Source organism: Bufo bufo, chromosome 6 (assembly GCF_905171765.1).
Source record: "Bufo bufo chromosome 6, aBufBuf1.1, whole genome shotgun sequence".
In the NCBI taxonomy this organism is placed as follows: domain Eukaryota; kingdom Metazoa; phylum Chordata; class Amphibia; order Anura; family Bufonidae; genus Bufo; species Bufo bufo.
Genome location: NC_053394.1, coordinates 138,818,910 through 138,890,998, shown reverse-complemented (window position 1 = coordinate 138,890,998; position 72,089 = coordinate 138,818,910).

The window sequence follows — 72,089 nt, the reverse complement described above, 5'->3', positions numbered from 1 at the left end:
CAAAATGGCCTCCATTATATCCAAGGAAAGCAGGTACCAACATGCATGCCGGGCCCACTCCACACCACTCCTGGTGCCAAATGGCCACCAAAGACTGCAATGAGAGTCCACAACTATATCTCTCCTGGTGCCAAATGGCTTCCAGTGAGTGAGGGGGAGCAGGCCAAGATATATACTCACACTAATTAAAATCAGCCTATGGGGCAGACGAGCTGGTCAGGAGTGCACGACTGAGGTGTCAGCCACACCTCCAGTACAAACTGCAAAGAAGAAGTCTTAGAGATCGCCTTGATGTGCGGCAGACGGGCTCAAATAATTTTGTACAAAATGATTTGCCAAGCATCTCTAATTTAGAAGTATAGCATTAGAAATTATTATGCATTTTTGTACTTTATTTGGTTTGCAGTGAGCTGTTGCATTGCATGTTTTGTTTTACAGTGTTGTTCTCAGCCATAGCAACGTGCCCCTGCACATTGGGATGTGCTGACTGACCCCCTTTTTCTTTTACAGTTTGTACTGGTGGTGTGGCTGACACCTCAGTCGTGAACTCCTCTAGCTCGTCTGCCCCATAGGCTGATTTTAATTAGTGTGAGTATATAGCTTGGCCTGCTCCCCCTCACTCACTGAAAGCCATTTGGCACCAGGAGGAGAGGTATAGTGTGGACTCTCATTGCATTCTTTGGTGGCCATTTGGCACCTGGAGTGGTGTGGAGTGGGCCCGGCATGCATGTTGGTACCTGCATTCCTTGGATATAATGGAGGCCATTTTGGCACCAAAGATGACAGAAATTAAAGCAGGCCCAGCATGCATGTGGAACCTACACTCCCTGAATTATATGGTAGCCGTCATGGCACATAACAGGTAGAATTTAGTGTTAGGAACCCGTCTTACAGAGAACGCCTTGACGTGCGGCAGACGGGCTCAAATAATTTTGTACAAAATGATTTGCCAAGCATCTCTAATTTATAAGTATAGCATTAGCAATTATTATGCATTTTTGTACTTTATTTGGTTTGCAGTGAGCTGTTGCATTGCATGTTTTGTTTTACATTATATGCACTATTGTATGGATTATATTTGCACTTTTCAGATCACCAGACACACCTCCAGTACAAACTGCAAATAAAAAGTCTTAGAGATCGCCTTGATGTGCGGCAGACCAGCTCAAATAATTTTGTACAAAATGATTTGCCAAGCATCTCTAATTTATAAGTATAGCATTAGCAATTATTATGCATTTTTGTACTTTATTTGGTTTGCAGTGAGCTGTTGCATTGCATGTTTTGTTTTACAGTGTTGTTCTCAGCCATAGCAACGTGCCCCTGCACATTGGGATATGCTGACTGACCCCCTTTTTTTTTGCAGTTTGTACTGGTGGTGTGGCTGACACCTCAGTCGTGCACTCCTCTAGCTCGTCTGCCCCATAGGCTGATTTTAAATAGTGTGAGTATATAGCTTGGCCTGCTCCCCCTCACTCACTGAAAGCCATTTGGCACCAGGAGGAGAGGTATAGTGTAGACTCTCATTGCATTCTTTGGTGGCCATTTGGCACCAGGAGTGGTGTGGAGTGGGCCCGGCATGCATGTTGGTACCTGCATTCCTTGGATATAATGGAAGCCATTTTGGCACCAAAGATGACAGAAATTAAAGCAGGCCCAGCATGCATGTGGACCCTACACTCCCTGAATTGTATGGTAGCCGTCATGGCACATAACAGGTAGAATTTAGTGTTAGGAACCCGTCTTACAGAGAACGCCTTGACGTGCGGCAGACGGGCTCAAATAATTTTGTACAAAATGATTTGCCAAGCATCTCTAATTTATAAGTATAGCATTAGCAATTATTATGCATTTTTGTACTTTATTTGGTTTGCAGTGAGCTGTTGCATTGCATGTTTTGTTTTACATTATATGCACTATTGTATGGATTATATTTGCACTTTTCAGATCACCAGCCACACCTCCAGTACAAACTGCAAATAAAAAGTCTTAGAGATCGCCTTGATGTGCGGCAGACCGGCTCAAATAATTTTGTACAAAATGATTTGCCAAGCATCTCTAATTTATAAGTATAGCACTAGCAATTATTATGCATTTTTGTACTTTATTTGGTTTGCAGTGAGCTGTTGCATTGCATGTTTTGTTTTACATTATATGCACTATTGTATGGATTATATTTGCACTTTTCAGATCACCAGACACACCTCCAGTACAAACTGCAAATAAAAAGTCTTAGAGATCGCCTTGATGTGCGGCAGACCAGCTCAAATAATTTTGTACAAAATGATTTGCCAAGCATCTCTAATTTATAAGTATAGCATTAGCAATTATTATGCATTTTTGTACTTTATTTGGTTTGCAGTGAGCTGTTGCATTGCATGTTTTGTTTTACAGTGTTGTTCTCAGCCATAGCAACGTGCCCCTGCACATTGGGATATGCTGACTGACCCCCTTTTTTTTTGCAGTTTGTACTGGTGGTGTGGCTGACACCTCAGTCGTGCACTACTCTAGCTCGTCTGCCCCATAGGCTGATTTTAAATAGTGTGAGTATATAGCTTGGCCTGCTCCCCCTCACTCACTGAAAGCCATTTGGCACCAGGAGGAGAGGTATAGTGTAGACTCTCATTGCATTCTTTGGTGGCCATTTGGCACCAGGAGTGGTGTGGAGTGGGCCCGGCATGCATGTTGGTACCTGCATTCCTTGGATATAATGGAGGCCATTTTGGCACCAAAGATGACAGAAATTAAAGCAGGCCCAGCATGCATGTGGACCCTACACTCCCTGAATTGTATGGTAGCCGTCATGGCACATAACAGGTAGAATTTAGTGTTAGGAACCCGTCTTACAGAGAACGCCTTGACGTGCGTCAGACGGGCTCAAATAATTTTGTACAAAATGATTTGCCAAGCATCTCTAATTTATAAGTATAGCACTAGCAATTATTATGCATTTTTGTACTTTATTTGGTTTGCAGTGAGCTGTTGCATTGCATGTTTTGTTTTACATTATATGCACTATTGTATGGATTATATTTGCACTTTTCAGATCACCAGATAGTAAGCACCTTATTGCTTAGCTTTATGTAATGCCTCTGAGTGCATCTGGTACTTTCCAAGCAGGTCTAACTCTTTATTGCTCCATATGGATTGCCTCTGAGTACAAGTAAAACTAATGGTTCTAAACCAAGTGGTTATGTGCTAAAGCCAAGTACATGTAAAACGAATGGTTTTAGACCAAGTAGTTATGTTCTAAGCAAACCATTAAGGGTGACCAGCTGCTATTATGTATCTCTGGAGTTGTAGGAGAAAATGTTCCTCCTCCTGAATTATAGGAGTGTTTTTAGTATGACTAATCCTCCATGTCCTAATGCCTAGTGCATCGGCTTAGGAAAAATATTTTGCTACCTGTTTCATTCATCAAGGTGACGAAGCGTAAAGCATAATTAGACCTTGTTGGAAGGAAATACAGGATAAAGCCACCATTCTGTTTGCGGGCGATTCATTGCTTAGTGGTGGGACTACAGAGTAAAGACAGACCCACGCTTTCTTTGGTGTTAGTGGGCAGAATACACAGAAAAAGTCAGTAGTGACCGCTTTGTGCACAATGTTTGGTTCTCTGGATATACCTGAGAGGGAAACTGTTCTCGGACACCCTACTCACAAGGGCAGAGAGACCTTTTGGTAACCGTTGCTATATTGGATGGTAACAAATGAGAGTCTTATCATGCAGCACTTTATATTTATTCGGTACCCTTAGAGCATATATATATATATATATATAGTGAAAATATGGCAGCACCAACCAATAAAGCGAATGGATGCTAGCTCCAAATGAGAGGCTTATCCAAATTGTATAACTGAAAAATAGAGCAGCACTCCAGGATTGCGGTAAAAGAAGGATGTATTTATTCACCCATAAGTGACGCGACATTTTGCCTCCAACATTAAGCCTTTCGTGATGCCATTCCCCATACACAATGAATCGAGATAACTTTTTTAACTATTTATTGCTGGGAGCAATTGTTAAAGCACTTTATGTACACATTGATTTTGCACCTATCATGTATGGACACTTATGATATTGTTTTATTGTAATGTACTATGAATGAATTACACATCTTTTATGATGAATTGTAACATCTCGATGTATTTATATTGCTATTCATGCCAGCATTGGTTAATGCCGGCTTTTTTTGTAAGCACTTCAATTTGATGATGTCACTTCCTTTCACTATATATGTCTATTTTGCATTGTTCACATTGCTTGAGAAAGGCTTCATGTTAGAGCCGAAACGTCGCGTCACCTATGGGTGAATAAATACATCCTTTTTTTACCGCAATCCTGGAGTACTGCTCTATTTTTCAGTTATATATATATATATTTCTGGTATTTATTTAATGTAATTTCCTGCAATATGTGTATATTCATTTCCTTGCAAATGTTATGTTAATATGTAATATGCCTGGTTCGCCAGCAGGTGGTAGCAAATCTGTGCAGAGATAGTTTCTCTGGAGAGGAACATCATAGTTCCCTTCCACCACTCTAGAGAGGGAGGAGTTTAGTTAGTGGGTCAGTCTAGTCCACCCCCCTTGGGATGAGGTTGTTTTGTCGGCTAGCAGAGCACTGCTTGCTCTGCTAGGCCCAGAAGCCCTGCCTCTGAAGTCTACATGGTTGCTTATCCCCTCCTGGGATTGCATTGCCTTCATCCAAGCTGAAGCTAGAGCTTGAGGTACTCCAAAGCCAGGACAAGAACTTCCTAGGATTAAAGTAAGAGACAGACTTCAGACAGCAAAGTTCCAGCAGAAGAGGAAAAGTTCCTATTTACTCCAGCTAGCATAGCAGAGCTGAGATTGTTGCAGAGAAGTATTTGCCTGTCAGATTAAGCCAATACCTGCTGATGACCAAGATATCGTCTGGAAACTGTTTGGATTACCGTTTATGCCAAGAGAAGCTGTGTTCAACTTTACTACAAGTCTGGACTCCATTTATTCTACTTACTCATCATCCAAGTTCAACTACCCTTTTTGCACTTGCTTCGGACTACACTACGCCTGGGATCCAAGGATATCCAGGTAGGAACACTGTGACACGTGTATACAACATCTACAGAGATTGTAGGCCACTCTACACCACTCTGGCAATCCTACCCTGGGTGCCAGCATTACCATCTACAAAGGGGACTCCATGTCCTTGTTGCTTAACTGCAAATGGCGTCACGTTTACTTACTCTATAAAAAGGACATATTTCATAGAAACCTCCTAAGGAGCAATGGATCCCCCAGATGCTGGCAGTGGGCTGCACTTGCATTGACACACAAAACTCCCTATTAACCCATCCACTACCTTAGACCAACAAAGAATCGAACATTAAAGGATTGTTCTGGTACAAATAAAATTCTTAATATGGCCATAAAATATTTTTTAAAAATCTTATTTTTAGCTTACCATTCCAACATTCCCCACTTTGCTCTATTTCCTGCTCCTGTCTCAATATGGCAAGAGATGGCTGAGAATGCTGCTCTGCCAATCACTGAGGGAGGCCGGTCATCACTACAGTAAGTAATTGACTGAGTAGCATTCCCATCCAGTTCCTGCCCAGCAGGGACCCGGGCACACTCGGAATGGCAGCAGCGGGTGATCGGTAAGGTGAATATAAGCTAGTTTATTTTATGACCATGGGAAGACTTTTTTGTGCCAGAAAAATCCTTTATCTCCTCCAGTAACCTAGATCAGAAGGGAAACATACAGCAATGCCTCTACTACCCTAGACCACCAGGGATGCTGAATTCATTTATCCATTACTGTAGATCACCAAAGAAGCTAAAAATAGCCCATCTACTACTCTATACTACCGTAGTAACAAACATTAATCCTGCTGTTGCCCTAAATCATTAAAAACTGTGACATTACCCCTCCTCTAGTCTAAACCCCAGGGAGGCAAGAAATAACCCCTCTACTACACTAGATAACCATGGAATCAGGCAATAACAACTCTACTACCCTACATCATCAGGGAATCAGACAATAACCCCTATACTACCCTACATAATCGGGGAATCAGGCAATAGCCCCTCTACTACACTACATCATCAGGGAATGAGACAATAACCCCTCTACGGTCCTACCTCATCAGGGAATCAGGCAATAACCCCTCTACTACCCTACATCATCAGGGAATGAGACAATAACCCCTCTACTACCCTACATCATTAGGGAATCAGACAACAACCCCTCTACTACCCTACATAATCAGGGAATCAGGCAATAGCCCCTCTACTACCCTACATCATCAGGGAATGAGACAATAACCCCTCTACTACCCTACATCATCAGGGAATCAAACAATAACCACTCTACCACCCTACATTATCAGGGAATCAAGCAATAACCCCTCTACTACCCTAGATCACAATGGAATCAGGCAGTAACCACTTTACAACCCTACTTTATCATGGAATCAGGCAATGGCCACTCTACTACCCTACATCATCAGGAAATCAGACAATAACCCCTCTACTGCCCTACCTCATCAGGGAATCAGGCAATAACCACTCTACTACACTACATCATTGGAGAATCAGGCAATAACCCCTCTACTACCCTACATCATCAGGAAATCAGACAATAAGCCCTCTTCGACCCTACATCATCAGGAAATCAGGCAATAACCCCTCTACTACCCTAGATCACCAGGGAATCAGGCAATAACCACTCTACCACCCTACATCATCATGGATTCAGGCAATGGCCACTCTACTGCCCTACATCATCAGGAAATAAGACAATCACCCCTCTACTACCCTACATCATCAGGGAATCGGGCAATAACCCCTCTACTACCCTACATCATCAGTGAACAACCCCTCTACTCACCTAGATACCAGGGAATCAGGAAATAACACGCTACTACCCTACATCACCAGGGAATCAGGAAATAACCACTCCATGACCTAGACAACCAAGAAAGGCACTGTAATCTGTCCACCACGCTAGACCAAGAGCCAATGAAGTGTTGCTGCTTAGTCCATATTCCATTATCTTCCCCTATATATACAATTTCATATTTAGAAGACAAAACTGGATTGCACTGAGGTTTCTCTAATGTTGTAACAACGTATGACAAATAGTAGACAGAAGTAATAACAAATTGTCAAACTCAATAGAGGCCGAGCAATAAACAGGAACTGAGCTCCACTGAGAGAACTGTGGTCACCTTGTTTGTTATGTCTGATACAGAAGCATCCTGTTCATTACAGCAAATAGCTGCAAAGTTTTCACCAAACGATTTCCGCTGATATGGAAACACAAGGAACACATTAATCTAAGGCAGATGCCACATGAAGCTTTTGGGCCGTAACAGAAAATCTGTAACAGGGAGCCCATTTACCACATGCCAATAATAATACTCGCTTTCCAATTAAATGATTGTCAATAGGACTTTTTTATTTTATCAGGGCAAATTGGGGGAGATATATTATTGTACTTGTACTTAGATTTTATCGTAGAATGCGCCAAAATTATTCTTTAGAATTTATAAAGTGTTTGCACCTAAAATAATACTCATTTGCGAACATGAGAAAGTAAATTTTTAACCAAATTTGTACCTTCTTTTGTTTTCGTTTAGACAGTCTTTTTTACAATTATTGGAATGAAATATATGCAATAGTTGATAAATTATTTAGGGCAGTATGTCTGACAAATCAACTTATCTAGCAAAGTGACCAATTTGGATTGTCTAGGAAGCCAATTTACATATTCATGTGTGTCATATGACATCTTTCAGCTCTGTTGATTGGCTGACAGACGATATAGGTAACAATCTATTTTCCAGCCTTTTGATGGACACTTCAGAAGGTCATGCTAATGTACTGCTTTTTAACATAATTGTTTCCATGACATTTTCTTTAACAAAAAATAATTCCTAGAACTGCATCTGCATCCTTAAAAATTATCATCCTGATTTTTATTCAAACTCTTATCTCATGAAAATCAACTTTCCTTTCCTGCAGTACCACTTTTCAGTACCACAGTCAGCAAATATTTCTTATAGACACCAATTAAACAGCGCCCCAGTTCTCCTCTAGCAGAGATGGAAAAATTATCTTTAAGGTATAGTCATTTTAGAATAATCCCCTCATTTTATTTTGCAAGAAATAGCTTTACAACAGGAGGGTTTTGAAAATAAAGCAAATACATTTTTAGGGAAAAAAAATATTATACAAGATGGTAATAGTTACAGAAATGGAAGCCATTGTACCCTGTAAGCCTTGAACCACAGCTCACGTGTAAAGACTAAATGAAGGCAAAAATCTAATGTTTTGCATACAAACTGCTGCAAGCCAACACAACACAATGTAGTTATAAACAGAATATAATTTGTCTGTCCTGCATCCTCCTATTTTAAAGTCACATGTGGCCACCATATTGCCTCATTTCTTTTTCTTTTTCTTTTCCATTACATTTAATGTATTCCTCAAAAAACTGCCCCTTAAAAATAAAGCAAATATGCTCTAGGCTGCAGCCGAATTAACACAAATTTCATAAGATTATGCAAATAGAGTTTCCTGATGTAAAAGGGGACAATGGACACTTAAAGGATCACGCAACCTTCAAAGAAAGACATCTTGGCCCAATGCGGGTGTACATCAATATAATGGGATAAAAGGGGAGTAATTCTTAATAAAGGAGTGATGGTGCCATGAAAATAAAAGAGAAGTGCATACAAAAGAACAGAAATGGGCACATTCAGGGTACAAAGTCAGACTTTCTCAAAGGAAGCTAAATTTTGCCAGTGGGAATACTATAGCCTTCACAGGAGTACACCCATATAAACGAAAACTTTCCAGGTGATTATGTTTTTGGATAAATAGATATTAAAGGAAATCACTACAAAAATATTAGATGTCAATAAAAATTTTACAGGTAAAAAATATAATAAAAATAAAACCAACATCATAACATTTAGATATAGAAATAAACAAATAAATAAAACAAAGTATATCCTACATTAAAGGAGTTGTCCAGGACTCAAATATTGATGACTTATTCTCAAGATAGGTCATCAATATCACATCAATGGGGGGTGACTTCCAGGGGCTGTGGTTTTCGGATGAGCCCTGCAGCCTTCTCATTGTTTACCATGCATGGTGCTGTCCATTGTATAGCTGCCATGCTTGGCATTGCAGCTCACTCCCATTCACTTGAATGGGGCTGAGCGGTAGAAAGGCTGTGCGACCCATGGAAGCAACATTATAGGCCTAGGATGACACCGCAATGCTTGCATAAATGGGACACTATTATAGTGGTTGTGTATAACAACCGTGTAAGGCTTAAAGGGGCTACTGCTTGGTGGGCACTGTTACTCTTTGGGACACAAATGGGGTTGGAATGGCTGTGTGAGACACGCAGGCAGCCATTATTACCATCTGGAGCACTTTGGATTGCCAGTTTTGAATAGCTGGTAAAATAGATGGGGAGGGTGTATAGCAAGAAGCCAAAGATGTCTATGCATTCAGACAGTTTGTGTCTGAAAGAAGCTGTCATGGTGGTCTGGGCTGAATGGAGAAGAAAAGGGAAAGAAAACATCTATAATCAGATAAATTTTCATCTGTGAATCACTGGATTAACTGTACCTTAATCAACTGCAAGAAGGGATGAATATATTTTTATAGACTTTAGCAATGTCGCAATGGCCCACGCATCCAAATTTTCCCAGGGGCCCTAGTACTGTGGTTTAGCTTCTGGCTGGGAGATCTTCTGATCGGCTCAATGCACACAACACAGGACTGCCACCAAAACATGAAGAGTTCACATATATAGTTTCCAAGGAGGATCATGACAAATGCTGAAGTGCTGACCAGGACCTGAGCGCACAGGCAGGCTGCCAGAACAGCATGCTGTAAAGCACCAATGGATCCTCCAGTTGGCTAGGACCATGTAGGTGAGACTCACAGTGGTCACATCAGGTTTATTATATGCAGTATACTATAGACGCAGCAATGAAAGGGTCACAGATAATGCTGGCAGGAAATCAGTGAGAAACTTTCTCCATTCCCAATTAACCAACTTGAGTAACCGAGATAAAAATGCCTGAGGGAAACCATCCCTGATCATTACTGAATGCCATGTAAAATTATACAATGGATTGTGTTACAGCTAAAACTGTTACATTGTAGCGAGATAGAAACTGTGACAAGTAAAAACTGATCTCTAACCATAGTAAATCTCATCCGGATTCTTTACAAAGCCATAGCAAAAAATTATATTTTTTTATATTTTAGCTATATTCTTACACATGGGTGTCCCTATTTTAGTAGTTACATTCTTCTAGATAGGAGGCACTGTTATATGCAGTAGATAGGGAACAATATTATATTGGTTATATTCTTGTACATAAAATACAGTATTATAGTTGTGATACTTTTTTAAACAGAGGCAGTAGGGGCAGTTTTATAGTAATCTTGTACATAGGGGCAGTTTTATAGTAGTTGCCACGAATCCACTGATTATCGATCAAGACGGATCAGTGGTAATGAACCACTATACCAAGTAACTGGTTTGATGTTGAGCCAAACCCTAAGGGCGTTATCCTGGTGCCTCCACGGTATTCATCCTTTAAGCTCTATACAGAGATGTGGACTTCGCTGCAGGTTAGCGACCAGACTGCTACCTCCTGGGATGGTTCCGGTGTAGTTGGAAGCTGATCCTCGGACTCAGGAACACAGGCAGGATCAGGAAATGCAAGAAGGCACAGTCTGAACAGGAACCAAGATTAGAACACAGGACTCTGGAACACCACAACAGGCCGACTGGAACAAGAGCAGGGTAACACAGACTGAACATGAACAGAACTATACTGTGACCAAACAAACAAGAAACCACTGACAGACCATGGCAGGAACACAGGCAGGAACAGGTCAGACATGACAACAGACATAGGTCAGACATACAGTCTGGGTAACTACTGGACAGAGAACAGAGCACCAGAAGCAGATACAGGAACTATTGCTGGAAACTATTGCTTCTGCTCTGCCAAGGGGTGGGATAAACAGACAGAACATATAGCTTAGCTCGCTAGCCCACAGCACCCACAGGTACACAAAAACAGAAAGAGGGAATAACCTGTACATGGAACAGAACACACAGCAAGCAAGGGCAATTAACCCCTGCCTTGCTTAACACAACAGAGAGACATACACAATGGTCATGTTCACACAGAGGCGAGTATGCACATGGCCCTAGACACATATCCACAATTATACGGCAACCAGCCCACAGGGAAACAATGGGACACCACATGTATCCGTGGCCAGTATGCACAAGACAGAGACAGATATGCACTGCCACACCGACACTTGGACCTTGATACACATAACCAGTATCCGGCAACCAGCCTACACTATACATGGACCACATGAACAGATGTTGTAATAGTAGTTATGTTCTAGTTCATGGGGGTAGTATTATAGTTGTTATATTGCTGTATTAGTATTATAATAAATATATTCTTGTACATAGGGGCTGTATTATAGTAATAATGTTCTTGTACATAGGGACAGTATTATAATAGTTATATTCTTGTACATAGGAGACAGTATTATAGTAATTATATTCTTGTACATAGGAGGCAGTATTATAGTAGTTACATTCTTGTACATAGGAGCAGTATTATAGTAGTTATATTCTTGTACATAGGAAGCAGTATTATAGTAGTTACATTATTGTACATAGGGGCAGTATTATAGTAGTTATATTCTTAACCATATTTATTTTTATAGTGGTAAGAAATCAAGGCCACACGCCCACACATGACGTCAGTATCATAACATTAAGAGTCAAAATAGTTATCCAGTGTACATATCATGTGTAAACAATACAAACGATTGTCATCTTCATCAGAAATATACATCAAAAGGAAAAGAAAGGGTAAGGGGGGAGACAATCGGGTAGGTAGGGGAAGAAAACCAGAAGGGGGGAGGGTTCCTGCTCTATCATGTAAAATTCCTATGTAACTTCCACGGGGACCATAGCCTTAGGAAGCAGTGGCGTGAGTATGTTTCCCAATGCGCCAGTTCCTCAAAGCGGTAAATTTGATCCACCTTGTCCGTCCACATATTGAGAGTTGGAGGGAAATCAGTTTTCCACAAAAAGGGGACCAGTAATCTAGCTGCTGTGATCAACATCGTGGGGAGGTTATTCTTGGCGGGAGTTAGCGTGCTATTAGGGCACCACAATAGAATAAGTTTGGCATCCAAGACAACTTTGGTTTTGCATACACTATTGATCATAGATTCTATCAGCTTCCAAAACGGCTGGATCTTATGGCAGAGCCACCAGATATGTGACAATGACCCAGTTTCTATGCCACACCTCCAGCATGCTACGGGGATTTCAGGATTAAGTCTGTGTAAGAATTCAGGAGTTTTATACCATCTACTTAGCAGCTTAAAAGAATTCTCCTGAACTCTCACACAACGATTGAAGCCGTGTGAATGGGCCAGGACAAAGGCTTTCTCCGGTTCCGTCAGGGTCACAGAAAGCTCTCGTTCCCATGAGGTCACATAACCGAGCTCCGGTGGTAAGGAGGAAAGCATTTCCTTATACATCTGGGATAGTGGTCTAAGGGGGGGCTTAGGAGCCAGGACCTTCTTCTCAAGCCAAGAAGGGGAGCTGCTACCAGCGAAGGGTCCAACGCACAACTTGGTATCCCATTTGAAATCCGCCAAATGGAAAAAGGGAGCTGTCTTAACCTCGGGGCGGTCCATTATTAAGTCCCATTGCAAACTACCATCTGGGAGAAGGACATCCCGCAGGGACAAGTCAGCGAGCCTAGACCAAATCCCAGAGGGGTTTGACACAGAAGGGTGAATATAGCTCTGCAACAGTTTGAGAGGCATACAGGGATTAGGAAAGCTAAACAGCTGGGATTGGACCATTTTAGACCATTCTACTAGCATTCCCTTCCAAACCGGGGAGGAGGCGTAGTGATTGGCTGAGAAGGGCCTAACACCCCATAAAGTAAGCTGGTCTTGGTTGGTGAGCAGTACAGATTCGAGACGTGAGCAAAGGGAGCTAGATTTGCGGGTCAGGGCAGCTACACATCTACATAACTGAACAGCAGTGTAATATGACTTTACATCTGGCATCCCAAAGCCTCCGAACTTCCTGTCTCTTGTAAGGACAGAATAGGCAATGCGTGGCAATTTGCCGTTCCAGAGGAAGCGAGTGAACACTCGGCGGACCTCTGTGAAGTATGAGTTTGGCAGCCAGATAGGGATGGCTTGCAGCAAATATAGAAATTTGGGGAGGATGAAAGTTTTAAGGTAGTTCTTTCTCCCAATCTATGAAACAAACGGGAGTTTCAGGTTCTGTAAATGGGTGCGGACACTTTGCAAGAGCGGCACATAATGAAGGGAGGCTAAGTCTTGGACATTGGCCGAAACATGTGTCCCCAAAAACGCAATGTCTCTGGAGGCCCAGGCAAATGGGGTGGTACATTTAAGATTATTCACTACAGTTTGGGGGCAAGAGATATTGAGTGCCATGGATTTTCCATAATTTATTTTGAAATTGGATACAAATCCAAATTCCTCGAATGTATTCAACAATTTGGGCAAGGCCTCTGTAGGGTTGGAGGTCATGACTAAAAGGTCATCCGCGAATGCTGCAGTAACATGAGTTTGGGGGCCAATCTGAAGGCCTCTAATGACCGGATCCGTTCTAATTTTACACAAAAGGGTCTCCATCACCAATACGAATAGTGCAGGAGAAAGGGGGCACCCCTGTCTCGTCCCGTTGGTGATGCAAAATGGTGGGGATAATGCTCCATTGACTTTGACCATGGCAGAGGGGGCCGAATATAGGGTGTTGACAGCACTGATAAACTGGTCTGGGAGGCCAAACTTCGACAGGGTCCGTGACATAAAGAGCCAACTGACCCTGTCGAAGTCCTTTTCCGCATCCGTGCTCACCAGGACCAGAGGCTTAGAGGATCTCTTGGCCCAATTCACAAGGTGAAGAAGCTGCACCGTGTTTTCCGACCCCTGTCTGCCATGGACAAAACCTACTTGTTCCTCATGTACAATGTCAGGGAGAACATCCTGAAGCCTGCTAGCCAAAATCTTCGCCCACCACTTCACATCATTATTAAGCAAAGATATTGGCCTATAGTTACTGCAGCATGTTGGATCCTTGTTTTCCTTATGGAGGACAGTAATGTGCGCCAGTAAGGAATGAGGAGCAAGAGAACCCCCTGTCAGAAGGTAGTTGCACAAATTCCTGAAGCGTGGGATTAAAACATCCTGAAAGGATTTATAATATGCAATGGAAAATCCATCTGGGCCGGGGCTTTTACCTGATGGGATAGACATGAGGACCTTGCGAACCTCTGAGTCAGAGATAGGCTTAGTCATAAGGGAAGCTTTGGATGAGGATACAGAGGGGAGGTTCAGAGACTGCAAAAATTTGTCAGTGGCCTCTGATAAATCTCCAGGGGTAGTTCCATTAGGAGAGGGTAAATTATATAAGGCCTCATAAAAGGCGCAAAATGCCTTGGCGACATCTGGGGTGGACTTATGTATTTTACCCTTGGAGTCCTTAATAGAGGAAACAAAGGAGTCAGAGAACTGCTTCTTGGCAATTGCCGACATCAGTCTGTTTCCTCTATCCCCATGAGCATAGGCCTTGAATCGGGAACGCAGGACCAACTTTGCAGAAGTGACATTCAATAAATTTTTTAAGCGCGTTCTGGCTTCAGTTAGCTCTGCTAGGGTGCTTATAGCTCGTGATTCCTTGTGGGAGGATTCCAGACGGGCTATGGTCGCCAATAAGGCATCCAAGGCTTGTGTCCTTTGCTTTTTCACAAAAGCCCCCAAAGCGATGAGTTCCCCCCTCAGGACTACCTTGTGGGATTCCCAAAGTATGGAAGGGGAAGGAGGGGAGTCTGGAGTATCATTAAGCGTGAAGAACTCAGATATCGAGGCCTTAAGTTTACAGGCGTGCCTAGGGTCTAAAATCAGAGTATCATTGAGACGCCATAAGCGCTCTTTCCTCTGTGGTCCGGACAGGGAGAAGTTAACAATAACCGGGGCATGGTCGGATAATGTAATATTACCTATCCGGGCTCCAGAGACATTGCGTATATGCGAACCAGACAGGAATACAGGGAGTGCATAATTATTAGGCAAGTTGCATTTTTGAGGATTAATTTTATTATTGAACAACAACCATGTTCTCAATGAACCCAAAAAAATTAATATCAAAGCTGAATATTTTTGGAAGTTGTTTTTAGTTTGTTTTTAGTTTTAGCTATTTTAGGGGGATATCTGTGTGTGCAGGTGACTATTACTGTGCATAATTATTAGGCAACTTAACAAAAAACAAATATATACCCATTTCAATTATTTTTTTTTACCAGTGAAACCAATATAACATCTCAACATTCACAAATATACATTTCTGACATTCAAAAACAAAACAAAAACAAATCAGTGACCAATATAGCCACCTTTCTTTGCAAGGACACTCAAAAGCCTGCCATCCATGGATTCTGTCAGTGTTTTGATCTGTTCACCATCAACATTGCGTGCAGCAGCAACCACAGCCTCCCAGACACTGTTCAGAGAGGTGTACTGTTTTCCCTCCTTGTAAATCTCACATTTGATGATGGACCACAGGTTCTCAATGGGGTTCAGATCAGGTGAACAAGGAGGCCATGTCATTAGATTTTCTTCTTTTATATCCTTTCTTGCCAGCCACGCTGTGGAGTACTTGGACGCATGTGATGGAGCATTGTCCTGCATGAAAATCATGTTTTTCTTGAAGGATGCAGACTTCTTCCTGTACCACTGCTTGAAGAAGGTGTCTTCCAGAAACTGGCAGTAGGACTGGGAGTTGAGCTTGACTCCATCCTCAACCCGAAAAGGCCCCACAAGCTCATCTTTGATGATACCAGCCCAAACCAGTACTCCACCTCCACCTTGCTGGCGTCTGAGTCGGACTGGAGCTCTCTGCCCTTTACCAATCCAGCCACGGGCCCATCCATCTGGCCCATCAAGACTCACTCTCATTTCATCAGTCCATAAAACCTTAGAAAAATCAGTCTTGACGTTTCAGCTTGTGTGTCTTGTTCAGTGGTGGTCGTCTTTCAGCCTTTCTTACCTTGGCCATGTCTCTGAGTATTGCACACCTTGTGCTTTTGGGCACTCCAGTGATGTTGCAGCTCTGAAATATGGCCAAACTGGTGGCAAGTGGCATCTTGGCAGCTGCACGCTTGACTTTTCTCAGTTCATGGGCAGTTATTTTGCGCTTTGGTTTTTCCACACGCTTCTTGCGACCCTGTTGACTATTTTGAATGAAACGCTTGATTGTTCGATGATCACGCTTCAGAAGCTTTGCAATTTTAAGAGTGCTGCATCCCTCTGCAAGATATCTCACTATTTTTGACTTTTCTGAGCCTGTCAAGTCCTTCTTTTGACCCATTTTGCCAAAGGAAAGGAAAGTTGCCTAATAATTATGCACACCTAATATAGGGTGTTGATGTCATTAGACTACACCCCTTCTCATTACAGAGATGCACATCACCTAATATGCTTAATTGGTAGTAGGCTTTCGAGCCTATACAGCTTGGAGTAAGACAACATGCATAAAGAGGATGATGTGGTCAAAATACTCATTTGCCTAATAATTCTGCACGCAGTGTATATAATCCAGTCTGTGAAAAGACCGCTTAGCATGTGAGTAGAATGTATAATCCCGGCCATTGAGATTCAAGGCCCGCCAAACATCCAAAACTTTAAGTTTTCTCAGAGAGACTTTCAGCCTTCTCAAGAGTCTATAAGACACAGAAGGTCTGCCCGCCGAGGTGTCCACCGCTGGCTCCAGGGCAACATTGAAGTCGCCCCCCAATACCAGTAATCCCTCCGAGAAGGAAGATAACACAGCAAGGGTCTGAACGAGCCATGGTATTTGGCCTTTATTGGGAGCGTACAGATTGGCAAAGGTCACTAGGGAATCGCCCAATAAGCCCTTTACAAAAATGTACCTGCCCTCAGGGTCTGCTGAAATAGCCGCGTGTTTAAAGGGAAGGCATTTGTGCACAGCTATACTAACCCCTCTACTGGCGGAATCATGCGTACTGTGGAACCACTGGATAAATTTCTTAGGGGGAAAATTGGGAATTTTGTCCGATCTGAAATGGGTCTCTTGCAGAAAAGCCACCGAGACTTTATCTTTCAAAAGGAGAGATAATATTTGAGACCTTTTGCATGGCTCGTTCAGCCCATGTGTATTTAGAGAGGCGACTACTAGAGAAGACATTTCTGCATACAGTCAGGTGAATAAAGGCATAGGACACCTATGGACGTATGGAAAAGCACACAGATGATATGAGCAGGAGGAGGGAAAGGAGGGGAGGGAAACACAAAAGAACAAAAAATAAAGGAGAGAACATTAAACATGTCAGGCTGACAAGTGAACATCTCGGACAAAGCACCCGTCCGAGGAGGTATTGGTACTCTACTTATCACCAGCCAAGACAGGGTTGGACTGGCGAGGGGGCAAGTAAAGCACCTATAGTCTATAACAAAAGAGACCAAAAACAAAAAATGCGTCCAGCATCAGAATCCGTCCGGACATTGCCCTGCGAATGAGGGTCAGAATTCGTTGTCTTAGAGGTAGCGTCCAGTAACAACAGTGAGACAACACAGATCTGTTTAAACAGCATATGAAAACAGTAAGCCCAAATAAGAGGGAGGCCGGAGAAGTAAAACATTGAAAATGTAGAAGGGCCGAGTCCGCCTCTAGTAACCCGTATAACATGAGGATGGGAGACAGTATTCTCCTATTCTAGGGAGGTAGAAATATCAGCAAGTTATGCTTACGAGCACATCCAATCAGGTGGGGGCTCTATCCATCCTGCCGCGTCCCGAACGATCCGACTTGCCCGCGGACGCCGTCTGCCAGGCGGTCACACGAGGTGGTATGGGAAGGGAGCCATCTTGGTCAGCCGGTAGCCATGAGGGGATTTCCACCGGAGGGACGTCCAGGGACCTCCAAACAGATTCCAGGTCTGCAGGCGAGCGTACGGTGAGTAGCTTACCATTCCTGGAGATCACCAGCCCAAAGGGGTATAACCAGCGGAATGGGGTCGAGGTTTTCCTCAGGACCTCCAGGAGAGGCTTGAATAGGCGTCGCTTGGCCAAAGTGGATGGCGCGAGGTCCTCGAACATCTGGATCGGGGTGTTTTCGTACTCCAATTCATCTCTCGTTGTCTTTTCAGTAGTGCTGCGGTATCAACATAACTCAATAAGCCACAGATTACATCACGTGGCGGTTCTTGCGGTTTAGGCCTAGGGCGTAACGCCCTGTGTATGCGTTCCACCACGATACCCACCGCTCTGTCAGGATCAAGCAGCATAGAAAACAATTCGCGCGCCACTGTTGGTAAAGCCTCCGCTGCAAACGACTCAGGTAGGCCGCGGATGCGGATATTGCGCCGGCGGCTACGGTTTTCTTGGTCTTCCAACTTCAGGAAGGCATCGTTTAGTAAGGCCCTATGAGACGCCAGCACCTCCGACGCTTTGCCTTCGTAGGTCATAATGGCCTCCTGAGTGGCTTCTAGCGCAACCACTCTCTGCCCCAGGTGCTTCATGTCGTCCTTAATGTCGGACAGGTCTTGTTTCAGAGGCGAGAGGGCAGATTCAAGAACCCGGCGAAGGGTCCGCTCTGAGAGAGGTGGGTCTCTGGGCCTCCTGTCCGAGATATCGGAGCCGCTGCCTGCATCTGATAGTTCCCCTGCGTCTGAGTCATGTGCAGCAGACGTCGCCATATTGGGGCCTTTCTGCGCAGCAATCCTCGCGTTTTCCGAAGAAACTTCTCCATCTCAGGTTGTTTGGAGTGCAGTGGGGTAGACTCTGAGCTTCCTCTGTTCTTTTCTCTGCCAGGTTTCCCCATAATCAAGCAAATTATAAGCTTATATAGGGCGAATGAGCCGGAATGCTGGAGGAGCTCAAGCTCGTGCGGCCATTCAGCAGTGTGGCTAGGCTCCGCCCCATAGTAGTTATATTCTTGTACATAGGAGCAGTATTATAGTAGTTATATTCTTGTACATATGGAACAGTATTATAGTAGTTATATTCTTGTACATTGAAGGCAGTATTATAGTAGTTATATTCTTGTACATAGGAGCAGTATTATAGTAGTTATATTCTTGTACATTTGGAACAGTATTATAGTAGTTATAGTCTTGTACACAGGAAGCAGTATTATAGTAATTATATTCTTGTACACAGGAAGCAGTATTATAGTAATTATATTCTTGTACATAGGAAGCAGTATTATAGTAGTTATATTATTTTACATAGGGATCAGTATTATAGTAGTTATATTCTTGTATATAGGGAAAAGTATAATAATAGTTATATGTAGATTGTAAGCCCTCATGGACAGGGCCCTCTCCCCTCCTGTACCAGTTTGTAACTCATCTTGTTCATGCTTATTGCAATTGTCTGTATTATGTATGTACACCCCTTATCTTATGTACAACGCTATGGAATGAATGGTGCTTTAATAATAAATAATATTCTTGTACATAGGAGGCAATAGAATAGTAGTTATATTTTTGAATATAAGGGGCAGTTTTATAGTAGTTGTATTATTTTACATAAAGGAATCTAAATAAAGTACATGAATGTAGATATATTCTTTTTCATAAGGGACAGTGTTATAATAGTTATATTTTGTACATAGGAGGCAGTATTATACAAGTTATTTTCTGGTACATTGGGACACTATTATAGTAATTAGAGGTACAGGTAGAATCTCAGTCCTGCTAAGAGTTGGTACAAATTCTAGCAATTTGTAGCTTATTTTATTGTATTCTTGCACCATAAAATAGACAGACAGATAGATAATGATATAGATAGATAAAACATAGATAAATAGATAGATAGATAGATAGATAGATAGATAGATAGACAGAGTACACAGATATAAGTCTGGACGTGCCTTCTAGTCTCATTCAAAAATACACTGCTCAAAAAAATAAAGGGAACACTTAAACAACACAATGTAACTCCAAGTCAATCACACTTCTGTGAAATCAAACTGTCCACTTAGGAAGCAACACTGAGTGACAATCAATTTCACATGCTGTTGTGCAAATGGTATAGACAACAGGTGGAAATTATAGGCAATTAGCAAGACACCCCCAATAAAGGAATGGTTCTGCAGGTGGTGACCACAGGCCACTTCTCAGTTCCTATGCTTCCTGGCTGATGTTTTGGTCACTTTTGAATGCTGGTGGTGCTTTCACTCTAGTGGTAGCATGAGACGGAGTCTACAACCCACACAAGTGGCTCAGGTAGTGCAGCTTATCCAGGATAGCACATCAATACGAGCTGTGGCAAGAAGGTTTGCTGTGTCTGTCAGCGTAGTGTCCAGAGCATGGAGGCGCTACCAGGAGACAGGCCAGTACATCAGGAGATGTGGAGGAGGCCGTAGGAGGGCAACAACCCAGCAGCAGGACCGCTACCTCCGCCTTTGTGCAAGGAGGAACAGGACGAGCACTGCCAGAGCCCTGAAAAATGACCTCCAGCAGGCCACAAATGTGCATGTGTCTGCTCAAACGGTCAGAAACAGACTCCATGAGGGTGATATGAGGGCCCGACGTCCACAGGTGGGGGTTGTGCTTACAGCCCAACACCGTGCAGGACGTTTGGCATTTGCCAGAGAACACCAAGATTGGCAAATTCGCCACTGGCGCCCTGTGCTCTTCACAGATGAAAGCAGGTTCACACTGAGCACATGTGACAGACGTGACAGAGTCTGGAGACGCCGTGGAGAACGTTCTGCTGCCTGCAACATCCTCCAGCATGACCGGTTTGGCATTGGGTCAGTAATGGTGTGGGGTGGCATTTCTTTGGAGGACCGCACAGCCCTCCATGTGCTCGCCAGAGGTAGCCTGACTGCCATTAGGTACCGAGATGAGATCCTCAGACCCCTTGTGAGACCATATGCTGGTGCGGTTGGCCCTGGGTTCCTCCTAATGCAAGACAATGCTAGACCTCATGTGGCTGGAGTGTGTCAGCAGTTCCTGCAAGACGAAGGCATTGATGCTATGGACTGGCCCGCCCGTTCCCCAGACCTGAATCCAATTGAGCACATCTGGGACATCATGTCTCGCTCTATCCACCAACGTCACGTTGCACCACAGACTGTCCAGGAGTTGCCAGATGCTTTAGTCCAGGTCTGGGAGGAGATCCCTCAGGAGACCATCCGCCACCTCATCATGAGCATGCACAGGCGTTGTAGGGAGGTCATACAGGCATGTGGAGGCCACACACACTACTGAGCCTCATTTTGACTTGTTTTAAGGACATTACATCAAAGTTGGATCAGCCTGTAGTGTGTTTTTCCACTTTAATTTTGAGTGTGACTCCAAATCCAGACCTCCATGGGTTGAAAAATTTGATTTCCATTTTTTTATTTTTGTGTGATTTTGTTGTCAGCACATTCAACTATGTAAAGAACAAAGTATTTCAGAAGAATATTTAATTTATTCAGATCTAGGATGTGTTATTTTTGTGTTCCCTTAATTTTTTTGAGCAGTGTATATCTTTCCTGTTTGGAAAGTTCCACTGAGCACATTTATAATCTGTTTGATCTGTTATTTTTTGTTAGTTTTGATCCCTCCCTGGATTTGTATTTCTGCTGTCAGTATTTTGTTATTAATGGCTCTCCTTCTCAATAAATCTTTTTTCTATTATTTCTATGTGTGATCTCTGGTAGCTCTTTGCCTTCCATTATTTTTCAGTGATGGCAGGTGCTCGATCCCTTGGGGCTAGTTATTTCTTAATAAAAATTCTGTAACTGAATATAATTGTTGACTATTGCTTTTATAATTTTATATACTGGATTTCTGGGTCACCTCGATTACCACCATCAGTTTTTCCTTCACGAAACACAGCTCGGTGTCACCTGCAGAGTTACTCTTTTGCAAGATGGAATAACCATAAAATCATACTGCAACTTCAATGCTTACCTATGGGGAAAAAATTCATAAGAAAATATTGAAATGTTATGGGGTAAGTTACCTCAATGTTATAATTTTTCCATTTCTGAGGGGTGTTTCATTGGAACACAGGTTAAAAAGTGATGGGCCCAGTACAGACCCCTGGGGTCACTAATCAAAAATTGTGCCATCCAACAACCAGAAGACCTTTACATGTGTAATAACCACATGTGAGGCACAGTATCTAATGCTTTGGAAAAGGAAGAGGAATTCACCTTTCCCCTTGTGCCAGAAAACTGATGTAAAAAAGTCGTAAATTTTGGAAAACGCAATTTTTCCTCAAAAATGTGCGACTTTTTGTAATTTTAGGTAACTCTGGCCACTTTTGAAAACTGGTTGGTTATAGGCCTGATTTATTAAGCCCGACTTTTTCAAAAGTCGCATAAAATATCACAAACTCACTTACTAGAGGGTGACATGAGAAATGATAATCTCTAGGTAAAAGCACTAATTGTTAATATGCGCCAACAATCAAACAACGTACAAGAAATTGTATCAATGCAGGCTCAAGCAAAACTAAATTCCAAAATTCCCCTCCTGATAAAGTATATTACATATACTGCCAGGCAGACCTATGTCTAGATTCTTTAAATGCAGTACTTTCCTTTCTACCTGCAGATGTCAGAATGTGCAATATCTCTTTTCTACCTGCAAATGTCAGTATTATCAATTGCAGTGCCCCTCTCTGCCTGCAGGTGTCAGTGTTTGCCCAAAAATTCTGTAAATATTTTTATTTATTTTTTTCAGTTATGGAAGTTGCTAACCTTTATAACACTATATTAATGCAACAACGTTAAGACACAACATTTGTAATCATACCCCCAACCCTCCCTGAATGCCAAGGACTCACTGGGACTTGTATCACTAGTATTTGGACATTGATGGAGAGTTTGAATAGTCTCTATGACAAGCCTGAAGAAGGACTGAACGCTGACAAGAAGTGTTGCCATAAGGACTAATGTTAAGCGAAGTATACTAAAATTTTATTTGGCTGCTTTACCGAATTTCACAAAGAAGTTCGCTTCTTGATGAATTACTTTGTCACGAAGCCCATTTCTTTGTAAGTGGTGGACGCAAGGTCAGGGAACAGCGATTGCACCGCCCCCCCCCCCCCCCAAACCCCTCAGATGCCATGTTCATCGCTGTTCGCAGCATGGCCAATGCCACCGCTCGCGAGATTTCGCACGAGATCTTCAATCAAGATGGCAGCAGATCTCGCTCAAATGAATGATGTATGTTTTGTTTTGTTTTTTTACGCCATTTCAAGAAAATTTGATTCGTTAGGTAGTGGGACTGGGGGAGGAATGGAACGAGGGACTAGAACAGTTCATAAGGATAAGTGTAGGGTAAAAAATATACATAAACCTCTCAAATGTATATATACTAATGCCAGAAGCCTGACTCATAAACCTGGTGAACTGGAATTAGTGATCTGTGAGGACAATGACATAGTGGGAATAACTGAGACATGGCTGGATGATAGCTATGACTGGGCAGTTAATGTACAAGGTTACAGTCTGTTTAGAAAGGATCGTCAAAACCGGAGAGGGGGAGGGGTTTGCATTTATGTAAAGTCTTGTCTAAAGCCCACACTCTGTGAAGATATAAGTGAGGGACATGAACATGTGGAGTCACTGTGGGTAGAGATACATGGAGGCAAAAACAATAATAAATTACTAATAGGAGTTTACTATAAACCACCTAATATACCAGAGTCCACAGAAAATCTACTACTAAACGAGATAAATGAAGGGGCAAATCATAATGAGGTGGTTATTATGGGGGACTTCAACTACCCAGATATAGACTGGGGACTGAAAGCTGTAGATCCCATAAAGGAAACAGGTTCTTGGCAATAACAAAAGACAATTACCTTTCCCAACTGGTTCCGGACCCGACTAGAGGGATCGCCATACTGAACTTAGTATTAACGAACAGACCTGACAGAACAACAGACGTGCAGGTTGGGGAACACCTGGGAAATAGTGACCATAAAGTAATAACCTTCCAATTATCATTCAAAAGAGTGTGTCTACAGGGAGGAACAAAAATACCAAACTTCAAAAAAGCTAAATTTAGCCAACTGAGAGAGGCCATAGGCCTAACTAACTGGGACAAAATCCTCAAAAATAAAAATACAGCCACAAAATGGGATATCTTTAAAAGCATCCTAAAATCTCATTGTGAGAGGTACATACTGTATGGGAATAAAAGGTTAAGGAAAAAAAAGAAACCAATGTGAATAAATAGAACTGTAAAGAAAGCAATAAATGACAAAAGGAAAGCATATAAATCACTAAAACAGGAGGGTAGCACGGAAGCACTAAAAATCTATAAGGAAAAAAATAGAACATGTAAAAAACAAATGAAAGCGGCCAAACTAGAGACCGAGAGATTAATTGCCAAAGAGAGTAAAACTAACCCTAAAATGTTCTTCAATTATATAAATGTTGAAAAGTATAAATCTGAAGGTGTCGGCCCTTTAAAGAGTAATGAGGGGGGAGTCGCAGAGAGCGACGAGGAGAAAGCAAGATGAAATGCTGAATGTAAAAATAAATTCCCCATTAAAAGTGTCCTGTCTGACCCAGGAAGAAGTACAACAGCGGCTTAAAAAGATTAAAATAGACAAATCGCCAGGACCGGATGGCATACACCCCCGTATCCTAAGGGAATTAAGTAATGTCATAGCCAGACCCTTATTTCTGATATTTGCATACTCTATACTGACAGGGAATGTCCCACAGGATTGGCGCATAGCAAATGTGGTGCCAATATTCAAAAAGGGTCCAAAAACAGAGCCTGGAAAAGTTCAACATCTGTCGTGGGTAAACTGTTTGAAGGTTTTCTAAGAGATGCTATCTTAGAGCATCTCAACGGAAATAAGCAAATAACGCCATATCAGCATGGCTTCATGAGGGATCGGTCATGCCAAACTAATTTAATCAGTTTCTATGAGGAGGTAAGTTCTAGACTTGACAGCGGCGAATCAATGGATGTCGTCTATCTGGACTTCTCCAAAGCATTTGACACTGTACCACATAAAAGGTTAGTATATAAAATGGGAATGCTCGGACTGGGAGAAAACGACTGTATGTGGGTAAGTAACTGGCTCAATGATAGAAAACAGAGGGTGGTTATTAACGGTACACACTCAGATTGGGTCACTGTCACTAGTGGAGTACCTCAGGGGTCAGTATTGGGCATTATTCTCTTCAATATATTTATTAATGATCTTGTAGAAGGCTTGCACAGTAAAATATCAATTTTTGCAGATGACACTAAACTGTGTAAAGTAATTAACACTGAAGAGGACAGTATACTACTACAGAGGGATCTGGATAGATTGGAGGCTTGGGCAGATAAGTGGCAGATGAGGTTTAACACTGACAAATATAAGGTTATGCACATGGGAAGGAATAATGCAAGTCACCTGTACATACTAAATGGTAAAACACTCGGTAACACTGACATGGAAAAGGATCTAGTAATTTTAATAAACAGAAAACTAAGCTGCAAAAACCAGCGTCAGGCAGCTGCTGCCAAGGCCAATACGATAATGGGTTGCATCAAAAGGGGCACAGATGTCCGTGATAAGAACATAGTCCTACCACTTTACAAATCACTAGTCAGACCACACATGGAGTACTGTGTACAGTTCTGGGCTCCTGTGAACAAGGCAGACATAGGAGAGCTGGAGAGGGTCCAGAGGAGGGCAACTAAAGTAATAACTGGAATGGGGCAAATACAGTACCCTGAAAGATTATCAAAATAAGGGTTATTCACTTTAGGAAAAAGACGACTGAGGGGAGATCTAATAACTATGTATAAATATATCAGGGGTCAGTACAGAGATCTCTCCCATCATCTATTTATCCCCAGGACTGTGACGAGGGGACATCCTCTGCGTCTGGAGGAAAGAAGGTTTGTACACAAACATAGAAAAGGATTCTTTACGGTAAGAGCAGTGAGACTATGGAACTCTCTGCCTGAGGAGGTGGTGATGGTGAGTACAATAAAGGAATTCAAGAGGGGCCTGGATGTATTTTTGGAGTGTAATAATATTACAGGCTATAGCTACTAGAGAGGGGTCGTTGATCCAGGGAGTTATTCTGATTGCCTGATTGGAGTCGGAAAGGATTTTTTTTATTCCCCTAAAGTGGGGAAAATTGGCTTCTACCTCACAGTTTTTTTTTTGCCTTCCTCTGGATCAACTTGCAGGATGACAGGCCGAACTGGATGGACAAATGTCTTTTTTCGGCCTTATGTACTATGTTACTATGTTACCCTAAAGCATGAGGAAATTCGGCTTTGCGGCTAATAAAATTTTCCCTGAAGTCCACTTTGGATACTTCGATTCGCTCAAAACTAAAGAGGACACAAAAGCAGTAGTCCTTGGGCATGTAACTTTAAGCACATGTATGTGTATTTTGTTGCAGCTTTACTTAAGTATGGTTGCAGTTTCTTTAGGAACATTTCTGAGAATTAATTCTATGGCAAATGTTCTTGGTAGAAGTAGTTTTCCCTATTTACATCCATTGGGCAAACCCTCCGATATCATTGATTACAACACAAATTTCCTAAACTCCCATTCAAAACACTCTGGTAACTCCCTGATCCGGCAGAGAATGCAAGGAATCAGACAGACACAAACTGCACCATGCAGTGGTTTGTGTGGCGCCGATTCTCTGCATTTTTGCCATATTGTGGCCAGATCTCTGCCAGACTGCATTATAGTTAATGGGGCCAGCGGGCATTCCGTCTGCATCCAGCTGTGCCGGAGCCAGTGAATTCCGGCAGGCTGTTCTCTGCTGGAACAGCCTGCCGGAGTCACTAACGCAGATGTGAAAGTAGCCTAATACAGCGCCACATAACTCATACATCGAGTGACGTCTCCTTTGATGTAGGTGTTCTCTTTCCTCATCTTCTCCTTCTCTTGTCTCTGCAGAGTTTGACAAACAAACATCTTAGTTTCATACTTTTCCATCATCCTCCCCACCTACTGAACACCACACCCTGCCACCCCCAATACTGTGTCTGCTGTGCTCCCCAATAGTGATGAGCGGCAGGGGCAATATTCGAATACGCGATATTTCGCAAATACTTGTCGTCATATATTCGAGAATTCGCGATTATTTTCTTGATTGCAAAAATCGGTAATCTAATATGCAGGCATATAATACGCACAATACAGGCGTGGGTCACTGTTGCTACATTTTTCAGGCTGCTAGAAGTTTCCTGAGACTGAACATTACAATAGCTTTATATGCAGATAGAGTGCTCCAATATATTCGCGATTGCGCAAATCAGCAATTAATGATGCGCATATTTTTGCGCATATTACTGATTGGTGTGTAAGTATTGTTGTGAACTTGTGACATCACAGCACTATGTCTGTAGTATGTACGTATGGACAGCAGAACCTCAGCTACATTATATCACTATCTAACCTACACTGACTATCTCCCACTAACTATCTGTATTATATATATAAGCTAACTAACTATCTAATGTAATGACACAGCAATGACACTGCTGTCTCTCTCAGAACTGCAAAAAACTGCAGAAAATGGCTGCTGGGGAGGTTCTTATATAGTAAGGGGTAGGCAACTTTCCTATTGGTTGCTAGGGATGTTGCTAAGCTCTGACAAAGACATTGCAGCCTTCTCATTGGCCCACAAGCAAGAAGGGAGGTTACTGATAAAAAAAAAATCTAGAATAATCTAGAAAAATCTAGAATATTCGAGAATATAAATATATAGGAGCACTATATTCTAAATCTTCACGAATTCTCGAAGTGGCAATATTCGCGATTAAAATTAGCGATTCGAATATTCGCACCCAACACTACTCCTCAATACTATACTGCAGAAACAAATAAACCCCCTGAAAATACTAGTACCACACATAGTGCCCCCTTCAATAATTATTGGCACACATTATTGCACTAAAAAATAACTGCGCCCAGCACGTAATGTCCCTGACACTAATAGTGTAAACATAATGCCCCCCAAAATAATTGTGGTAGTGTGCCCCCCACAGTAATAGTGCTCTCCGAAGTCCCACGAATAGTAATAATTCTCTGTCACACTGCACTTAGTGTTAGTAATAATTCTCTTTATAATGTGTGCTAGTACAAAAAATGCCCCGTTGTGTAACAGTAAAGAAAATACCTCTCTCAGTGCCCCCAGTAGAGCCCCCATAATGTGTGCCAATACCCCTTACTGTGTGCCAGTATAAAAAAAAACTTTCTAAGTGCCCCCAGTTTAGCTAAAGTCCCCATAGTGCCCTATAATTTGTGCCAGTGTAAAATACTTATATACAGTGCCCCATAATGCTCCTCTCCCTCTTTCCCCATAGTGCCCCATAATGTGTGCCAGTATAAAATTTCCCTATATAATGCCCCACAGGAGATGCCCCCATTGTGCTCCTTTCTCCACTTCTCCATAGTGCCCCCATAATGTGTGCCAGTATATAATGCCAATATATAGGGCCCCCAGTAGATGCCCCCATAGTGCTCCTCCCTATTCCTATAGTGCCACCCATAATGTGACTGAATAAAGTGCCCCTATAGAGCATCCCAAGTAGATGCCCCCATGAAGCTCCTCTCCCCCTTGCTCATAGTGCCCCCATAATGTGTGCCAGTATAAAATGCCCCTATTGTGCTCATCCCCACCCCCATAGTGCACATACAATGTGTGACAGTATAAACCCCCCCCCCCACTAGTGCTCCTCTACCCTACTTCTCCATAGTGCCCCCATAATGTGTCCCAGTATATAATGAAAATATATACGGCCCCGAGTAGATGCACCCATTTTGCTCCCCCCATTTACCATACTGTATAATAGCATTTTCCTCTTATGTTGGACACACGGGGACGGACGCTTGCCCTCATGACTGGCCATCACGTGGTGCGGCGTGCGGCCCCTCCTCTGTGCCTTACATTTACAAACTATCCTCCGAAACACGCGTCGGGGAGTGTGGTCCTCCTTGTGGTGACAGTATCATTATGGGTAAGCTGTAATTATAGTATATGCATATATCTTATTTAATGTGGGCGCTATCATAAAATCTTGATTAGTCCTTGCCTTTCGTAGGCTATATACTTGTTGCACTTGCACTTTACAACTGTTCAGTACATAGATATTTGCAGGCGCTCTTTATACACTGCTCAAAAAAATAAAGGGAACACTTAAACAACACAATGTAACTCCAAGTCAATCACACTTCTGTGAAATCAAACTGTCCACTTAGGAAGCAACACTGAGTGACAATCAATTTCACATGCTGTTGTGCAAATGGGATAGACAACAGGTGGAAATTATAGGCAATTAGCAAGACACCCCCAATAAAGGAGTGGTTCTGCAGGTGGTGACCACAGAGCACTTCTCAGTTCCTATGCTTCCTGGCTGATGTTTTGGTCACTTTTGAATGCTGGCGGTGCTTTCACTCTAGTGGTAGCATGAGACGGAGTCTACAACCCACACAAGTGGCTCAGGTAGTGCAGCTTATCCAGGATGGCACATCAATGCGAGCTGTGGCAAGAAGGTTTGCTGTGTCTGTCAGCATAGTGTCCAGAGCATGGAGGCGCTACCAGGAGACAGGCCAGTACATCAGGAGACGTGGAGGAGGCCGTAGGACGGCAACAACCCAGCAGCAGGACCGCTACCTCCGCCTTTGTGCAAGGAGGAACAGGAGGAGCACTGCCAGATCCCTGCAAAATGACCTCCAGCAGGCCACAAATGTGCATGTGTCTGCTCAAACGGTCAGAAACAGACTCCATGAGGGTGATATGAGGGCCCGACATCCACAGGTGGGGGTTGTGCTTACAGCCCAACACCGTGCAGGACGTTTGGCATTTGCCAGAGAACACCAAGATTGGCAAATTCGCCACTGGCGCCCTGTGCTCTTCACAGATGAAAGCAGGTTCACACTGAGCACATGTGACAGACGTGACAGAGTCTGGAGACGCCGTGGAGAACGTTCTGCTGCCTGCAACATCCTCCAGCATGACCGGTTTGGCATTGGGTCAGTAATGGTGTGGGGTGGCATTTCTTTGGAGGGCCGCACAGCCCTCCATGTGCTCGCCAGAGGTAGCCTGACTGTCATTAGGTACCGAGATGGGATCCTCAGACCCCTTGTGAGATCATATGCTGGTGCGGTTGGCCCTGGGTTCCTCCTAATGCAAGACAATGCTAGACCTCATGTGGCTGGAGTGTGTCAGCAGTTCCTGCAAGACGAAGGCATTGATGCTATGGACTGGCCCGCCCGTTCCCCAGACCTGAATCCAATTGAGCACATCTGGGACATCATGTCTCGCTCTATCCACCAACGTCACGTTGCACCACAGACTGTCCAGGAGTTCGCAGATGCTTTAGTCCAGGTCTGGGAGGAGATCCCTCAGCAGACCGTCCGCCACCTAATCAGGAGCATGCACAGGTGTTGTAGGGAGGTCATACAGGCATGTGGAGGCCACACACACTACTGAGCCTCATTTTGACTTGTTTTAAGGACATTACATCAAAGTTGGATCAGCCTGTAGTGTGTTTTTTCCACTTTAATTTTGAGTGTGACTCCAAATCCAGACCTCCATGGGTTGAAAAATTTGATTTCCATTTTTTTATTTTTGTGTGATTTTGTTGTCAGCACATTCAACTATGTAAAGAACAAAGTATTTCAGAAGAATATTTAATTAATTCAGATCTAGGATGTCTTATTTTTGTGTTCCTTTTATTTTTTTGAGCAGTATATGTGTCCACCTTAGATTTATTGTTATGCATATACTTTATCTGTGTGGGTGCCATTATAAACCTTCGACTGGTTCCTGCTTTTGTAGGTTGTATGCTTGTCGCACTTGGCACTTTATAAACTGCTCAGTATACAGACACTTGCAGGCTCTCTTCATATGTGCTCACTTTGTATCTATTAGCTTATGTATACTCTGTCCGCTGGGAGGTATCACACATTTTGTGGCACTCCCATTTAAAAGAAGCTCAAGCTGGTGGAGGTACTTCGACCACATCCAGCTGCTGTTTTCTAAAGGGCAGAGCATATGTCAATCACAATCTGATTGTTAGTGGGTTTGCGGATTATGAGACAGATTTTTAATGGACGTGCAGCAATATTTGGCAAAGTATCATTTTGGTATTGAGAATTTTGATAGTGCTCATCTAGTTAGCTCTCGGTAAGTCCAAATTTAGGTAAAATGATATATCAACCCTAGTTGCATGGTCATTTAAATCAGACTGGTTTTGGAGTTGGGACCATGTAATGTGGAGTGGGGCTTACAGCTCGAAAAAACATTTTTTTTTCAAGGCTTCTAAATAGCAGCTAGGCATAATTTTTTTTTTAAAAAAAGTTAGCTGGGCACTTCTGTTGTATAATATAATATAGCACAGCAAAATATTACATATAAACCTTAAATATTATAAAAAAGCATAAGCTATTGTAATAGAAATACCATAGCACTAATATTCTAATACTGGTCTGAGTATAGTGTACGTAATGGAAAGTCTCTGGCAACATCTAGTGGTGAAGGTTAATAATGACCATGGAATATTAATTTCCTATCTGTGATATGAGTTGAAAAGTAACAGAAGCCTTAGTTTTGCATTAGTTTTCCTTTTCTAGTGCCTAGAACACTATTCCTCAACCTGTGGCTGTGTAGCTGTTGGAAAACAAGCATCCCCAGCGTTGCCTGCCAGCCACAAACAATATAAAAAATGTCTTTTAATGACCCGGTGTCAGTCGTGTGAGTGTCTGAACTATACATGATAGCAGTAGGTGCTGTCCATCCCCCCTGCAAACTCTGATGCGGCCATCATTAGTATCAAGGCAGAACTCCTTTCATCACTGAACACCATTGTTGATAGAGAGAGAAGCAGTCAGACAGATAAACTAAGTAATACCAGAGACATCATTGCCATCCTGCAAGAACACTGACATAAAATAATGAAGGATAAATAGCAGGATGTAGTTAGTGATGGGGATGTGGAAGGACAGTCCTGCATTGACAATTGGCAATGTAATGGCACTAGTAGATACAGATGTCTGCTATATGATTCAGGCTTGATGTTTGTCTGCCATGGTTGCTAGCTAAGTGATGGATGCCTGTGCCATAGTCCCTCACCTGCAGCAGTATCTATAAAGCTATGATTTCACTAATCACTCTGCTGTCTTGACAGCCTGATACTTTCTGGGAGCAATGTTCTGAATTCTGAAGATCTCTCTGGAGTGGCGATCTTACAGGAGAATTGGATGCATTTCCTAGGAGTAGGAGCTCTGACATGTGCTTCCTCTCCCTTTGCTGTCTTCTCAGGAATTCGCCCTCTTGGCAGGAAGGAGGACCAGCCCACTTCTATCAAGAGGGGAGGAACAGGGTGGTGCCAACCATTACCTATTCTAGTTGGAATGAATGGCCAATACACATGAAAATACACAACCATATATAATAATACACAATAAAACAATTGCAGGTACTCCCATGTCTGAGGTATTGCACATGCTTGTTGTTTTGCTGCCAACTTCAGCTTTGAATATAGGGTCAGGTTGCGCCAATATGACTGCCAGCTTTTCCCCGAACCTACAGTGCCACTGTGGTTCCATCGGTTTTAATAAGCGTCTTTACATGGCACACTGGGGTTTCCACTGCAGTCTATAAATTAGGAACCACTACAATGATAGAAAAAAAAAATTACAGAAAAAAACACTACAATGATAGCAGTACTGCAACTATTTTGAACAGCAATATAATAGCAACAGGGCCTCCTCCAACTCCACAGAACAAATAAAAGTTCATACAACTATTGTTCTAGCACAGAAAGAGTCTCTGAATATATAGCAGTCCACATAGGCGCAGTTACAGGTCACGCCCCAAATATTTACAGTGCAGGGTACAGGCAGCAACAGGACAGTTCCGATGCAGTGATATGCTGCAGACCACTGCTGGGCCACTGGTGTCCTCGGTTGGCCTGGATCCCTCTCTCCTTGCAGCTGTGTTGATGCACAATGCAAGGCTTGCAATTCTCCTGACTTGGTGGAAGCTATCCCTGCTCCTTCTCCAGTCTACTTCACTTACCGCTGGGACCTAGATTCTTGTATTCACACAGGCTGTCTTACCATATCCTTTTGCAGCTGCCATCTTTCTTGGACATCAACTGTCTGGTTTGCACCCCTGGCAGGGGAGAACATGCTATACACGGGCACACGGCCAAATTGCCATGGTTATCACCATCCAGTGTATTTATGCGGCCCTTCCTATGTGTGAGTGTCATGTCTCCATTCACACAGTCCAGATGAGAACACAGAGCAACAGCATCACCTGCCTCCAGCACGAAGACTGTGCCACTGTTCCATACGAGCTGGACATCGAGGCAAACGTTAACTTAAAGATACAGTCCCAGTCAAACACAAACATAGCAGTATAGTATATACATTCCCTTACAGTGGGCTTGTGGTCCAGAAAGGTGAGGGTCTGGCTATGTGCCTGTACCCCAGTACAGGGAGTATCTGAACTGTACACATGGAGTACTGTGTACAGTTCTGGGCTCCTGTAAACAAGGCAGACATAGCAGAGCTAGAGAGGGTTCAGAGGAGGGCAACTAAAGTAATAACTGGAATGGGGCAACTACAGTACCCTGAAAGATTATCAAAATTAGGGTTATTCACTTTAGAAAAAAGACGACTGAGGGGAGATCTAATTAATATGTATAAATATATCAGGGGTCAGTACAGAGATCTATCCCATCAGCTATTTATCCCCAGGACTGTGACTGTGACGAGGGGACATCCTCTGCGTCTGGAGGAAAGAAGGTTTGTACACAAACATAGAAGAGGATTCTTTACGGTAAGAGCAGTGAGACTATGGAACTCTCTGCCTGAGGAGGTGGTGATGGTGAGTACAATAAAGGAATTCAAGAGGGGCCTGGATGTGTTTCTAGAGCGTAATAATATTACAGGCTATAGCTACTAGAGAGGGGTCGTTGATCCAGGGAGTTATTCTGATTGGAGTCGGGAAGAAATTTTTTATTCCCCTAAAGTGGAGAAAATTGGCTTCTACCTCACAGGGTTTTTTGCCTTCCTCTGGATCAACTTGCAGGATAACAGGCCGAACTGGATGGACAAATGTCTTTTTTCGGCCTTATGTACTATGTTACTAATTGTTGGTCATGTAACTTCATGTTATATCATATTATGCACATTATGTGATGTAAAACATACCCAGTGTGTCTATGCAGGAGGTAGGCATGGCCCGAGTTAATCCAGGCCCAGCCCTTTTAGGAGCTCTAACGGATTCTAGTTAGTTGAAGGTAGACATTGAGGAGGCAGGGACCAGACTCCTCTCCTCTGGGCCTCCTGGTCACATCCCTAGAGCCACTTGTATCTCTGTCAGCTTCTTGGAAGAAAAGTAGAAAGACAAGATAAAGAATCTGCAGTGCCAAGTGAGGAGTCAGTCAGCAAGTTAACCTGTATAAAGTTTTCCAGATCCTGCTGCCCATGGAGGGGAAACACATTAAGACACCCTACACTTCAGGAAAAACATGACCAGTTGTATTATTTGGATCTGCTTTCCGCCATGCAAATTGCAGACATTTTAGTATTAAACGCTAACCTGAGATTCTATATAGTGATGAGTGGCAGGGGTCATATTCGAATTCGTGATATTTCGTAGAATATTCACGAATTTGAATATTCGTTATATTCTACATTCATTTTTTAACTCGAAAATCCGCACGGTAATGATCGTGTAATATGCGAATATTACGCGATCAATACAGGTGGGGGTCAAAAACGAATATATAGCACTATAGAATATAGTGCTATATATTAGTTTTTTAGAATATTCGTCATTTTTTTCCATCTTAAGTTATGATTCCTCCCTGCTTAAGTTTCTTGTCAAGCAACTTAAGCAGGGCGGAATCATGACTTCAGATGGAAAAAAATTAAGAATATTCTAAAAAAACAAATATATAGCACTATATTAGAAATATTAGCGAATTCTCTAAGTGCCGATATTCGCGATTAAAATTCGTAATTCGAATATTCGCGCTCAACACTAATTCTATAGAGAGAGACTTTAGCAAAAGAGTGTGTAAAGAGGGCCAGAGTTTCCAGCATTGCCTAACTCATGCATTGTCATCTTGGAAAGAGCCTGCACTGTGTACAGACTGTTGTTGTCAGGCACCCATACAACCACCAACATCAATGCCACCCCAAACTGGTGTGCCCTACTTTTCACTGCATTGGCCCTAGCGAGTGACAGCCTGGGGGAGACCACTCTGACACATCCTCTAGTCAGGGCCACTACACCACTTCCATCCTCTGCGGCTCTTTCTTGCTGCATATGCATTAGAGTCACTCACCCTGAGTCTTCTTTATGGCGTTGCTGCGCTATCTTGAATAGTCCATATTTTCCAACTCTCCAGGAACATCTAGGAGGCAGTGGCGTACCGCCAATATAGGCAGACCACGCCGTTGCTATGGGGCCCGCGGCACAGGGGTCCCGGAGCGTATGGAAGGCCCCGCCCCCTACTCTGCACAAGATAGTGACTGAGAGTTTATTCATAAGAGGCGTTCTGTGGACCACCCACTTGTATTTTTCTCCCTTCGGCTCCTACCCTGGGCCCCCCCTTGGTTGACGGCACGCCACCCCTCCCTGTCTGACCTCCGGGCTCCCTCCCTCCTCTGGGCTGAGCCTGCGGTCATCTGCATTTCACACTGGCCAATCAGCTTTTAGCAGCGCAAAGATCCTGCTGCTGATTGGCCAGTGTATCAAGCACGCTCAGATGTATGCACGTGCTGCCCGGAGTGCCCGCCATCTGACTGCCGCCCTCAAGAAAAATCATCAGCAGTGTGCCAGTGAGTGCAGCCCCCCACCCCGACCCATAATGAAGGAAGGACCGCTCCGGTCAGTGAACATAGAACCTGGCGGCTAGAATAAACAGACGTGTGTGCCACATACAGTAAGAGGTCTGACAATAAAAAGTTCATATATGTGTACCAGGATGAGTATTCTTGATGGGGGGAGGGCAGCAGCAAGCATTGGGATTTGGAGGGGGGGGGGCCTGTGGGCTCATAGAGGACTCAGGAGGACAATGTGCTTTCCTTCTACTCCCCAGAGAAACACACTGTACTCCTGAGTCCTCTATGAGCCTACAGGCCCCCCCCCTTCCCCAGCACATCAGTCACCTTGCGGGGGGGATATGATTGGTGGCTATGTATGTGCACACTCAGCATATGCAGCAGTGAAAGGGGTTATATATAATGCCCCCCAAAATGCCCGGGGCCAGGGCACCTTACTTACCTCATTCCCCGGCACCCGCATTGCTCCTGATGCCCGCACAGTCGCCACTGCCTCCCGTCAAGCAGATGAAAACATCCAGTGACATGGTGGGGCAGTCAATAGCAGGCCACGATGGGAATAAGCCTCCCTAGCATCGTAGGTGACTCTAGGGAGGCTCATTTCCGACGCAGCCTGCAATTGACTGCACCACCCATTGGGCATAAGTATTATCTGTATGCGGTGCCTGGGCATTTTGGGGGGCATAATAGGGGTTAGATAGCCCCTTTAACCTGTAGGATACCGGAATTGGCAAATAGGGGTGTGGTAGGGGAGGATCCAGGGCAGAAGGTGGGATGGGCCAGGGTTGGGTAGTGGGCGGAGTTAGGGGCCCAATTCAGATTCTTGCTATGGGGCCCAATGATTTTCATGTACGCCCCTGCTAGGAGGCTCCAGGAAGAAAGTGGACAGATCTCCTGGGACATATCATACCGGAAAGTGGAACTGGGATGCAGCCCCACAGCACAAACATGCATTCATAACCCCTGGAAACGAGCAGTGTATAATATGATGGAAAAATGAATCCAGCCAGCAAGGGAAATAAATATGGACAATCCCAATACATTAGTAAGTGCCTTGTATTAACTTTCTCTACATGACAAATGCCATTTGCTGAAGTGAGACAACCCCTTTAAGGAAGCAGCTGTATTTTGTCCAGTTAAATGATGGCATTTATTACAGTAAATGGTTTTGGGCGGGCACAGGAGGCGTCCGGCGTATGCTGGATTGGGCAATTTCTGTTGGTTTTCTGTTCTTTCATAATTGGAAATGCTAGTGTTGACATAGCCTTCGAGTTATGGGGTGGCTTGGGAAACTCTATTCTTTGCTAGAATTTTGGCACAAAACTCTGTTGAAAATTAAGCAAACCAATGGCTAATATGAAGTTAGACAAGTGCTTAGCCTTGCATCAAATATGGCAGATCTTTAGACAGTCTGTCTAAGGCCTCATGCACATTACCATATTTTGCGGATCATACATGGACCCATTTATTTCTATAGAGCTGCAAAAAATTCAAACAGCACACGGATATCATCAGTGCATGTAGCATTTTTCTGTTTCTGGTTCCCATTATAGTCAATTGGGCCGGCGGACATTGCGGTAACACCCGGAAATGCCGGATCCAGAGAACTCCAGCAGGCTGTTCTCTGGCAGAACAGCCTGCAGGGACTGTGTGTGAAAGAAACCTTAGAAAATCTGCTCCATTGTTTCCAAAAAAAGTATCATAGAGAATATGTAATGACAGTCAGTGCCCTGTAGATGGCGACATTTAAACAACAACCAAAAAAAACAGCTGCCTGCAAAAAGGGAAAATGAAGAATGGCATTTATACATTATATATTCCTGCATACTTGTGATATTTAAAAAATAAAATAAACAGTTAAAGCCTCCTTCCCTTTTTATTCACCCCCTAACGCTATATGATTAACATGTATGTCATAAGCGTTAATGGGAAGTACAGCTTTGAGCTCGCTCAATACACAGCAGGTGCTGGCTGTATAATACTGCTGAGACACACCAGCAGTAACAAGGAAGAGAGATTACTTTGATCACGGTGAATTTACCCCTCTAATGCCATTAGCGACCATAGGCTTTGTGGGGATTTGCTCTGGTAGACAGGCTTGCGGACGCAGTATAGAGGCAACGACAACGTCTTTAACTTAAACAGTTCGGTGTTTATTCACACATAAGTATAAGCAAAACAAAAAGTCAGTTTCAAGGAAAACAGTCACCTTGAGTCTGGTGTTTGTTCACACCATGCAGCAATGCAGAAGTCCTTGCACATAGCAGAAACATAGAAACATAGAAACATAGAATGTGTCGGCAGATAAGAACCATTTGGCCCATCTAGTCTGCCCAATATACTGAATACTATGGATAGCCCCCGGCCCTTATCTTATATGAAGGATAGCCTTATGCCTATCCCATGCATGCTTAAACTCCTTCACTGTATTTGCAGCTACCACTTCTGCAGGAAGGCTATTCCATGCATCCACTACTCTCTCAGTAAAGTCATACTTCCTGATATTACTTTTAAACCTTTGCCCCTCTAATTTAAAACTGTGTCCTCTTGTGGTAGTTTTTCTTCTTTTAAATATGCTCTCCTCCTTTACCGAGTTGATTCCCTTTATGTATTTAAAAGTTTCTATCATATCCCCTCTGTCTCTTCTTTCTTCCAAGCTATACATGTTAAGGTCCTTTAACCTTTCCTGGTAAGTTTTATCCTGCAATCCATGTACTAGTTTAGTAGCTCTTCTCTGAACTCTCTCTAGAGTATCTATATCCTTCTGGAGATATGGCCTCCAGTACTGCGCACAATACTCCAAGTGAGGTCTCACCAGTGTTCTGTACAGCGGCATAAGCACTTCACTCTTTCTACTGCTTATACCTCTCCACCTGCTCTCACGCCAACAAGGTAGCAGGCCTTTACCCAGGCCCAAACTCCCAGGTCCCAACACAGAGACTGACAGAGCTTCACTGTCAGAGAGGAGTAAATCCCTACCACCTGACAGTGCTGCCTGTGTTTTATAGCCCAAACCAAGACCCGGCCTGGAATGTGGGGAACAGCCACCCACCCTGCACTTTGGCTGCTCCCAGTAAGAGCCGGCCCGGATCAGGCTTTACAGCCATACTGAAAGCGACGGAATGAGGCGCAGACATAATGGAGTGCGGATTGACTTAGTGGGAAGACCGCAGGATAGTAAAGGGTTAATGTCTGTGTGCTTGGGTAGGGGTTGGTCTAAGGGAGGGAGGGGAGGATGAGCAGATTGGCGGGCAGTATATATTGGTAGGAGGAGGGGCGTCAGTCAGTGGCTAGTGTAGAGCAAGTGCGTTTAGCAGTGTGGCAAGATGTCGTCGCTGGAAGATTTATTGGAGGCGGTTAGGGCGGCTGTACAGGTACATGGTGCGGCTCGTTTACAGGAAACCATGCAGTCGGTCCTGAACCCCACTTCTGCGGCTGTTGAGGCTGTGCGTCCCGGCCGGGCTAGGCGCTCTGTTCCCCCGGAACGCCTGAGCCCTGAGACGACTCCTAGATTGCGCCGGCGAATGCGGAGCCCTCCCAGGAACCCTCCGCTGCAGCCTGCGATGCTTGTTTCTGACTCGGCTCGCAGACGCAGCGGGAGGACGGCGACAAGAGATGGCAGGCAGGCGGGAGAGGGACGGTCTGGTGCGGGTCCCGTCTCCCGGTCTCTGAGAGGAAGAAGGCAGGCGCGCGCGGCTGTCTCCCCGCGGGAGGCCTTGCGGGGGGGGGCGAGTCGGGGCAGTCGTACCTGCGGACGGTGGCGGTGTTTCTGCGGCCGGGTCGCTTCACGGCCTGGGCCTCCTGGACGGCGGTGAGAGAATTTTGCCTGCGTCGCGGTCAGTCTCTTCTGATCGGCGACGTCATCATTGTGGGCCTGAGGCTCGGAGTGATGGTGCTGGAAGGGAGAGGGCGTCGCGACCCCTGGCGGTGGGCCGGCAACATGGCGCATTAGTAGGAGCTGCGGTGGTGGATGAGCCCCCTCAACTGCTGCATGAGACTGCGGCTCACAGTGCCGCTGCTGTGGAGCCTGCTTTACTGGGAGTCGCCGGGATGAGAGGTGTGCGGCCAGGTGCGAGGGCTTCTGCTTCACAAGGGGCTGCGGATGTTAGCCCTATGCAACCGGAGTCTGAAGAGGAGTTGTCGCAGCTGAAAGAAGGTGAAGTTGATCCAGGAGAAGAGTCTGCGGCTGGCGGTATGGACGACGCTGGGCCATCTGGGAGTGACGTCTCGTTTGTGATACCAGAAGGGAGGTCTGCGGCTGCCGGCGACATCGTCCGGGGACGGCCAGGTGAGAGAACGGCGTGTCAGATTCCTGTTGGGGGGGTTGGGAATTCAGTGTTACCTAGTGGGGGGGGTTCTGAGGCTTTGGTGAGGGATGTATTGTCGGGTATGCTCGCTTTGCTATCACGGTTGGGCCCGGGTGCTGTTGGGTCTCCGGCGGCTGTGTGGTCTCCGGCTCCGGATTTGGCGCTGGTTCCAGGGGCGGCGCAGGGTTTACTAAGGGAGAGTGGGGGTGTGGCGGCCGGTGGACAGGCCTGTGGTTCTGGGCTGGCAGCGGGGGAAAAAGGTGATGTGGGGGACGGTGTTAGGTTGGCGGATTCAGCTAAGGGTGAGATTTACATATGTTTTGAGGGGCCGCTGGGGGCTCATTTAAAGCAGGAGGTCAGGGAGAAGATATGGAAGGATGAATATGTGGAGATTTTCTCGTTGCTTCCTTTGGAAAAATTTAATTTGGATAGGGGTAAGCTGGACGAAAGTAAGAAGGAGGAGGAAGAAAGGAGGAGGTGTAGGTTGATTCTGCGCACTTTTCAGAATTGGTTGCAGGCCTTTGCAATTTTTGCCAGCGTCATTGGGGAGAAGACGCCAGAGCACTGCTCGGCTCTTTTTTGCTATATGGATGCTATTGGGGAGGCTCATCGGACGTATGGGGGTGTGGCTTGGCTAAGGTACGATGAGCAGTTCCGGCAGCGGAAGGCGGTCAGGCCTAGCATTCGTTGGGACCATAAGGATATTGGTCTGTGGATGCGGTTGATGGCGGCACCCCGAGGTGGGGGGTCTCAGCCCTTTCGTGGAGCGGCCGGGGGTGCCTCGGCTGCGGAGTCTCAGGTTGGGGGCAGAAAGGGTTATTGCTGGCAATTCAACGAAGGACATTGCCGGTTCTTGTACGACTGTAGGTTTAAGCATGAGTGCTCCGGTTGCGGAGGTTCGCATAGCCTGTCTCGGTGCTTCCGGAGGGGGAAGGGTAAGGGATCCGAGGTTATGCAAAAGAGGGGTGACACCGGTGAGGGTGGAAGAGATGGAGCCGTATTTAAGGATGTACCCAAATAGGGAGGCGGCTCGGTTGTTGTTGGAGGGGTTTACCGTGGGATTTGTTATCCCGTGTAGTTTGGTTGGGACGCGGGTTGCTTCCCGGAATTTGACTTCAGCTTTGCGCTACTCTGATGTGGTGAGGGATAAAATTGTGAAGGAGGTTGCGGCTGGCAGAGTGGTCGGCCCCTTTTCGGAGTGTCCTTTGCCGGATTTATGGGTATCCCCGTTGGGTTTAGTTCCTAAGAAGGAGCCCAATAAGTTCAGGCTCATTCATCATTTGTCCTATCCGCTTGGGGGGTCGGTGAATGATGGGATAGCAGACGAGTTATGCTCAGTGTCATACACGTCTTTTGATGAGGCAGTACGTTGGGTGCGGCGTTTCGGGCAGGGCGCTCTGCTTGCTAAGACTGATATTGAGGCTGCGTTTCGATTGTTGCCCATTCACCCTGACAGTTTGCATTTGCTTGGTTTTCAGTGGGAGGGTTGTTTTTATGTTGATTGTTGTCTGCCTATGGGGTGCGCGATCTCGTGCTCTTTGTTTGAATCGTTTAGTTGTTTTTTAGCATGGGTGGTGAAACAGGAGGCGGGATGGAGCTCGGTCTTGCACTACCTGGATGATTTTTTGTTTCTGGGTCCTGCTGGATCTAGGGTGTGCGCGGTTTTGCTGCATACGATGGAAAGGGTGGCGGCGCGTTTTGGAATCCCGTTGGCGGCGTATAAGACGGAAGGCCCGGCCACGGTCATCAAGTTCTTAGGTATTGAGATCGACAGTTTGGCTATGGAGTGTCGTTTGTCTGAGGATAAGGTGCTTGATCTCTTGCAGGAGGTTGTGTTGTTAAGGAAGGCTAAGAAGGTGCAACTTAAGCGGGTTCAATCGGTTTTGGGAAAATTGAATTTTGCTTGTCGCATCTTGCCAATGGGGCGGGTTTTTTGCCGTCGCTTGGCTTTAGCGACTGCTGGCATTACTGCGCCTTTTCATTATTTTCGGTTGCCGGTGGCTGTGAAGGATGATTTGGTGGTGTGGGAGAATTTTTTGTTGGATTATAATGGTTGGTCGGTGTGGATGGAAGCGGTGGTTAGTAATGTGGACTTGGAGTTGTTTTCAGATGCGTCTGGTTCGTGTGGGTATGGTGTTTTTTGTAGGGGTCAATGGAGTGCAGGGGTTTGGCCGGCTGAATGGAGGCAGGCTGGTTTCCTTTCTAACTTGGTGTTGTTGGAACTTTTTCCTATTGTTCTGGCTACTGAGTTGTGGGGGGACTGGCTTAGGAATCGGCGGGTGCGTTTTTACTGAGATAACATGGGTGTTGTTCAAGCGATTAACAGTCAGTCGGCTAATTCACCGCCTGTGTTGAATTTGCTGAGGCACTTGGTGTTGAGGGGTTTGCGATTGAATGCTTGTTTTGTTGCGGAGCATGTCCCGGGAGTGGATAACTCACTTGCCGATTCCCTTTCTCGTTTTCAGTGGGAGCGTTTCCGCGGCTTGGCGCCGGGAGCTGAAATTCGGGGGTTGCCCTGTCCTCAGTGGCTCTGGAGCGTGGCCTTGGGGTGTCAGCGGGCCTGATTAGGCGGTCACTTAGTAACGGTACGTGGGCTGCTTACTCTTCTGTGTGGTCTTTGTGGGAGGATTTGATTGAGCAGGTAGGAGGTTGTAGCTCGCTTGAGGATTTTCGGACGTTATTGGTTTTTTGGTTAGGAACTTTTTATGCTGCAGGTTTATCTTTTTCGGTGGCGTCAAAGAGGTTAGCGGCTGTCGCCTTTTGGTTGCGGTTGCGAGGCATGGCCGATGTGTCTAAGTGTTTTATGGTGCGGCAGGCATTGAAGGGCTACCGCCGTTGCGGGGTACGGAGGGACACTCGCAGGCCGGTTTCGTTTGCGGTGTTGCAGAAGTTGTGGGCAGAGGCGGGATCGGTTTGTGTGTCGGCATTTGAAGTGTGTTTGTTAAGGGCGGCTTTTTCTCTGGCCTTTTTTGGAGCGTTTCGCATCTCAGAGTTGGTGGCAGCGAGTCGCACGAGCAATGGGGGGTTGTTATGGGAAGATGTTGGTTTGGTGGATGGTGTTTTGAGGTGTTGCATTCGCAGGTCGAAAACGGATCAGGAGGGTAAAGGGGTTGTTTTGTGGTTAAGGCCGCTGGGAGGGTCAGTGCTTTGTCCTGTGCGTTGTGTGGAGGATTTCTTGGAAGTTCAGCCGAGTGGCAAGGGGACATTGTTGATTCATCAAGATGGTTCGCGGTTGTCTCGTTTCCAATTTGTCGCTGTTTTCAGGAAGTGCTTGTTGGCTGCTGGTTTGCCCGCTAAGGAGTATGCATCCCACTCTTTTCGTATAGGGGCTGCAACCGAGGCGGCTAGGTGGGGCCTAGGGGAGGAGGTTATTCGGTGTATCGGACGCTGGGAGTCGGATTGTTTTCGGTCATATATCCGGCCCCATTTGTTGTGAATGTCTGGTGAGGGGCTGAGAAGGGGTGGTATGTTGCTAAATTATCTGACAATTTTGGATGTGGTTTTTAATTGTGTTTGTTTTGTTGCAGGGTCGGCGCCTTGTTTGGCTTGGATATTCGGGCACTCGTATGTCCGTTGGGGGGCCTTGCGTGCGGACGTCAGGCGGAACGGACGCCAGTTGGGTTTTTCGGCGGAGGGCATGCAGATTAGGTGGATTGGTTTGCGGGGGCTTCTTTGGGGGAGAGTTTTGCCTGAGATTCATTTGAATGTTCGGTTGGATCGTCCGCCGGATGTGTTGGTTCTTCATGTCGGCGGAAATGATTTGGGGGGTCCGTCGGTCCCGGGATGTGATCCGGGATATTAAGCTGGATGTATTGCGTTTGCTGGCGGATATTCCTGAAATTTTGTTGGTTTGGTCGGAGGTGGTGGCTAGAAGTAGTTGGAGGTTTGCCAGGTCTGTGGAGCGGATTAACAAGGGGCGGGCTAAATTGAACAAGGAGGTGGGGCGCTTTGTTCGCAGGCAAGGTGGGATAGTTGTGCGCCATCGGGAATTGGAGGCGGCGTCGCCTCAGTTCTTGAGAGCCGATGGAGTGCACCTTAATGATGTTGGTATTGACATGTGGGCTTTGAGCATTCAGGGGGGTTTGGAGACGGCCCTGAGGGTTTGGCGGGACGCCCACAGGTGAGGTGTCACCGGTGGTCTTCTCGTGGCTGATTGTTATGGGATCCTGGGGGAGCGATTCAATGGTTAAGAGATGCGGGACATGTTGGAGCCTGCATCTCATGTGGTTTGTGAATGCCGAGGATGGGGGCTCCTGTTTGGGCTAAAAGGCCTACAGGAGGAGATACTTGGATACTTCAAGGAGTTGGTGCTCTTGGGTCGGTGAGTGCGGCCGAGGGTAAGCTTGAAGTACAAGGTGAGACGGTTAAGGAAGATGCCGCTGGTTTGGGTTGCCCTCCAGGATCCTTGTTACTGTGCAGTGGGTCATAACGTTGAAGGTTGTGTTAAAGTGTCGGTTGTTATTATTATTGTTATTATTTACTATTATTATTATATGTGAATAATAAAGTTCGGCCATCATGGTCAATTTCTCCAAAACAAGACGGTGTCGGTGTGGTTTATTGAAGGGGCAGGTTAGTGGTGCATTAAGTCATAAATAGCAAAACCATGTCAGCCAGCACTAGCTGCCGCTGACACATGAAATTACCGGCTCTTACCTCACCGAGGCCAGGAATCTCGGTGACACATACTTTCCGTCACGGACGGACGCTTGCGCCTTCCTACAGCTTAGACAGAGGAAGGGGACTCCCTACAGCGAAATCGAGGGTCTCTGCTCAGTTGCTATGGCAGTCTGGAGCCTTGTGAAGTCTCATAGGTCGGTCATAGCGAGCATCCTGCAAAGCCGAGCCTGATGCACAGCCTGACAGGCAGCCTGTGAAAACCCCATAGACTGCAATTGCATTCTATTGCAGCCTATGGTACAAGCGAGCCGAAGATCTCATGCATAAGTCCACTAAGGTGACTAAAAAGTACTGTGAAAATGAAATGAACAAAGCGTTACTGGTATCAACCTATCTGAAAATGTCCAAGCTATTGTAGCATTTATTGTCTGCAGTTTTTTTTGGTCATGTCACCCTCACCCCCCCCCCCCCCCCCCGCCCCTGAAAAAAAGTGATCAAAAAGTCATATGTAACCCAAAATGGTACCAGAGTACCAGTGAAGATTACAGCTCAGCCCACAAAAAAATGAGGCCTCACGCAGCTATGTAGATAGAAAAATAAAACCGTTTTGACTGTCAGAATATGGCAATGGAAAGAAAATATTTTTAAAAATATTTTACATTTTTTAAAGTATTAAAATATACCGTAATATAAATATATCAATAATATAAAAGAAAGTATATAAATTTGGCATCGCCGTAATAGTACTGACCCACAGAATAAGCCTGTCATGTGTACACTGAACGACTCAAATATGAAACAGACAAAAACATAGCGGAATTGCATTTTTATTTTATTTTACCTTATTTTTATTGGGCCTATTTTTCCCATTTTACAATAAAAGCTATCGTAAATTAAAATATACAACTTGGCCCACAAAAAATAGGCCCTTATATGGATATCTGGATGAAAATATTAAAAAGTCATAGCTCTTGGAAGGATGGGAGGAAAAAAAACGAAAACACAAAAACAAAAATGTATTGTGTCCTTAAGGGGTTAATTCTGAAAAATAGTGGAGTACCTCAGGAGTTAAGCAGCCTCATGGATCTTTCCTTCCCACGTTATCCAAATCCATTATTTTTAAACCTCAAATGTGGAAAGAAGATTTAACAGGAACCTGAAGGCTGAAAATCAGCTTAACTAGATGGCTCTTGTTCCCGGCTGAATGGGGGCCTTTATTTAGGGATCAGACCCGTATGTACTGAGCGATGAGTAAGGTCATTTCATGTCACAGCACTGAATATAAAACATATTCTTTAATAACAGGAAAATAATAATAATGTAATAACCGGTGCAGAAACTTTTACGGTATATTCTGCTGTAAGGTGAGCACTGGCAACAAACGGGTGTGAAAATCCCAGTGTCTCCAGATCTGCTAAGCTAATGGACACAAAACCCAAGTGACTTGCATCTGTAATAGCAGCAAAAGGTGGCTCCACAAAGTATTGACTTTAGGGTGTGAATAATAGTGCACACTAAAATTCTTAGTTTTTTGGTCTTAATTATTGTTTGTGTCACCGTTGAAAATAAATATTTTGCACCTTCAAAGTGCTAAGCATGTTGTATCAAACTCCTCAAAAAAATCTATTTAAATTCCAGGTTATAATGCAACAAAACAGGCAAAACTGAAAGGTTAATACTTGCAAGGCACTGTATGTACAAGAATAAAAATACTGTAATACTAAGTCTTATATGCAAAAATATAACTACTATTAACTACTATAATACTGCCCCAATGTACAAAAATATAACCATTATAATACAGCCCCCTCTGTATAAAATTTTAACCACTAAAATACTACCTCTATGTACAAGAATACAGCTTCTATAATAATGTCCCATATGTACAAGAATATAACTCCCACAATAGTGTCCCTATTTACAAGAATATAACTACCATAATACTGCCTATGTACAAAATATATCTACTATAATACTGTCTCCTATGTACAAGAATATAGCTACTATAATACGGTTTCCTATGTACACGAATATAGCTACTATAATACGGTTTCCTATGTACAAGAATATAACTGCTATAATACTGCCTCCTATATGCAAGAATATAACTACTATAAGGGTCCATTCACACGTCCGTGTTTGTTTTGCGGATCCACGGATCCGTGGATCCGCAAAACACGGACATCGGCGATGTGCGTTCCGCATTTTGCGGACCGCACATCGCCGGCATTCTCATAGAAAATTCCTTTTCTTGTTCGCAATTGCGGACAAGAATAGGACATGTTCTATTTTTTTCGGGATTGGAATTGCGGACCCGGAAGTGCGGATCCGCAATTCCTGATCCGGGCAGCACATCGTGCTGCCTCATAGAAATGAATGGGTCTGCAATTCCGTTCCGCAAGATGCGGAACAAAATTGCGGACGTAAGAATGGACCCTAATACTGTCTCCTATGTACAAGAATATATCTACTATAATACTTTTCCCTACGTACAAGAATATAACTACTATAATACTATTTCCTATGTACAAGAATATAGCTACTATAATACTGTTCCCTATGTACAAAATATATCTATTATAATACCGCCTCCTTTGTAAAAGAATATAACTATTATAGTACTGTTTCCTATGTACAAGAATATAACTACTATCATTACTGTCTCCTATGTACAAGAATATAAATAATGTAATACTGCCCATATGTATAAAAATATAACTACTATAATACTGCCCCTATCAGGGTTTTTAACCTTCCAGAAATTTCTGGACAGTACGTAAAAATAGATGACTTTTTTCCTGTGTCCATGATTTTTTTCAGGCTGGTGGTACTTAGGTTAGGTTATTTTGGTGGTAATTATCATGATTTTACAGCTCACAGTTAATACTGGTAATTAGTTCTTAGTATATTGAGCAACAGACATGTATAACTTAAAATCTTTATCTTTTATTATGATCTTCGAATTTGTCCATAAAAAATGTTGGCTGTCCGCGATTTTGGGATAAGTTGTGCAGAAAAAAGGAAAATTCTGGTTGGCAACCCTGGCCCCTATGCACAAGAATATACAGTAATTGCTATAATACTCTCCCCTATATATAAGAATATAACTATCATAATACTGCCCCCTATGTACAAAAATATTACTATAATACTGTCCACTATGTACAAGAATATAACTACTATAATACTGCCCTCTATGAACAAGAATATAAGTTATAAGTACTATAATACTGCCCTTTGTACAACAATATAACCACTATAATACTGCATCTATGTACAGGAATACAACTACCATAATACGTTCTTGTAATATGTACAAGAATATTATAATGCTACGCCTTATGGAGAAGAATATCTGCAGTTTCTTTGTACAGTATTCTGTTTCCTGTGCTTCTGGATTTTTTCTTCTCCTGTAGACTCTGGCAATCTTTTTTTTTTTTTTCTTGGTTTGTTGTGATTTCTTCAGAATGTTAATGTGACAAATCATCTTCTTAATCAGTTAAGTAAATGTTGTAGATAATTGCCAGAAGGAATTTCTCGTCTTTGCCAGTATGAATGAGACGTCTCTGAGTGGAGAACAATAGTTCGGCTCATACTGGTGAAATCCCAACAGTCGCGCTTTGTTCCTGCAGGAACCCGGCTTTGTGTCGGCCACAGAGAGACAGAAAGTTGATCCTCCAACATCTCTGTGGCCATTGCACTGAGTTGGTGCAGAACGTTTATCGAGTTGGCAAATACAAAAATCACCAGCCTCACGTTATCAGTATTGCAGGGGGGTATGTTTCATAGGCAGTAAGGGCATATAGTTCCGGTGGTGTTACTGACATTATTTCCTGACTGATAACCCATCTTGTGACCTCATCTCCAATAAACTCTTATTTTACTTTTAAAAAGATATCCCCAGTCCTCGCTAAGAACAGATAACATAGGCCCATTACATATGAGCCAGGCAGTATAGGAGGGAAGGCTGGGTTTAGTCTGGATAACTTTTGTCTACACAACGAGAGTGGCCATTTTGTTGGATGGAATCTCCTAAATAGCAAAAGTACAAAGTAGATTTGGTTAACATGTAGAGCTTTAATAGATTGTAGAATACTAAATCTACCAAGATTTAGAAGAGAGAAGGTCCCAGCATTATGGGACATCAGTGGACTTTATCGGGAAAGGGTCATAAGGGGACAAAACTACAATTTCCAGCACGCCTAGACTGTTATTTTGGGGTATCAATGACCATTACATGTAGAGGGGGTATAAGAGGAGAGAACTCCAACTCCTGGCATGTTCAGACTGGTTTTGTGGGGCATCAGTGACCATTATAGGGAGTGGGGTATAAAAGGAGAGAACCAACTCCCGGCATGTTAAGACTGTTATTATGGGACATCAGTGGCCATTACATAGAGTGGAATATAAGAGTAGAGGAGTAACATTCCCAGCATTTCTAGGATGTTATTATGGGGCATTAGTAGACATTACATGGAGAGGGATATAAACCGAGAGAACTAAACCTCCCAGCATTTCTAGGAGGTTATTATGGACTATCAGAGGACATTACAGAGAGTGAGTACAAGAGAAGAACTACTCTGCTCACATCGTGACATCACTCATGTCTTTCACCACTTACTTCTCAGCACTGCTGAGCTCAGTTGTGAGATGTGGAAACAGCTCTCATTGTCTGAACACTGTTTGTGCAAATTAAGTTAAATATCTGGACATTCTGCTGTTTGGCCACAAGATGCCGCTGTTTCCTAAACACAGCTAACAGACAATATTTTTCCATATTTATGATTGGTGGGGTTACAAAGCCTGGAGAGGAAGAGACAGAGCAGCCATCTTGGGAAGAGCTTGGAAGAGGATCCAGGAGCTGTGTGTGAGGAGGATCCATTGACATCCAGGTGTGGGAGCACCCTTCGGTGACCAGAGCAGCCCAGTGAAGCTGAGTGTGTCCAAGGCCCTGATCCTGTCCAGATAAACGAGGATTGCTTCCAGGAACGCTGATGAGAGCTGAGGAGCAAAGCTACATACACTGCGGTACCGCATGCTTGTTGGAGAAGCTTTTGGTCAGTTCACAGCCACCAGCGGAGGCAGAGCAGATTGATCGTGCACGCACCTCACCACAGTGTTGGCGCCTAGAAACCTAGACACTGAGACCAGGCCTGTAGTTAGTTAGATAGGATTTCTGTTTGTGTCAGGCTACAAGTGTTGCAGGCTGTTCATTGCAAGGACTCCACAATTTAAAGTGACATTTCACACTGGAGAGCTGATAAACTTCCCCACAAACTCAAGCTAGTTTGGTATATGCTACAAGCCATTGTGCTGCACCGCAGGCTAGCCTGTACCACACACCCGAACAGTTGTTCTTGATTATTAGGGTAATAACAGGTAAGGCGTGGCTGTTTAGTTGTGCACACCAGTAGGTAAATTACCGCACTTTCCTCCAGCATCCATCAGATGACGCCGTGCTGTGCAGCACAAGGGTCTCATCCTTCGGGCTGGGTGTATGTAAATTTATTGTGTGTTACCAGCATTTGTGGTTGTGCTCATTGCCACCTTTAAGGCCTCATTCACACATACATGGATTTTCACGGACCACGGTCCGTGAAAACCAGTCCTGCGCACAAGCGCACAGCGTCATTGTTTGCTATAACACTGTGCGCTTCGTGCCCACGCCACTGTACAGTAATACACTCGTATAAATCATATGAGTGTATTACTGCACAGTGGCGGCGGCACGAAGTGCACGGCGTCATAGTAACCAATGACGCCGTGCGCTTGTGCACTCCATGAAAATCCACGTATGTGTGAATGAGGCCTAAGTAAAATACTGTTTTGGCAAAAGCTGGTGTTGGAGTTGCTTTCCTTGTTCGTGACTTCGCTGTATCCTGGGGAACCCACCCTGGTACACGGCTTACACTGTCTCAATTAGTAAATTGGGTGAAATTATATTGGAGTGGAATAAGCAAGTTGAAAAATCAGGGAGGCAGATGATAGATCTGAAGGGAGTGGGAACAAAAGTGGCCGGGCAGACCAAGAGCAGGGACTCCTACAGCATTGCAAGCAGATTGATCTGCTGGAATTTCAGTGGGTAGTCTCTAAATCCCATGCGCCTTAAGGACCTTGTGATGTTCCAGAGTTATATAACAAGCCTCAATTTCAAAGTGACCATACACCTCACTGTCAACAGCATCATTAGGGTTATTATTATACATTTTTATATTATATAACTAATTTTTATTACCAGAGTATTACCATTGGATATAGATATTACTCTGCTGCCACATCCCACAGCTGCTTCAAACCCACGTGACTTTAGCATGTCACGTGAGCCTGCAACATCACAAGGCCCATACGTCTCATGGGATTTAGACACTATCTAGTAGGCTGGTTAACCCTGCCCCTCTCCTGCACTCCCTATTCAGTGTGTGTGTGACGGACTCAGGCATGCTCACCTAACCATCCTGTAGCCAGAGTGGGGAAGATCTCTCCTAAATGGCTTATGACAGCTATTAGTAATTCAAGAAGCCATTATATTCAAGGGAAGCGGTGTGTGGCGTTATTCGATTCAGAGTTTTTTTTTTTAGGGGCATAGCATACAAATGAGGAGCTAAGGACATCTGGGTGAAAAACTCTGCAGAGACTTATCCAGTTGGAAGAAGTCATCATGAAAGTCTGGGCCAGATGGAGAAGAAAAGAAAGCAAACAAATCTAATTACATCTGTAAGTCACTAAATGTAAATGTTTATTTAGCCACTGACGGTTTCTGATCAGTGATGTATTTCCTTTTAAAGTCTGCACCATGATAATACTCTGCAGACTGCCCATAAGCACCTAGCATCTGACCATCATATGGTCACTGTATGGCCGTATTATAGGTTACAATGGCAACATACACTTGTCCCCGACTGAAAAGCAATACCTGTCCCTGACCATGTGTTGAAGTGTTTCTATGTTAACTTTTTATTCCTTGTTCTGTTGATTTATCTAGAATACATAGTTAAACGGGTCACCAATCTGAGACGTTGGTGGCCTAACGCTAGGACCCCTAAAGTGGTTCCCAAAGGTGGAACCTAGTGATATGCTACCAATGTCTAAGATAAGACATTGGGGGGGGCTAATTTAAGGAAAATTTGTTGTTCGCCACTATTTGTCCCCTGCAACTCAACCTACCAAGCCCCCCCCTACCCCCGTAGGTTCTAATCCTGGTTGTGCCCCTGCCAACAGTACCTGTCAGCCAGAGAGTACTCCCATATACAGCCAATATGTTTCAACTGAAAAATAACTAAAATGACACATAGTATTAATAATGTGCAGTTTTTTCCTGAGTTCCCCTGGCCCTGTGCATGAAGGATCACAGGAGCCATGATTCACTGACTTTTCTACATTATGCATTAACCATTTTTTTGGCTTTTTCTAAATTTCAGAAGCCATACTCTGGGGTGATAGAGGGGTTTGACGTGTTCACATATTTAATAAATCTGTGGGGTGATTTTGGATGCCGTTCAGGTGCAGCAGAGGACTGATAAGAGGCTGTGATGTTCAGGGACTGGAAACATGAAATGCTTCCTGCATAGGGGGGATTATGACAGAAAATCTCACATATATTAAAGGATTCCACAGAGTTATTTTGTCCAAGAAAAGCACTTAACCAAAATGGCCATTTTTAAACATTGAAAACGGGGTGATTTATTCACCAGGGCGCTGGAGTCATTGCTAGAAAACCATTTTAAAGGAGACCAGTCGCCAGAAAAAAGCTGCCTTTAAGGGGTTGTCTTACTTCGGTAAGTGGCATTTATCATGTAGAGAAAGTTATTACAAGCCACTTATTGTGATTGCCCATATTGCTTCCTTTGCTGGCTGGATTCATTTTTCTATCACATTATACACCGCTTGTTTCCATGGTTACAGACCACCCTGCAATCCATCAGTGGTGGTCGTGTTTGCATAATTTAGGAAAAAGCACTAGTCTATGTGCGCTACCATGGCCCCAACCACCAGAGACGCTGATGGATTTGCAGGGTGGTAACCATGGAAACGATCAGTGTATAATGTGATAGAAAAATGAATGCAGCCAGCAAAGGAAGCAATATGGACATTGACAATACATTAGTAAGTGGCTTATATTACCTTTCTCTACATGATAAATGCCACTTACTGACGTGAGACAACCCCTTTATATGAGAGCATCTGACCTATTATTACTCTGTTGATTGGCAGAGGCTGCACCTAGAGCAGAGGGGCATTTGAGACCAGCCATTTTCCTCATTGAGGATTGCAACCAAATAGAGATGTATTTTAAGACCCACTCAGTTCCATTTAAATAATAAAAATGGCCATGAACACCTCTTTTGATGCTTTTTAGGGTTCAAATCTGGCCAAGGACAACAACTGCATGCAGTTATTATTTTCTCCCCATGTTTGTGTGGGTTTCCTGTTTCCTCACACACTTCTTAAAGGGAATCTGTCAGCAGTTTTAACAGTACTATACAGCTGACAGCACTAGACGGGGCTGGGAGAGCAATACAAATATACCTTTTGTGGAGCTTTTATCAACAGGAGTAGTGTGAATATGAAGCTTTATTGTGCTAGATTCTGCTCCTTAAAAGGGTTATCCAGTTTGTATCAACATCCTTTAACCGCCTCCGGACCGCCTAACGCAGGATCGCGTTCCGGAGGCGGCAGCCTGGCGCAGAGTCACGCATATATGCGTCATCTCGCGAGACGCAAGATTTCCTGTGAACGCGCGCACACAGGCGCGCGCGTTCACAGGATCGGAAGGTAAGAGAGTGGATCTCCAGCCTGCCAGCGGCGATCGTTCACTGGCAGGCTGGAGATGCGATTTTTTTAACCCCTAACAGGTATATTAGATGCTGTTTTGATAACAGCGTCTAATATACCTGCTACCTGGTCCTCTGGTGGTCCCTTTTGCTTGGATCGACCACCAGAGGACACAGGTAGCTCAGTAAAGTAGCACCAAACACCACTACACTACACTACACCCCCCCTGTCACTTATTAACCCCTTATGAACCACTGATCACCCCTGATCACCCCATATAGACTCCCTGATCACCCCCCTGTCATTGATCACTCCCCTGTAAGGCTCCATTCAGACGTCCGCATGATTTTTACGGATCCACTGATACATGGATCGTATCCGCAAAACACATACGGACATCTGAATGGAGCCTTATAGGTGGGTGATCAATGACAGGGGGGTGATCACCCCATATAGACTCCCTGATCACCCCCCTGTCATTGATCACCCCCCTGTCATTGATCACTCCCCTGTAAGGCTCCATTCAGACGTCCGCATGATTTTTACGGATCCACTGATACATGGATCGGATCCGTAAAAATCATGCGGACGTCTGAATGAAGCCTTACAGGGGGGTGATCAATGAAGGGGGTGATCACCCCATATAGACTCCCTGATCACCCCCCTGTCATTGATCACCCCCCTGTCATTGATCACTCCCCTGTAAGGCTCCATTCAGACGTCCGCATGATTTTTACGGATCCACTGATACATGGATCGGATCCGTAAAAATCATGCGGACGTCTGAATGGAGCCTTACAGGGGGGTGATCAATGACGGGGGTGATCACCCCATATAGACTCCCTGATCACCCCCCTGTCATTGATCACTCCCCTGTAAGGCTCCATTCAGACGTCCGCATGATTTTTACGGATCCACTGATACATGGATCGGATCCGTAAAAATCATGCGGACGTCTGAATGGAGCCTTACAGGGGGGTGATCAATGACGGGGGTGATCACCCCATATAGACTCCCTGATCACCCCCCTGTCATTGATCACTCCCCTGTAAGGCTCCATTCAGACGTCCGCATGATTTTTACGGATCCACTGATACATGGATCGGATCCGCAAAACACATACGGACATCTGAATGGAGACTTATAGGTGGGTGATCAATGACAGGGGGGTGATCACCCCATATAGACTCCCTGATCACCCCCCTGTCATTGATCACCCCCCTGTAAGGCTCCATTCAGACATTTTTTTGGCCCAAGTTAGCGGAAATATTTTTTTTTTTTCTTACAAAGTCTCATATTCCACTAACTTGTGTCAAAAAATAAAATCTCACATGAACTCACCATACCCCTCACGGAATCCAAATGCATAAAATTTTTAGACATTTATATTCCAGACTTCTTCTCACGCTTTAGGGCCCTTAGAATGCCAGGGCAGTATAAATACCCCACATGTGACCCCATTTCGGAAAGAAGACACCCCCAGGTATTTTGTGAGGGGCATATTGAGTCCATGAAAGATTTAAATTTTTGTCCCAAGTTAGCGGAAAGGGAGACTTTGTGAGAAAAAAATAAAATTAAAAAATTTCCGCTAACTTGTGCCAAATTTTTTTTTTTTCTATGAACTCGCCATGCCCCTCATTGAATACCTTGGGGTGTCTTCTTTCTAAAATGGGGTCACATGTGGGGTATTTATACTGCCCTGGCATTTTAGGGGCCCTAAAGCGTGAGAAGAAGTCTGGGATCCAAATGTCTAAAAATGCCCTCATAAAAGGAATTTGGGCCCCTTTGCGCATCTAGGCTGCAAAAAAGTGTCACACATCTGGTATTGCCGTACTCAGGAGAAGTTGGGCAATGTGTTTTGGGGAGTCATTTTACATATACCCATGCTGGGTGAGATAAATATCTTGGTCAAATGCCAACTTTGTATAAAAAAATGGGAAAAGTTGTCTTTTGCCGAGATATTTCTCTCACCCAGCATAAGTATATGTAAAAAGACACCCCAAAACACATTGCCCAACTTCTCCTGAATACGGCGATACCACATGTGTCACACTTTTTTGCAGCCTAGGTGGGCAAAGGGGCCCACATTCCAAAGATCACCTTTCGGATTTCACAGGTCATTTTTACCTACTTACTACACATTAGGGCCCCTGGAAAATGCCAGGGCAGTATAACTACCCCACAATTGACCCCATTTTGGAAAGAAGACACCCCAAGGTATTCCGTGAGGGGCATGGAGAGTTCCTAGAATTTTATATTTTTTGTCACAAGTTAGCGGAAAATGATGATTTTTTTTTTTTTTTTTACAAAGTCTCATATTCCACTAACTTGTGACAAAAAATAAAAACTTCTATGAACTCACTATGCCCATCAGCGAATACCTTGGGGTGTCTTCTTTCCAAAATGGGGTCACTTGTGGGGTAGTTATACTGCCCTGGCATTCTAGGGGCCCAAATGTGTGGTAAGTAGTTTGAAATCAAAATCTGTAAAAAATGGCCGGTGAAATCCGAAAGGTGCTCTTTGGAATGTGGGCCCCTTTGCCCACCTAGGCTGCAAAAAAGTGTCACACATCTGGTATCTCCGTACTCAGGAGAAGTTGGGCAATGTGTTTTGGGGTGTCATTTTACATATACCCATGCTGGGTGAGAGAAATATCTTGGCAAAAGACAACTTTTCCCATTTTTTTATACAAAGTTGGCATTTGACCAAGATATTTATCTCACCCAGCATGGGTATATGTAAAATGACACCCCAAAACACATTGCCCAACTTCTCCTGAGTACGGAGATACCAGATGTGTGACACTTTTTTGCAGCCTAGGTGGGCAAAGGGGCCCACATTCCAAAGAGCACCTTTCGGATTTCACCGGTCATTTTTTACACATTTGGATTTCAAACTACTTACCACACATTTGGGCCCCTAGAATGCCAGGGCAGTATAACTACCCCACAAGTGACCCCATTTTGGAAAGAAGACACCCCAAGGTATTCGCTGATGGGCATAGTGAGTTCATAGAGGTTTTTATTTTTTGTCACAAGTTAGTGGAATATGAGACTTTGTAAGAAAAAAAAAAAATCATCATTTTCCACTAACTTGTGACAAAAAATAAAAAGTTCTATGAACTCACTATGCCCATCAGCGAATACCTTAGGGTGTCTACTTTCCGAAATGGGGTCATTTGTGGGGTGTTTGTACTGTCTGGGCATTGTAGAACCTCAGGAAACATGACAGGTGCTCAGAAAGTCAGAGCTGCTTCAAAAAGCGGAAATTCACATTTTTGTACCATAGTTTGTAAACGCTATAACTTTTACCCAAACCATTTTTTTTTTTTACCCAAACATATTTTTTTTATCAAAGACATGTAGAACAATAAATTTAGAGAAAAATTTATATATGGATGTCGTTTCTTTTTGCAAAATTTTACAACTGAAAGTGAAAAATATCATTTTTTTGCAAAAAAATCGTGAAATTTCGATTAATAACAAAAAAAGTAAAAATGTCAGCAGCAATGAAATACCACCAAATGAAAGCTCTATTAGTGAGAAGAAAAGGAGGTAAAATTCATTTATGTGGTAAGTTGCATGACTGAGCAATAAACGGTGAAAGTAGTGTAGGTCAGAAGTGTAAAAAGTGGCCTGGTCATTAAGGGTGTTTAAGCTATAGGGGCTGAGGTGGTTTCCGCTTCTGTCACCCCACTAAACAGTTTTTTTTTTTTTTGGTTAGTTATAATCCCTATACTGCGATTTTTTCATACATACTGTAATTAATCATTTTGGTTCAGTAGATTATGTTAAAAACGTATTTTTAAAATATGCAAATTACCTTGCTACCAGCAAGTAGGGCGGCTACTTGCTGGTAGCAGCCGCATCCTCCTATCCTAAAGACGCCCCCTCCGCATGTTGATTGACAGGGCCAACGGACGGGATCGTCCTCTGGCTGGTCCTGTCTGCTATCAAGATCTCGCGCCTGCGCCGTAACGGTATTCAGTCGGTGCAGGCGCACTGAGAGGAGGACGCTCGCTCGGCCGCTCCATCCTCAATGCGCCTGCGCCGATGACGTCATCAAGTACACCCGGAAGAGAAGACGCCGGCATCGCTGGAAGGAGGCGGAGAGTCTGGTGACGTCGCTGGATGCTCGAATCAGGTAAGTATGTACGTAATAAGCATGCTGCCACAAAAACCATCAACGAAATGGGAATAAATAATTTTATAAAAATGACAGTTATTAACACTATACCACCAATAATTATTAATAATAAATCTCTTCCAGGTGTACTTGATGACGTCATCGGCGCAGGCGCATTGAGGATGGAGCGGCCGAGCGAGCGTCCTCCTCTCAGTGCGCCTGCGCCGACTGAATACCGTTACGGCGCAGGCGCGAGATCTTGATAGCAGACAGGACCAGCCAGAGGACGATCCCGTCCGTTGGCCCTGTCAATCAACATGCGGAGGGGGCGTCTTTAGGATAGGAGGATGCGGCTGCTACCAGCAAGTAGCCGCCCTACTTGCTGGTAGCAAGGTAATTTGCATATTTTAAAAATACGTTTTTAACATAATCTACTGAACCAAAATGATTAATTACAGTATGTATGAAAAAATCGCAGTATAGGGATTATAACTAACCAAAAAAAATTAAAAATGTTTAGTGGGGTGACAGAAGCCCTTTAAAATAATCATTTATGAAAGTAGTTATTATTTAGTAATGTATTTCTTTCACCTTATTTGCTCTTATCTTCTGTTCTGGGCTGTGGTCACCCTGTCCATGCAGTTCTTTCTTATTTCCTGTGATGTTATGTCCATGGGGGTGTCAAAGCAGCAACGGGGCAGTGATAGGGGAGAGTTGGGAAGGAGATGCTGTTAGGGTGTTGCTGGAGTTGTGTTAGAGAAAGGAGAGGTGCATCATGGGTTTGGTTGGATACAGTAACAGGAGGGGTTACATACAGGGTGGAAACAAACCCGAGTGATTGGTTTACATGGTGAAAACGGGTCAGGAGATACCAAATTGAAAGAAAGGAATGGAGAAGATATACATGAGGTAAGCAACTACATGAGCATTTCTATTAAAAACCATCATAATCCTGTAAAACCCCTTTAAGTGCAATGGAGGTAAAGCTTCACTGTAAAAGTGCTCTCTGCATTGAGCTGCTTCACAGACCCTCCCCTCTGCTTTAACAGCTATAGTTGTCTCCTGGTTGGATGTTGCAGCTGTCAATCAAAGGAGAAGGGAGGGGATGTGAAGCAGCTCAATGTAGAAAGCAGAGGGCACTTCACAGTAAGGCCGAATGCATAGATCATATGAGTGTATTACTGTACAGCAGCGGCGGCATGAAGCGCACGGCGTCATAGCAACCAATGACGCCATGCGCTTCTGCTCTCAGCAGGATGCCAGGCCGGGTTACCACGGACCGCTCACGGCCGTGGAACACGCCGTGTGCATTTGGCCTAAAGGTATGCTTCCATTGCACTATAGGAGCAGTACCTGACAACATAAAAGTTCATATTCACACTACTCCTGAAGATAAAAGCTCTACAAAATGTATGCTTGTACGTCTCTCCCCAGCCACTCCTTAGTGCCGACAGCAGATTAGCATGGTCAAAACTGCTGACAGACTCCCTATAAAACATACTGATTGATCTGGAACTACTGTAGCTTGTGAGCTCCGATGGGCACAAGTAGTGATGGGAATACAACCTCTGTGCAGCTCTGTGGAATATGTTGCTGCAATATAAATAAGTAAACAAGTTATAATACTGACAACAGCAGCAGCTTTATCGGAGTCCTGAACAGCAGATGTATGCAGTGCCATAGGCCTGTTCTCCTACTGCACACTGACTAGACATCTGGGAGGCATTGGGGGTTAATCAGTTACTGTATACAATGTATCCGCCACCTCCAAAAGGGGTTTGGGGGGAGGTTCTGTGACCCAATCTATTATCTTGCATTTTAATTCTTGTTTCAAGTATCAAAGGAACGGAAATTTTAACGAGCAGAGAATGTCCTTGTGATCTTTTACCAGACAGTAAAATCAAGAAACAAAAACCATCAAAATACAAAGTTTATGTGTCACTGGTGTGAGACCTGGCAGCACCGCGTCCTGGCAGAGGGAAGTGACTAAGAAGAGAAAAAAATATGGCTCCAAAGGACCGAACACTGCAGCTGTAGATTTTATTGTATTTACATTACAAAATGCTCGTCAAATGAATTAGACCAGATGGTCATCGGCGTAACCATGTACCCATAATAGCAACAGGGGAGGAGGACAGCAGCATGAAAGGGACCGAAGGAGGCCTCATCCTGTAATAATCATTTTATTGTAATGCATCCAGTATATCTGAGCCTATCAGCCTACGCCATGGTGATACTGTCTACTGAGCCTGTGTATCTAAGCCTGTCATGACTGATACCATCTACTGAGCTGGTGTATTTAACCACTTAAGGACCACAGGTTTATACCCCCCTAAAGACCAGGCCCTTTTTTACAAATCGGCACTACACTACTTTCACCGTTTATTGCTCGGTCATGCAACTTACCACCCAAATGAATTTTACCTCCTTTTCTTCTCACTAATAGAGCTTTCATTTGGTGGTATTTCATTGCTGCTGACATTTTTACTTTTTTTGTTATTAATCGAAATTTAACGATTTTTTTGCAAAAAAATGACATTTTTCACTTTCAGTTGTAAAATTTTGCAAAAAAAACGAGATCCATATAGAAATTTTGCTCTAAATTTATAGTTCTACATGTCTTTGATAAAAAAAAAATGTTTGGGTAAAAAAAAAAAATGGTTTGGGTAAAAGTTATAGCGTTTACAAACTATGGTACAAAAATGTGAATTTCCGCTTTTTGAAGCAGCTCTGACTTTCTGAGCATCTGTCATGTTTCCTGAGGTTCTACAATGGCCAGACAGTACAAACACCCCACAAATGACCCCATTTCGGAAAGTACACACCCTAAGGTATTCGCTGATGGGCATAGTGAGTTCATAGAACTTTTTATTTTTTGTCACAAGTTAGCGGAAAATGATGATTTTTTTTTTTTTTTTTTTTCTTACAAAGTCTCATATTCCACTAACTTGTGACAAAAAATAAAAACTTCTATGAACTCACTATGCCCATCACGAAATACCTTGGGGTCTCTTCTTTCCAAAATGGGGTCACTTGTGGGGTAGTTATACTGCCCTGGCATTCTAGGGGCCCAAATGTGTGGTAAGGAGTTTGAAATCAAATTCTGTAAAAAATGACCTGTGAAATCCGAAAGGTGCTCTTTTGAATATGGGCCCCTTTGCCCACCTAGGCTGCAAAAAAGTGTCACACATCTGGTATCTCTGTATTCAGGAGAAGTTGAGGAATGTGTTTTGGGGTGTCATTTTACATATACCCATGCTGGGTGAGATAAATATCTTGGTCAAATGCCAACTTTGTATAAAAAAATGGGAAAAGTTGTCTTTTGCCAAGATATTTCTCTCACCCAGCATGGGTATATGTAAAATGACACCCCAAAACACATTCCCCACCTTCTCCTGAGTACGGCAATACCAGATGTGTGACACTTTTTTGCAGCCTAGGTGGGCAAAGGGGCCCATATTCCAAAGAGCACCTTTCGGATTTCACAGGTCATTTTTTACAGAATTTGATTTCAAACTCCTTACCACACATTCGGGCCCCTAGAATAACTGTATAACTACCCCACAAGTGACCCCATTTTGGAAAGAAGACACCCCAAGGTATTCCGTGAGGGGCATGGCAAGTTCCTAGAATTTTTTATTTTTTGTCACAAGTTAGTGGAAAATGATGATTTTTTTTTCATACAAAGTCTCATATTCCACTAACTTGTGACAAAAAATAAAAACTTCCATGAACTCACTATGCCCATCAGCGAATACCTTGGGGTCTCTTCTTTCCAAAATGGGGTCACTTGTGGGGTAGTTATACTGCCCTGGCATTCTAGGGGCCCGAATGTGTGGTAAGGAGTTTGAAATCAAATTCTGTAAAAAATGACCTGTTAAATCCGAAAGGTGCTCTTTGGAATATGGGCCCCTTTGCCCACCTAGGCTGCAAAAAAGTGTCACACATCTGGTATCTCTGTATTCAGGAGAAGTTGAGGAATGTGTTTTGGGGTGTCATTTTACATATACCCATGCTGGGTGAGATAAATATCTTGGTCAAATGCCAACTTTGTATAAAAAAATGGGAAAAGTTGTCTTTTGCCAAGATATTTCACTCACCCAGCAGGGGTATATGTAAAATGACACCCCAAAACACATTCCCCACCTTCTCCTGAGTACGGGGATACCAGATGTGTGACACTTTTTTGCAGCCTAGGTGGGCAAAGGGGCCCATATTCCAAAGAGCACCTTTCGGATTTCACAGGTCATTTTTTACAGAATTTGATTTCAAACTCCTTACCACACATTTGGGCCCCTAGAATGCCACGGCAGTATAACTACCCCACAAGTGACCCCATTTTGGAAAGAAGAGACCCCAAGGTATTCGCTGATGGGCATAGTGAGTTCATGGAAGTTTTTATTTTTTGTCACAAGTTAGTGGAATATGAGACTTTGTATGAAAAAAAAAAAAAAAAAATCTGCATTTTCCACTAACTTGTGACAAAAAATAAAAAATTCTAGGAACTCGCCATGCCCCTCACGGAATACCTTGGGGTGTCTTCTTTCCAAAATAGGGTCACTTGTGGGGTAGTTATACTGCCCTGGCATTTTCCAGGGGCCCTAATGTGTGGTAAGTAGGTAAATGACCTGTGAAATCCTAAAGGTGCTCTTTGGAATATGGGCCCCTTTGCCCACCTAGGCTGCAAAAAAGTGTCACACATGTGGTATCGCCGTATTCTGGAGAAGTTGGGGAATGTGTTTTGGGGTGTCATTTTACATATACCCTTGCTGGGTGAGAGAAATATCTTGGCAAAAGACAACTTTTCCCATTTTTTTATACAAAGTTGGCATTTGACCAAGATATTTCTCTCACCCAGCATGGGTATATGTAAAATGACACCCCAAAACACATTCCCCAACTTCTCCTGAGTACGGCGATACCAGATGTGTGACACTTTTTTGCAGCCTAGATGCGCAAAGGTGCCCAAATTCCTTTTAGGAGGGCATTTTTAGACATTTGGATACCAGACTTCTTCTCACGCTTTGGGGCCCCTAGAATGCCAGGGCAGTATAAATACCCCACATGTGACCCCATTTTGGAAAGAAGACACCCCAAGGTATTCAATGAGGGGCATGGCGAGTTCATAGAAATTTTTTTTTTTTGGCACAAGTTAGCGGAAATTGATATTTTTAATTTTTTTCTCACAAAGTCTCCCGTTCCGCTAACTTGGGACAAAAATTTCAATCTTTCATGGACTCAATATGCCCCTCACGGAATACCTGGGGGTGTCTTCTTTCCGAAATGGGGTCACATGTGGAGTATTTATACTGCCCTGGCATTCTAGGGGCCCTAAAGCGTGAGAAGAAGTCTGGAATATAAATGTCTAAAAAATTTTACGCATTTGGATTCCGTGAGGGGTATGGTGAGTTCATGTGAGATTTTATTTTTTGACACAAGTTAGTGGAATATGAGACTTTGTAAGAAAAAAATAATAATAATTCCGCTAACTTGGGCCAAAAAAATGTCTGAATGGAGCCTTACAGAGGGGTGATCAATGACAGGGGGGTGATCAATGACAGGGGGGTGATCAATGACAGGGGGGTGATCAGGGAGTCTATATGGGGTGATCACCACAGTCATTGATCATGCCCCTGTAAGTCTTCATTCAGACGTCCGGATGCGTTTTGCGGATCCGATCCATCTATCAGTGGATCCGTAAAAATCATGCGGACGTCTGAATGGAGCTTTACAGGGGGGTAATCAATGACAGGGGGGTAATCAATGACAGGGGGGTAATCAGGGAGTCTATATGGGGTGATCACCACAGTCATTGATCACGCCCCTGTAAGGCTTCATTCAGACGTCCGGATGCGTTTTGCGGATCCGATCCATCTATTAGTGGATCCGTAAAAATCATGCGGACGTCTGAATGGAGCTTTACAGGGGGGTAATCAATGACAGGGGGGTAATCAATGACAGGGGGGTGATCAGGGAGTCTATATGGGGTGATCACCACAGTCATTGATCACGCCCCTGTAAGGCTTCAGTCAGACGTCCGGATGCGTTTTGCGGATCCGATTCATCTATCAGTGCATCCGTAAAAATCATGCGGACATCTGAATGGAGCTTTACAGGGGGGTGATCAGGGAGTCTATATGGGGTGATCACCACAGTCATTGATCATGCCCCTGTAAGGCTTCATTCAGACGTCCGGATGCGTTTTGCGGATCCGATCCATCTATCAGTGCATCCGTAAAAATCATGCGGACGTCTGAATGGAGCTTTACAGGGGGGTAATCAATGACAGGGGGGTGATCAGGGAGTCTATATGGGGTGATCACCACAGTCATTGATCACGCCCCTGTAAGGCTTCATTCAGACGTCCGGATGCGTTTTGCGGATCCAATCCATCTATCAGTGGATCCGTAAAAATCATGCGGACGTCTGAATGGAGCTTTACAGGGGGGTAATCAATGACAGGGGGGTAATCAATGACAGGGGGGTGATCAGGGAGTCTATATGGGGTGATCACCACAGTCATTGATCATGCCCCTGTAAGGCTTCATTCAGACGTCCGGATGCGTTTTGCGGATCCGATCCATCTATCAGTGGATCCGTAAAAATCATGCGGACGTCTGAATGGAGCTTTACAGGGGGGTGATCAATGACAGGGGGGTAATCAATGACAGGGGGGTGATCAGGGAGTCTATATGGGGTGATCAGGGGTGATCAGGGGCTAATAAGGGGTTAATAAGTGACGGGGGGGGGGGGTGTAGTGTAGTGTAGTGGTGCTTGGTGCTACTTTACTGAGCTACCTGTGTCCTCTGGTGGTCGATCCAAACAAAGGGGACCACCAGAGGACCAGGTAGCAGGTATATTAGACGCTGTTATCAAAACAGCGTCTAATATACCTGTTAGGGGTTAAAAAAAAACATCTCCAGCCTGCCAGCGAATGATCGCCGCTGGCAGGCTGGAGATCAACTCTCTTACCTTCCGTTCCTGTGAGCGCGCGCGCCTGTGTGCGCGCGTTCACAGGAAATCACGGCTCACGCGAGATGACGCCTATTGGCGTTAGCGTAGCCTGGGGGAGCCGCCGCAATGACGCCTTTCGGCGTTACAGTTGCGGGAAGTGGTTAAAGCCTATCATGAATGAATCTATCTGCTAAGTCTGTGTAGGCTAAGGCTGTAATTTGTAATACTGGCCGCTGAGCTGATGTATCTTAGCTGGTCATATTTAGTATATCTAGGCCTAGACGTAAATATGGTGCAGTGCGTAACAGCGGGGAACCTTCCATGCCAGTACCATATCTGACGTTGGCAGAGAATCAGAGAAGGCAGCCAGTGGGTAGAGCATCTCCTCCGTCCACTGTAAAAAAAATAAGTGAAACTTGAGATTGAAGGAGCCTGGAACCGGTCAGCCTGCAAGAAGGCAGAGGGGAATGGGGCAGCGCTCTTCATCCATCTCTATAGTACAGTATGAGGGGAATGACCAGAATGTAATTTTTCTTGGTGCAGTGCTCAGAATGAGAGTATAATACTTTGCAATGGTGGAAAAGGGAATTATGTCAGTCTCTTAAACATTTGGTTCATCTGACATTACATCAGAATCTGTGCTGCTGAGAGAAAGATTCCAGAGCATTATACACATAGCAACTCACCCCTGAGCCACCTGCAAATGTCCTCAAAATATTTGCCCTAGAAACTACTAGCTGTGACTTTGGCTACAAGTGCGTGCCTGCGATGACCAGGTGGGCAATGAACCTCGGAGGTTGGAGGCATTGTTTCCTTCATTGTCATGATCATCTGAACAGACCAGAGCATGAATGATCAGGCAATGGTTCCCCATACAGAACAATGACCAGTGGCCATCTAACTCCATCAAACAGAAAAGAAGCAAATCTAGTCATACATTAGCACAGGGGTAGCCATAGACAACAGTGGTACTGTTGATGCACAGCAGTGGGAGTACATATGTATGTTTGGAGGTCTGGGGACAGTGACCCAGTGGTTCACAAGCAGACTATGGATTACTGGAACATTGTCCTGTTGTCCGATGAGACCAAGATAAACTTATTTGGTTCAGATAGTGTCTAGCGTATGTGGCGGCAACCAGGTGAGGAGTACAAAGACAAGTGTGTCTTGCCTACAGTCAAGCATGGTGGTGGAAGTATCATAGTTTGGGGCTGCTTAAGAGCTGCCGGCTGTGGGGAGCTACAGTTCATTAAGGGAACCATGAATGCCAAAATGTACTGTGACATACTGAAGCAGAGCATGGTCCCCTCCTTTCGAAGTATTCCAGCATGATAACAATCCCAAACACACCAACAAGATGACCACTGCCTTGCTAAAGAAACTGAGGGTAAAGGTGCTGAACTGACCAAACATGTCTCCAGACCCAAACCCTATTGAGCATCTGTGGGGCATCCTCACATGGAAGATGGAGGAGAGCAAGGTCTCTAACATCGACCAACACCGTGATGTCATCATGGAGGAGTGGAAGAGGATTCCAGTGGCAACCTGTGAAGCTCTAGTGAACTTGATGCCCAAGAGAGTTAAGGCAGTGCTGGAAAATCATGGTGGCCACACAAAATATTGACACTTAAAGCACAATTTGGCTATTTTCACTTAGGGGTGTACTAACTTTTGTTGCCAGCAGTTCAGACCTTAATGGCTGTGTGTTGAGCTATTTTGAGGGCACACCTAATTTACACTGATATACAAGCTGTACAGGGAGTGCAGAATTATTAGGCAAGTTGTATTTTTGAGGATTCATTTTATTATTGAACAACAACCATGTTCTCAATGAACCCAAAAAACTCATTAATATCAAAGCTGAATATTTTTGGAAGTAGTTTTTAGTTTGTTTTTAGTTTTAGCTATTTTAGGGGGATATCTGTGTGTGCAGGTGACTATTACTGTGCATAATTATTAGGCAACTTAACAAAAAACAAATATATACCCATTTCAATTATTTATTTTTACCAGTGAAACCAATATAACATCTCAACATTCACAAATATACATTTCTGACATTCAAAAACAAAACAAAAACAAATCAGTGACCAATATAGCCACCTTTCTTTGCAAGGACACTCAAAAGCCTGCCATCCATGGATTCTGTCAGTGTTTTGATCTGTTCACCATCAACATTGTGTGCAGCAGCAACCACAGCCTCCCAAACACTGTTCAGAGAGGTGTACTGTTTTCCCTCCCTGTAAATCTCACATTTGATGATGGACCACAGGTTCTCAATGGGGTTCAGATCAGGTGAACAAGTAGGCCATGTCATTAGATTTTCTTCTTTTATACCCCTTCTTGCCAGCCACGCAGTGGAGTACTTGGACGCGTGTGATGGAGCATTGTCCTGCATGAAAATCATGTTTTTCTTGAAGGATGCAGACTTCTTCCTGTACCACTGCTTGAAGAAGGTGTCTTCCAGAAACTGGCAGTAGGACTGGGAGTTGAGCTTGACTCCATCCTCAACCCGAAAAGGCCCCACAAGCTCACCTTTGATGATACCAGCCCAAACCAGTACTCCACCTCCACCTTGCTGGCGTCTGAGTCGGACTGGAGCTCTCTGCCCTTTACCAATCCAGCCACGGGCCCATCCATCTGGCCCATCAAGACTCACTCTCATTTCATCAGTCCATAAAACCTTAGAAAAATCAGTCTTGAGATATTTCTTGGCCCAGTCTTGACGTTTCAGCTTGTGTGTCTTGTTCAGTGGTGGTCGTCTTTCAGCCTTTCTTACCTTGGCCATGTCTCTGAGTATTGCACACCTTGTGCTTTTTGGCACTCCAGTGATGTTGCAGCTCTGAAATATGGCCAAACTGGTGGCAAGTGGCATCTTGGCAGCTGCACGCTTGACTTTTCTCAGTTCATGGGCAGTTATTTTGCGCCTTGGTTTTTCCACACGCTTCTTGCGACCCTGTTGACTATTTTGAATGAAACGCTTGATTGTTCGATGATCAAGCTTTGCAATTTTAAGAGTGCTGCATCCCTCTGCAAGATATCTCACTATTTTTGACTTTTCTGAGCCTGTCAAGTCCTTCTTTTGACCCATTTTGCCAAAGGAAAGGAAGTTGCCTAATAATTATGCACACCTGATATAGGGTGTTGATGTCATTAGACCACACCCCTTCTCATTACAGAGATGCACATCACCTAAAATGCTTAATTGGTAGTAGGCTTTCGAGCCTATACAGCTTGGAGTAAGACAACATGCATAAAGAGGATGATGTGGTCAAAATACTCATTTGCCTAATAATTCTGTACAGGGTGTACACTGACTACTTTACATTGTAGTGGGGGAATGTGTAATAGGATAGTGCACAAATATGATACCTCTTGGCGCAAATACATAACCTCAATGCGCACCCCGCAGCAGCATGGATCCCACAGTTCTGTGTTTAGCCACGCTATCTACACCAGCTCGGACCCCAAAGACTTGAAAAAGGAGTATATTCACTCCGAAACACGTTGTCGCTCTGTACCAATCCAAAATAAAAAAAATACTTTATATACATCCATTGAGGTTGTGTATTTGCACCAAGAGGTATCATATTTGTGCACTATCCTAGTACACACCCCACCACTGCATTCTACTTCACTACTCTGGAGGACTGGCAACTCCATTTACGAGGACTGAGATATACCGGCAGCACCGACCCTTTGCCCTCACAAGTGTTGTGCCTGTGTATGCACAACACCAAAAGGTGAGCATAACGATTGACACGTTTTATTCATAAACATTGTTTTATCTACATACTACCCTATGAGCACCTTTCCTTTTTCTGCCACATTTTCTTTACATTGTATCACAGTGTCATCTCTTCAGTGTTGTCCCATGAAAAGATATAATAAAATAGTTACAAAAATGTGAGGGGTGTACTCAATTTTGTGACATACTGTATATAGACAAAAAACATTTTACTAGAGTGCTTCTTTAACTCCTTAAGGACACAGCCATTTTTTGCAAATCTGACCAGTGTCACTTTAAGTGCTGATAACTTTAAAACGCTTTGACTTATCCAGACCATTCTGAGATTGTTTTTCGTCACATATTGTACTTCATGACACTGGTAAAAAGAAGTCAAAAATATAAATTTTTATTTATAAAAAAAATACCAAATTTACCAAAAATTTGTAAAAAATTGCAAATTTCCAAATTTAAATTTCTCTACTTCTATAATACATAGTAATACCTCCATAAATAGTTATTACTTTACATTCCCCATAGGTCTACTTCATATTTGGATCATTTTGGGAATGATATTTTATTTTTTGGGGATGTTACAAGGCTTAGAAGTTTAGAAGCAAATCTTGAAATTTTTCTGAAATTTTCAAAAACCCAATTTTTAGGGACCACTTCAGGTCTGAAGTCACTTTGCGAGGCTTACATAATAGAAACCACCCAAAAATTACCCCATTCTAGAAACTACACCCCTCAAGGTATTCAAAACTGATTTTACCAAATTTGTTAACCCTTTAGGTGTTCCACAAGAATTAATGGAAAATAGAGATACAATTTCAAAATTTCACTTTTTTGGCAGATTTCCATTTTAATAATTGTTTTCCAGTTACAAATCAAGGGTTAACAGCCAAACCAAACTCCATATTTATGGCTCTGATTCTGTAGTTTACAGAAACACCCCATATGTGGTTGTAAACCGCTGTACGGGCACACGGCAGGGCGCAGAAGGAAAGGAATGCCATATGGTTTTTGGAAGGCAGGTTTTGCTGGACTGTTTTTTTTGACACCATGTCCCATTTGAAGCCCCCCTGATGCACCCCTAAAGTAGAAACTCCATAAAAGTGACCCTATCTAAGAAACTACACCCCTCAAGGTATTCAAAACAGATTTTACAAATGTCGTCAACCCTTTAGGTGTTCCACAAGAGTTATTGGCAAATGTACAGGGTGGGCCATTTATATGGATACACCTTAATAAAATGGGAATGGTTGATGATATAAATTTCCTGTTTGTGGCACATTAGTATATGTGAGGGGGGAAACTTTTCAAGATGGGTGGTGACCATGGTGGCCATTTTGAAGTCGGCCATTTTGAATCCAACTTTAGTTTTTTCAATAGGAAGAGGGTCATGTGACACATCAAACTTATTGGGAATTTCACACGAAAAACAATACCACACCATACCATAATTTTTTTTGTTCCAACAGTCTTGGAGGGATCTATCCAATGTGGGTTAGTGTCAGACCAATAGCGGTGGTTTTGTTTGTTAACTTCACCATTCACATAAAAGTTTTCCTCATCACTGAACAAAATCTTCTGCGTAAACTGAGGGTCCTGTTCCAATTTTTGTTTTGCCCATTCTGCAAATTCAGTGCGCCGATCTGGGTCATCCTTGTTGAGATGCTGCAGTAGCTGGAGTTTGTAAGGGTGCCATTTGTGAGTAGCTAATATCCGCCGAAGGGATGTTCGACTAATGCCACTCTCCAGTGACATGCGGCGAGTGCTACGCTGTGGGCTCTTGCTGAATGAAGCTAGGACAGCCACTGATGTTTCTTCATTAGAGACAGATTTCATGCGTCCACATTTTGGCAAATCCAACATTGAACCAGTTTCACGAAACTTAGCAAGCAGTTTGCTAACTGTAGCATGGGAGATGGGTGGTCCCGTAGGGTGTCTTGCATTGAAATCTGCTGCAATGACCCAGTTACTGCGTTCACCAGACATCAACACAATTTCTATCCACTCCTCACACATGTTAACCTCGGCGACATGTCAATGGCTGTAAACAAAGAGAAACTTGTAAATAACTCATGAAAGAATAACGTTACATTAAAACCAAGCACACCATTGTTTTTCATGTGAAATTCCCAATAAGTTTGATGTGTCACATGACCCTCTTCCTATTGCAAAAACAAAAGTTGGATTCAAAATGGCCGACTTCAAAATGGCCGCCATGGTCACCACCCATCTTGAAAAGTTTTACCCCTCACATATACTAATGTGCCACAAACAGGAAGTTAATATCACCAACCATTCCCATTTTATTAAGGTGTATCCATATAAATGGCCCACCCTGTAGATGACATTTCAGAATTTAAATTTTTTTGCAAATTTTCCATTTTAATCCATTTTTCCAGTAACAAAGCAAGGTTTGCGGCGATCGCCGACACGGGGGGGTCACGGGGCCCCCCCGCGCATTTAGCCAAGGTGCCCGAGTTAGGATCACCGCCTGCCGGGTGGCAGTAATCGGAAATACACATGACGTACCGGTCATGTGTCCTGAAGAGGTTAAGAGAATTTCTAGTAGAGAATGAGGATGGCACTGCCCAAAATGGTACTTCTTTAACATATCCCCTGATTGGCTGTTCAGTCACTGCTGCACAGTTATCTACAATTGTAGAATGCCACAGAAGAAGTCAGTAATCCCTCTACTGGCGACATTAACTTCTCCACTTTCCTTTACCACAGAGAAATAAGTAATAAGTAAGAAGGAAATAATACCTTCTAACAACTGACTATCCACCTGTCATGGATGTAGTAGGTGAGAACACCAAAAGACAACAAGAAGGAAGAGGAAAGACACTAGACCTCACCGCTAGGCAAGGAAAAGGGTCACCACCTATAAAACCCTGCTCCTGGCCCTAACTTCTATACATATGGGCACCTCTCGATGGTAGAGATGCCCATACACAGGAACCTGGAAAACCTTGGTAACCCTCGGATGCCCTAAAGGTAATGACAGGGCAGAGACAACCCGTTCCTTCCATGGTGAAGGAACCAGCATCTCGCTGAGGACTAGTAAACAACCAAGGAGGGGAATACAAAACACAACAAGCGGAACACCTAACATCTGAGGATGATGGATGAACAGGACTTCAACAAGAACCACACTCCAGCTCCTCCAAAACCAAATGAAGCTATCCAGAGCAAGGAGTGATGGGTAAAGTCAGACTAAATAGGGAGAGGTAAAGGTCACATGATCCACACAGGAGGTGTGGACATACCAGCAACACAGACAAAGTGAAACCAAAAGAGGCTGTCAGATCACTCATGTGCAGTCAGTCTTTCAGACCTTCTAATACCTGTCACAGGTGTGACACCACCATTAGTTAAATTCTCTAAAACCAACCCATATCTCATTATACATTGATACATAGCCCAGTTTTGTTTGGATGAATATCTGGGCAGTATTTAGGAATAAAGGGAATCTGGGTGACGTGGCCATGCTGGCTTTCCTCCAGGGATAATGTAGAATAAAGTATCAGAAACATGATCTACGCAAGATAGAAAAAAGAACAGTTATATGAGAATGCACATAACCATTGTACCCATCTAACCTTCTGGGAAATGTCACGTCTTCCCGTGGTTACTGATGACTGTCC